Here is a 72,089-nt window from a genome sequence, read left to right on the forward strand (position 1 = left end):
AGGTTGCAGAACCTCAGGGAGTGTGGCCAGGATACCCATTTCAATTGCTCTCACATGCTTCTCTTGTTTAATTTTTGGAAGCACAGTCTGGAGCCTGTGTTCTGAGCTGCCTGCCGCTCAGCCCACGAGGGCTTCCTTCAGAAGCTGGTTGGACCCAGAAACAGTCAGACGCCTGTGGAATCTTTAAACACTTTTCTGACAGAAGGTTTGGCCATTTCTTCTCCCGGTGCTCATTTTAAAGTTAAGCACATGAACATACATTTTTTGAATCCCAAAGAAGACTTTTAATTGATTCGCTGAATATTTTAAGGTCTATTAATTCCATTGATGTTGCAAACACTGCAATTCATTCCAGCTGCTGTTCTAATCACATTCATTAACAGGCCTATTTTTACCTGCCACCTAATATTTTACATTGCATCAATAAATCTTCAGGTTTCTAGCCAAATTGTGTACAAAACATAATGAATTGCACAACCTCCTGATTGCACCACAGGGGTTGGGTTAGCCAGCAGCCCCGCTTCTGAGGAGGGTTAATCAGGCATGAAGATAAAGGTGATAGACTAAAGAATGCATATACTACTCATTTGTGACATTACAAATGTAACATGGGATTATTTCAAGTACAGGTTTTTCTTGCATAGTCTATTCATTTAATTTGTATTTTATATTACAAAAAGTGTAAAAGGAACATAACCAGTGACTCACATATAGGTGAAAGATCTTATAGTAGGTTAAAATAACTCATATACCAATGTCCTCTATGAGACACAATTTTTTTTTCAGTAATGATGTTTAGTTTGGATGTATCCATTTACAGTAACTTTCTCCATCCTTGTGGACTGGCATTAGGCATTTCTGAAAAAATGGCTCAGAATTAGGTGTATAACATGTGTCAATAAAATGTAGAACAAGTAAATAATTCACATGGTAAACCAACTGAGTATCTTGGGGTCATTTGCTGACACTATGTGCACTGAAATAAGAGGAAGCAGAAAAGCTCATCGATAGAGTTCAGAGTTAGATCGCTCCAGATGATCGGTAAATATTCTGTCATTAAATGACAATTCAGAGAAATGTAGAATTACAATTAAGAGACCTCATGGACGTGACTCCTAGCTTTGTTGCATACAAGCTGTGAGCCTGGGTAAGTTAATTAACCTGTGTGAAATCTACATTTTTCTTATACACTATGAAATAAAATCCTGCACATAAGGAGCTTAAAACAGTGCCTGGTGTATAATAAGCCCTCTAAAAATGTAAGCTAAGAAAAGTTGTATTTTGCATTCAACTACCATTGTTTCTCTTAAGTTGGGTTTTATATCATAATAAAAGCCAAAAATCCTTCTACCAAAGCCCTAGTTAAATCACTTGACTCCCACCTTGTTACCTCTTCATAAAAACCCTTCTGATGTCATCGCTTCTACTCTCACACTCATTTAACTCCAGCCATCCCAGCCTCCTAGCTGATATTGGAAGATGTCAGGTACAATTCTACCTCAGAGCCTTTCCATTTGCAAATAGAAAATACCATGTCTACAAATGCTCTTCTATAGATATCTTCCTAGATTTCTTAACTCCTGTAGATCTTTGCTCAAACCTCAAGGTCCTCCCTGATCACCCTCATTTACAATTTCAACCATGCTTCCCAACATTTCATATCATCCTTCCCTGCTTTATTTTTCTCTGAAATATTTATCATCATCTGATATACTCTATGTTTTGTTATTTATTTTTACTTTGACTGTCCCCCCAGTAGCAATATAAGTTCTGTAAAGATAGGATTTTTTCTGTTTTTGAAAGTAAAGTAAGAAGAAAATAGTAAACATGAAACACAGAAAGTCAAAGAAGCAGCGCTTAGAATTAAGATACAAGACAAAAAATAGCACAAAAGTTGAGAGGGTAGTAAATGGAGTTAAAGTATTTCAAGATCATTATAATGTCAAGAAAATGGTTAAAAGAATCAAGCAATACTAGTTTTGGATAATTTAAAGATGCACCTTGTATTATTCAAGATAACCACTGAAAGAATAGTAATTGTATAGCTACCAAGCTGATGTTGATTGGGGGGAGGAGGGCAAAGATAGGATATTAAGAAAAATCTAGCAAAATAACAAGGCAAGAAAGAAGGAAAAGAGCATAAAGAAAGTTAGGTTAATTGAAGATGAATATAAAATAGGAGATTTAAACCCAAAATGTCAGTAATTATATGCTCCTATTAAAAGACAAAAGTTGTCATATTGAACTTGTAAAATTTACTATTTGTTGATTATAAATAATACATCTCAAAATAAGGAACAAACAGTTGAAAATTAAAGGATGGAAAAGATACCACTTACAATCTTTTTTATTTTAATTGTTTATCTTTATTACTGTTGCACCATTTACACAATTACATATAATTTCAATGCATCTGTTGTACACATTTTTTTTTGTTTTTGTTTTTTTTTCCATTTTCTAATGAGTGATGTGTTGGAGTTTGTGACAGGATGGAAGAGAAAACTGGAACTGTGATGAATGCAGACTTTTTTTTTTCATTTCCACCAACCAGTAAACAGAACTACAGGTGCACCCAACCATGGACATACATTAACTGGTCATGAGAAATCTAGGGAGGCTAAGTAGGATGAAAGAATGTTTGTTACTCCCAAAAAGACCTGGGGAGGAAGAATGGAGTATTGGCATCAAGATACATGTGAACAGGCTAAGCAGGCTGTCTGAAAGTTGGCATTCATCCACAACATTAAAAAAATTTCAAAATAAGAAAGCTGTAAATGAAAAAGAAAACAGAAAATGCTGCCTTCATGAACATCCGATTGCCTCGGCACAGGCCCTGTGGGCAGAATCAAACACATCACTCCCAATCCCCTTGCAGAAGACAAGACATTCAGATCTTAGTGGCGGAGTGCATGTAACAGCAGTTCAGGTACAAAAGATGTACTGTACTTTCAGACATTGATCTTTAAAATCCAGGACTGATTGGTAGAGTTGACTGAAAGTATATGAGGTATTTACCCACAAAAATACTATTTGGATTCTCCCAACACCCTCCCTCCCTTGAAAGGACCACATGCTTGTTCTTGGGCAATACATACCATTATTTCCAATTTGAAACAAGTTAGTATAGGAGAGAGACAGAGAGACAAAAAGACAGAGAAGGAGTCAGAGAGACAGGTTGTTGTTAAGCGGTATTCTTCGTTCCATTGGTTGTCCTTCTTACTCTTTCACTGCTAAGGTTTGATCAGAATTAGCTGCTGGGGTCTCGGCAGATTTGACCTCGTCTGTGGGGGCTGCAGGGGCTTGGCCTTGGGCATGGAACTGAGTGCTTCCGTGGCTGCCAGGATCTCCATGGAGGATGGGGCAGCCTCAGTGTTGCCGGGTTTTGAGTCTTAAGATGGGGCCCCGTCACTTTTTATCTCCTGCGCGGCAGGAGCTGCAGGAGCCTGAGGCTTTGCGGGTTCCTCTCCCTTCTTGCTCTTGTCATCCTTGGTGGGGCCAAGGGCTCCGCAGCCTAGGTCTCCAAAGTTTTAGGGGCGTTGCCACCTGCAGCTGGCCGAAGGCAGCCGCCGGCTCCTGCTCAGCATCCTTTGGGGGTCCCGGCTTCCACTCAGCTCCCTCCGTCTGCTCCGTCTCTGCCTTCAGAGTGTCTTCCTTGGCTGCCTCTTTGTCTTTCTCACCTTCCTTGTCTTCAGGCTTGTTGGCAGCATCCTAGGCATCCTTCTCCAGCTTCTCCTCCTTGTCCTCCTTCACCTCTGGGGTCTCTGCAGCACCCTGGGTCTCATTGTCCTTCGGGGTTTCCCCCTCTTCTGTCCCAGCTCCTTTGGCCTTCTTGTCTTTGTCCTTAGCCCTCTCATCATTCACATTGTACCCCTTCTTCTTACTCAGCTTGTCTCCCAACTTGGAGTTCGGGTCTGGGTGCCTGTGCTGCCCTGGGTCGCTGGCGGAGGCTCTCTCCCCGGCTCTATGGTGGAGACTGCAGCTAGGAGTGAGTTGGAGTGCTGCCGCAGCCGTGGTCTCCACAGACACTACTGCCGCCCACACTTGCAATCCTAATGATTGTTTAATACAAAAAAGCTAATTAAACTATACCAGTATCAAAATAGATAAAACACATAACTAGAGACAAAGAGGGAAACATAAGAAAGGGTCAACCATTTTAATCCTTTCTTAATTTGTGTTTACCTAATATCACAATCTTAAAATATAGAAATAAAATATAGAACTACAAGGAGAAATAGAAAAGCCAATAATCATAGTGGAAAACACAATCACAATTTTCTCAGTAAATGATAGAAGTAGAGAAAAGATCAGTAAACATTTGGAAGATCTGAACAGCATGATTAATAGACTTAATCGACTTAAACTAATTAATAGACTTAAACTAATTGACTTGTAGAAAACAGTACCCAACAACTGCAGAATACCCATTCTTTTCACACACACACTATGCATTGTTAAAAATTGACTATATGCTAAGTCATCAAGAAAACTCAACAAATTTCAAAGGATTTTAATGATCAAAATATGTTCTATAACCACAAATCTATTAAACTTAAAATCACTAACAAAAAAACGTAGAAAATCTCCATATATATATGAATTAATAAGTATACTTATTATTTGACTAACTTATGATAATCAAAATATTGTGGAATGCAGCTAGGCCCATTCTCAGAGGGAAATGCAGGGTATTCATTACAAAAGAAGAAAAGATGAAATCAAAAAGCTAAACATCTGTCTCATGAAGTTAGCAATAGAACAGTGAAATAAACCTAAATAAAAGAAAAGAAACTGAAAGGTAAGAATAGAAACTGATATAATAGAAAACACACATAAAATAGACAGTATTGACAAGAACAAAAGTTGTTTCATTATAAGAAGCAATGCATTTGAGAAACCTCTCCAAGACACAGATCAAGAAAAAAAGAGAAAAGCCACAAATAATCAATTTAAGTTAGAAATGGAGAACGTCAGAAGATATTTTAAAAAATGACAAGACAATATTGTGAAAAAGATCTTAAGAAGATATTGTTGAAACTATAACAAAATGCTCACCAGTCCTTTTCAAAGTGGTACTGGCAATCCTTGTTAATGTAACAAGACAAGAAAATTAAATGAAAGGTACATAGATTGGGAAGAAAGACATAAAACTGTCTTTGTTCACAAATGACATGATTGTCTATGTAGAAAATCTCAAAAAATCAAAAAAAAACCTTCTGCAACTTATAAGCAATTACAGCAAGGTTGCAGGATACAACATTAATATACAAAGTCAATTACTTTCCTATAAACCAACAATGAACAAGTGGAATTTAAAATTAAAAACACAATATCCTTTACATCAGCACCCCCAAAAATGAAATACTTAGGTATAAATCTAACAAAATATGTTCAAGATTTATACAAGGAAAACTACAAAACTCTAATGAACAAAATCAAAGAACCAAAGTAAATGGAGAGATATTTCATGTTCATTGAGAGGAGAACTCAATGGTATCAAAATGTCAGTTCTTCACAACTTAATCTACAGATTCAAGGCAAGCTCATTCAAAATCCCAGCAAGTTATTTTATGGTTATTGACAAACTGATTCTAAAGTTTATAGGAAGAGGCAAAATACCCAGAACAACCAACATGATATTGAAGAATAAAGTTGGAAGACTGATGCTACCCAACCTCAAGACATTATAAAGCTGTAGTAATGAAGACAGTGAGGTACTGACAAAAATAATGTACAAATGGATCAATGGAACAGAATAGAGAGCCTAGAAATACACCCCCATAAATATAGTCAACTGATCTTTGACTAAGGAGAAAAGATAATACAATGGAGCAAAGATAATCTGTTTAAGAAATAAATAGTGCTGGAACAACCAGAGATTCACATGCAAAAAAACAAAGAAAAAAAGAATCTAGACACAGACCTCTCTTTCCAAAACTTAACTCTAAATGTATCATAGGTCAAAATGTAAAATGCAAACTATGAAACTCCTAGAAAATAGCATAAGAGAAAACCTAGATGACCTTGACTATGGTGATGCCTTTTTTGATGTAACACCAAATGCATGATCCATGAAAGAAATAGTTGACATGCTGCGCTTTACTAAAATTAAAAACTTCTTCTCTGCAAAAGGCAATTCAAAAGAATTGGAAGACAAGCCAAAGATTGGGAGAAAATATTTGCAAAAAATAGAACTGACAAAGGATGGTTGACCAAATATTTTGTTAATGAAAATGTACAAAGAACTCTTAAAACTCAACAGTAAGAAAACAACCAGGTTAAAAAATGGGCCAAAGACCTTAACAAACACCTCACCAAAGAAGATATTTAGATAGCAAATAAATATATGAAAAGATGTTCCATATCATATGCCATCAGGGAAATGCAAATTAAGACAAAAATGAAATACTACTACAAATCTTTTGAATGGCCCAAATCTGAAACACTGACAACACCAAACACTGGCAAGGATTTGGAGCAAGAGGAACACACATTTGTTGCTTGTAGGAACACAAAATGGTACAGCCACTTTGGAAGACAGTTTAGCAGTTTCTTACAAAAGTAAACATACTCGTACCACACAATCCAGCAGGCATGCTCCTTGGTATTTAACCAATGGAGTGGAAAACTTATGTCCTCACAAAAAAACCTACACATGGATGTTTATAGCAGCTTTATTCATAATTGTCAAAACTTGGAAGCAACCAAGATGTCCTTTGGTAGGTGAATGGATAAACTGTGGTGCATCCAGACAGTGGAATATTATTCAGTGCTGAAAATAAATGAGCTGTTAAGCCATGAAAAGAAATGAGGAAAACTTAAATTCATATTACTAAATGAAAGAGGCAAATCTGAAAAGACTACATACCGTATGATTCCAACTATATGACATTCTGGAAAAGGTAAAACCATAGAGACTATAAAAAGATCAGTGGTTGCCAAGGGGTGAGGGTTGGGGGAGGAATGAATAGGAAGAGTACAGCATATTTTTAGGGCAGTGGAAATACTCTCTATGATACTATAACAATGAATATATATCATTATACATTTGTCCAAACCCATACAGAGTATACAAAAAGTGAACCCTAAAGTAAACTATAGACTTGGATGATTATGATGCGTCAATGTAGGTTCATCCTTGGTAATAGATGTACCATTCTGGTGAGTGATAATGGAAAAGACTATGCATGTGTGGAGGCAGGGGGTATATCAAAAATATCTATACCTTCCTCTACATTTTGTTATGAAACTAAAAATGCTCTAAAAAATAAATTATTTAAATATATATAGTGAAATGCACAAATCCTAAAAAAATTCAAAGAAATAGGAAAGTAAAAATAGTCCTATAATTATTAAATTTGTTAAATCAGTAAATAAAAATCTTCCTACCAAGAAAATTCCAGATCCAAGTTTTATTGGTGAAGAAATAACTACAAATCTATACAAGCCCCTTAGAGAATATAAAAATAGCTCATTTTTATGAGACTAGCATGATCTTGATGCCAAAACCTGATAAAACCATTATAAGAAAGGAGAATTATGGACCAATCTCATTCATGAGCATAGGATTCCAGTAATACAAGACTCAGTATTACAAATATATTGGTTCTCCATTGGATTTTCTATAGAGTCAAAGAAATCATATTTAAAACCCCAACATTTTTTTCTGAGGAAACTGATGATCCATTTCTAAAATTATATGGAAATGCAAGTAGCTAAAAATATGCAAACTCTCTTCAAGATAGACAAGATGAGAGAAGTTGCTCCACTAGATAGCAAGATTTATTATAAAGCTACTATAATTAAGAAATATGATATTGGTGACAGTTTGACAAATAGACCAATGGAATAAAAAAGAAAGTCCAGAAATAGATCCATAAATATACAGTCACTTGATTTATGACAACATAACAATGCAATCAGAGGTAAAAGGATAGCCTTTTAAGTAAATGGTGCTGAGTCAGTTGGATATCCTTGTGGGAAAAAGGAAACTTGACTCGTACCTCCTGCCAAGCAAAATATCAATTCCCAGAAGATAAAGGCAAACAGTAACACTTTAGGATATAAGAGAATATCTTCATTACATTGAACTAAGGAAATATTTTTTAAGCAACACACATGCCACAAAGAAAGAAAAATCACCATAAAGGGAAAGTCTTTGAATTGGACTACACTAAAACTAGGAACATTTTTCACCAAAAGATAACATTAAGAAAGTGAAAAGGCAAACCATAGATTGGAAGAAAATGTTTGTTTTATATCCATAAAACCAACAACAGGCAAGAATATATAAAATACTCTGAGAGCTCTTACTGTCCAAAAGAAAAATGGGCAAGAAACCATAACAGGCACTTCACAAAGAGAATATCTATGTAAGGAAACATACTCAACTTCATTAGTAATCGAGAAAATATGAGTTAAAACCCCAGTGATATGCCACTATGCAATTATCAGAATGTTTAAAAGAAAGAATGATGTTATGGAGTATTTGCAAGAATGTAGAGCAATGGGAATTCTTATACATGCTGTTATGAATATAAATTTGGAAAACAGTTTCTCATTATATGCTAAAGTTGAACTTAAATAGAGCCCATCATCCAACCACCCCATTCCCAGATCATATACCCAGTAGTAGTGTATGCAGAGCAGCACTATTCAAATTAGCCAAATTTGCAAAGAACCCAAAGTTCACCAACAGAATGGATAAATAATTTGTGGTGCATCCATTCAACAGAATAATACACACCAATAAAATTGACCTATCTACAGCTACATGAAACAACATGGACAACCTCACAAATACAATGAGCAGAGAAGCAAGACACAAAAATTGCACACTTTGTGTCTTAGCCTGTTTAGGCTACTATAACAGAATACTCTAGACTGAGTGGCTTAAACAAAAAACATTTATTTCTCACAGTTCTGGAGGCCAGGAAGTCCAAGATTAAGTTGCTAGTTGCTAGCGCATTCAGAGTTTGAGTCTCCTCTTCCTGGTCCACAGATGGCTGTCTTCTCACTGTGTCCTCAAATGGAAGAAGAGGTGAAGGAGATGTCTGCCTCTTTTAAAAGGGCACTAATCCCATTCACAGTGGCTCCACTCTCATGACCTAATCACCCCTCATTGGACCTGCCTCCTACACCATCACTTTGGGGATTAAGTTTCAACATATGAATTTGGGGGGGACACAAACATTATCTATAGTGCTATATAAATCAACTATATAGAGTTCAAAAGCAAGAAAAACTAAATTATAGTATTAAGATTAAAGAAGTGGAGGAGGGAAACAGGCAAGAAGTGGAATGGACTAGGAAGGGGCTATCTGAGGTGATGGCAAACTGTCTTTCTTGACCTCAACTGTGGTTACACAGGCTTTCCACTGGTGATGATTCACTGAGGGGCACATATGTTTCTGTGCCCTTTTCTTAAGTGTGATAACTTCACATAAAATGCAGTTGAAGTTTTGTAATAATATCTTTAAGTTTTTATTTATAGGAATTTTATTCTCAGATATCATGCATAAGAATATTAAAAATTAGGTTCAAACATTATGAAAGCAGAAAACTGAAAACAGCTTAAATACCCATCAGTAGGTGACAGGTTCAATAAATTATAACACATCCAGGAACACTGTGGCCACTTTAAAAAGAATGGTACTGATATGGGACAATCTTCCACATAGATTTAAGCAAACAACAAGCAAGAGACATAGAACCATGTGCAGAGTATGCTATCATTATATTTGTGTGTAAAACTGAGGTGGAGGATACATGTATGTGTGTTTTATATGCATATAATGTTTCTGGAAGAACAGGTGAAAAATAAAACCCCATAACAGTGGTTGTCTCTGAAGTGGGGAATTGGAACACCAGAGGTCATGGATGAGAAGGAAACTTTCTTTTCACTGTACCTGTGGGCATCATGTGAACGTAATCACAAATATGTTACCTTTCAAAATAATATATAAAAGGTGAGATATATTTTTTAATAAACTGAAATAATTTTGAGAGCTCAGTTCCCAATTATTGTTGCATTTGGATATTTGCATAGATTAAAATGCACTTTCTTTGGGAAACTGACACAGCGTGGAATAGAGGCTGGGAACAAGTGTCCATGAGGGGAAACAAGGGAGGCTGAAAGACAGGGGTCAAGCAGAGACCTGTCTGAGAAGCCAGGTCACATGGAGAAGGTCCCCTGTCTGAACAGGGCTTGCAGCAGGGATGAGCCAGGCAAGGCCAGAGAAATAGCCAAGATGCTCAGGTCAGGGAAACTAGACAATAGCAAACGCATGAGAGGCAAAGGGCCTACAGAAGGGAGACTTCCCAGGGCGGGAAAATGCCTGTGACCTTCGCTGCTTGTTCTCAGGAGCCTGACATTGCTGGCAGAGTGAAACGAGCCAAGAAAAAGAAGAAATCATGCTCTCACCTACTTATTTGTATTGATCCAAAATATGACCAGCCCCAGAATGAAGTCTTTGTCTCCTCCACAGTACCTGTTTATAGTGCTGTGCACACAATGGTCTTAAAAAGGAGCTGTTGATGCACCCCATTTCCTAAAGTACAAAAATGTAAACTTTCCTCCCAGTGGCTTAGCAGGTTTCTAGACCATCAGCCTGGCACTGACCCTGAGCCACTGGCTGATGGGCAAAAGGGTACATAGAAGATACCAGCCTTTGATTACCTTTGCCTTATGCCCCTGAACTGATCATTCCACACTTTTTCTGTTAAACAGATTCATCCTGTTAACAACCATCGTATCAACTTTTCACCCTTAAAATTTGTTGAAGGGATGTAGGTTTTGAAGAATACATTCCGGGGTATCAGATGCCATACTAAGTGCTCTGTTACATCGGTCTCCAGAACCCTACAGACTCTCACGAGGGCAGAAAAGCATGTAAGGGAAGAAAACTGAACAGAGGTATAGTGCCAAGGCCACAGTATGAAGGAAATCCATTTTCCAAGTCATATTCTAGCCAACAGGGTCCTTTTGCCATTTAACACATCTATACCTTCTGTATTGTGATGCCAAGTTTATTCTCAGTGCAGATTTCTGTAAATCACATCCAAAATATGATTTGGAAAAAAATGCACCTTCTTATGAGCCCACTGCGTACTTGAAAGACCCAGTGCACAAATCATTTGCACCTGTACCATTTCCATCCAGTTCTAAGCTAATTTTAAAAAGGCTCTGAAAGCCTGCCAAGAGCACATGTGCACAGAAGATAAAATGTAATAGCAATTAATCCAATCATCTCTGATTTAACGTTAATTTAACCCAGTGGATTATGCCTTGTTTTGTGTGCAACTGTGTTGATCCTGCTACATTTCAGAGAGCCCCCAAATCAATCAAGTCACAATCCCTAATTGCAGTCAAAATGGGGAATTCCACTCAGCAGGGCCCTTCTCTAGAGTATCTATTCCTCCCAAGGAAGAAAGGGAAGTCAAAGAAAGAGGCGTCTCTAATAGCAGGCTGCTAACATCGCAGCTGATGGTGTCAGAACTAGCAAGGAAGAGTGGCCTCCTGTTTGCTGGCATATTCAGTTGCACTGGGGCTTCTTGCCAGAATGAACAGGAAAGGGCCAGCAGAGAAAAGCCAATGGAAGCACAGTTGCTGTTTAAACTAGAAACAAACAACAACACAACAAATTCTGGAGGTGCAATGCTTTCCTTTCCCTTTATTTGCACTATAGATTGAATAACTACAGCAGTTAAAGCCCTGAATTAGGAAGGCTGTAATTGAAAACTAATACCATGCTACCCACTGGGTCTGATTTAACTGCGTTAGAATGTAGGTCTGCATTCTTGGAACCAAGGCTGATTGTGAGAACATTTATATTATCATGTGCAAGGAACAGAGGAAGTTTCAAGTTGCTAATTCCTCCTGTTTGGATTTTATTGAGAACTGAAATAACAAAAAGTGTTACCTGGGCTCAGGGGCAGCCCAGAAGTTCAATTGTAGTTCAGCCTTAGTTAAGGATTACTTAATAGATACTTCACATAAAGTGCTACCATGTTCTTTTTCATAATTTTTCTCTCCCCTCCTCCTTTCCTTTGCAGCTGAGAATAATTAACTGTTCTTTTGTGAGTGTCATTTGTTCTCAAGGAATTAAATGCCACCTTATTTCCCAGAACAAGAATTCAACTGTCATAATTATAGCTTCATTTCAGAAGCAAAAAAAAAAAAAAAAATCATAATTTATTACAGATTGTTCAGCATGTGAGATAGGTTTAAATGTCATTGGAAGTAAATTGTGGCATGTCATGAAGGGGTTTTAGCCACCACTGTAATTGATTTATAATTTCACATTTAAAATGAACAACATTCAGCCATTGTTCTTATATTATATAACTCTGACAGCAATCCCTTGAGAATGAGGCATTCAACTTGGTCAATACACAATAATAATAATAACAATAATAACAATAACAATGATATGCCAGTTTTAAAGATAAGCAATGAAATTAGCATAAGCACTGAGAACATATGTGTTAAAAATGGGAGCTCAATCTCTATAATAAAAGGTAAAAATCTATTTCAGAAGAAATGCATTTGAATATCAGCATTGAACTCCATTATATTAAATGACTCTCAGGGGTTTTAATGAAACTCATAAAATTAAGAACCATCAGAATTAAGGTTTAAACTATTTTCTACCCAGAGTTATAAGGAAAGATACAATAATTGAAGTAGGTGGAGATGAATTTTTCCACATCTAATTTCAAGCAGATTAAGAATCAATTCCACTTTGAACAGTAATTTACTAGGTTTGCAGCGTGATCCTAGTCTCCTGGGATTACACGGTGACCATAGGTGGTATGGGGGAGGGACTATATAAATACCTGATTAGACTATTAAGTGCCAGCAGATCTGTTTTGTGCCAGATGAAGTGAGTCCCGTGATGGTTCTCATAGCTCAACATCACATCAATGGATTTGTGCCCCTTGAATGTGAATGTAGAAACAAATCCAAACTCACACAATGACAGGAACAAACCGTGCTGTGGAGGCCAAACCATGAGTCACACTTTAGAAGCAAAATCAGAATATTCCCCAATCTATAGCCTTTTGAAACACCTTATTTTTCCCTTCTGGGAAAGCCAGTACTTTATTCTTTGTTTTCAAAAAGTCAACTTTATAGTTTGGATACAGAAAACCTTTTGAAAGGCAATGTATGGTAGGCTGAATAATGGTACTTCAAAGATGTTGGTGTCCTAGTTCCCAGAACCTGGGAATGCCACCTTATATGGCAAAGGGAGGGACTTGGCAGATGTGATTAAATGTAAGCGTTTTGCAGTAGGGAGATATCCTGGATTATCAGGGTGGATCCTAAATGTAATCACAATGCCTTTATAAGAGGGAGGTTGAGGAAGTTTTGACCACAGTAGAAGAGAAGACGATGTGATCACAGGAGCAGAGATTAGAGAGATGTCACAAGCCAAGGAATGTTAACAGCCTCTCAAAGTGGAAGCCTTGGAGCCTTGAGAAGGACCAAGCCTGCTGACACCTTGATTTTAGCCCTGGAAGACTCATTTCAGACTTCTGATCTCTAGAATGATAGGAGAATAAATTAGTGTTGTTTTAACACTAAGTTTATGGTAATTTGTTACACTGATAACAGAAAATTAAAACACAGGGAAAGAGTCTGATTTACTAAAAAGTGTGTCCAAAGATCAAGTTACCTCCATATTGAGAACTAACCCAGCAGCTGAGCTCCACTCTGGCTTTGAGTTGAGGCTTCCAGTTTAATCATGACCTAGACGCCTCCTCTGTTGCCACTTAAGCAGTTCCTGTAGTTGTCTTTCTGGGGGACAATGATCCAAAACTCTGACAACATTGTCAATTTAAGAAAGGAGTGATATTTAGCTTGATTTAAAAGAGTCCCTTTTGGGAGAGTTAAATGAATATAGTGCTCTAAAATGAGCTGTGACATTATTTATGCCTTATAAAAGAGAAATTGCATTTCTTTGAAAACACTAACGTATCACAAGATTTCCAAAATATATAGCTTGTGATTTTTCCAAACAGCATTCTGTTGACCTGGTAAATGATTGCTCTAGACTTGCCACTTACCATTCAATAAATGTTTGCAGTACATCAAGGATTTACAATGTAAATTCTTGACCCAGTTTTTGATATAACTATTTATTCAGTCTGCCATAACGAGAGGAAGAAAAAATAAGACACTTCTAATCAACTATTGGGATGACACATAAAACGGTTTTATCTGGGTTCACTGGACAGTAATTTCCTATTGCAAATACAATGGGAGAATATTCATTCCACTTTCTTTGATCCCCCACCAAGGGACACCTTCTAAGTGTTTTTGTAACAGTTTCCATCTCTCTCCCCACCCTACCACTGGATATGGGCCAGCTACCACTGGACCTAAGTTATTAAAAATCTAGGCAAACTCAGCCACAGGGAAAAGAATGAACACTCAGTCTAGCAACATTGATTTCACTGAAAGGTGAGCCTCATGGTCATTTTTCTAGCATCATTTCACATTCATTCATTTATTCATTCACTCAACAAATATCTACATTGTACCTACTCTGTGTGATGTCACCAAGGGAACTAAATAGGTGAAGCAGAGAAATCCTATCCAGTGAATACATAACTATATTAGGTAATGACTTTCATTTATTGAGTACTTCCTATATGTCAGGGATGGTGATAGATCACTTCACATAACTTTTCCAATATGTTATGTTATTATTCCTATTCTCTATTTACAATGAAGTAGTTAAGACTCAGGGGATAAGAAATTCAGCCAAGTTTTGAGAAGAGGTTCAGTGGTAGACCCTCAAATTCTGTTCTAATTATACAAAGCCTGTGTCCTAACCTCCTTGACAAGATAAAGCAAATTAATTTCCAAAAGAAAAATATAAAGGGCATGATGTGTGGGTGTTGATTACATTCCCTAGGTGATCTGGGAAGACTTTGTGAGAGAAGTAGTACTTAATCTTCATTGTGAAGACTGAGAAGGAATTGAACATATGCTGATGGGACAAAGTCATTCCAGGCAGAGTGAACCATCAGAGCAAAGACACTAAGGTGGGAAATCACGGAACACACAAAGGGAAAGGGAGTAACTCATTGTAACTGGACGTGGGGGGCAGCACAAGTAGCCAGGAATAAAGCTAGAAATGTTGTTGGCTTGGTGCCAGATCACAGAGGGCCTTAAGTACAAGCTATGGAATTTGTTATGGACGAAATAATGGAGAACTAGTGTCAAGCAATTGGTCAAGACTAGTTGGGGAAATGGGACATACCTCTGTCAATGATGTAGAATACTGTTGCAAGCAACAGATTAACATATTCAAATTAATGTTAATCATTAAATATTTAATGGAAAAAATAAGGGCTTTTAAGTAATTAGTATCACACAAAGTGAAACATAACTGCTGATAAAAGAGAGTGGTATTCCAAATAAATTTTCATTATTTCTGAAGCATACCACTTCTGCTCTTTATTTCAAAAAAACAAGTAATGTGCTTTGGCAACGTTTGAGGCTTGTAAGGTGGAGAATACAAAAACTCCTGCCCTCCAAGACTCTACACTCCAGTGGGAGAGTGTGATAAACTGCATTACTATTCGTAATTTTTGGTGGCCCTCCCTCCCATGGGAGTATAATACATCTCCACTTAGGATTTGCTTTAGCTAAGGAAATACAGGCAGAGGCAGTGTTTCCAGGCAGAAGAATTCAAGCCAGATGTGATCTCACTTACATGTGGAATCTAACAACAAACAAATTGATACAGTGAACAAATTGGTGGTTTTCAGAGGCAGGGGGTGGAGAGGGTGGTAAAAAGTACAAAATTCCAGTTAAAAAATAAATAAGCCCTGGTGACGTAATGTATAACATGATGACTGTAGATAATAAGACTGTATTGTATATTTGAAAGTTGCTAATAGAGAAAATCTTAAAAGTTCTCATCACAAGAAAAAAATTTGTATTTTTTATATGTGGTGATGGTTATTAATTAGACTAATTGTAGTGATCATTTCATAATATTATACATATATCAAATCATTATGTTGTTTGCCTAAAACTAATGTAATGTTATATGTCAATTATATTTCAATTGTTTAAAAAGCCAGATGTGTACTTTGCCATGATTTCCCTTTTTCCTCTGCCATGAGCCCAATAATATCCCAGACAGAAATAGGGCTTGTTCTCCATTAGCCTGGGTCCTGACAAGGAGAAGAGCCATGACAAATCATGATGGAAATGTAACACAAGCACATTGTCAACCTTTGTCATTGTAAGCCAGAAAGATGTTGAGGTTGTTTGTTACACAGTATAACTTAATGTAAGCTGACTGCTACAACAAACTGAGAGCATACGTAACCACAATATAAGGTCAGGTCTATAAGAGAAATATGGGATTTCAAAGGAGGAAGAGATCATTTATTTCTAGGTCACATTATCATGAGCCCAGCCAAAAAATGTTCACCTTTTCTTCCAGTGGCTTTTTGTTTTATTTTGCTTGGCTTTGCTTTAGATTTAACACGAGTAAAACAAAGACCTGACAACTAACTAATCAGTTAACCTCAGCAGACCAACAATCATTCCCTCATTCTCTCCCTTACACTTGACCTTCAGTCCCTACACACTTCAAAGTCTGTCATCAACAGCCAACCAAAGTGCCACCAGGCAGTGAATGAGCCCCTAATTCCTTCAACACACACTCATTAAGCATCTACTATGCATAGGTTCCATGAGCACCAGAGAATCAGAGATGGAAGAAAAGAGTACCTGAAGGTGCTCAACAGCTGGCGAAAGCTCAGACAAGAGTCACTCAATCACAATAGACTTATCTGGGTGCTCTGGGCTACCACAGAGTAATGGAGCATGAGAGAAAGATGTCTAGGGGGACCTGGCCTTGGGAGAGTAGAGGAGTGGTATCAGGACACACTTCCTGGAAGAAGTGAAACCTGAATCAGTGTTGAAGGAAGGAAAGGAGTTAATCAGACAAAGGGAAGTAAGGAACTATCATTTGCAAAAGCACAGAACAGTGGGGCAGCTAGGCTTGGAAGAGCTGCCATGTTTGGACAGAAGGTATGAGATATGAGAGTGGAGGAACAGAGAAGGGTAAGATCAAGAAAGGCCTTATAAGCCACACTAAAAGTTTGGATTTTATCCTAAAGGCAATCTGATGCAATTGAAAGCTTTCAAGCTGCAGCATGGCATGATCAGATTTGCATTTTAGAAAGATTTCCTTGTCAGCTCCAGGAAGGAGGGGTTTGAGATGGGGCTGGAAGATTTTGGATCAGAGAAGCTAGTTAGAAAACTCTTGCCATAAACCCAGGTGGGAAATTGTGAGAATCTGAACTGACGTAGAGCCTGTTTCCTACTCTGAAATATGAAAGAAATAAAGCTTCTCAAACACATTTAAGAAGAAAATTAGCTCATAGTTAGTGAACTGCAAAGCCAGCAAGGAAGCACCAAAGCTTTTCTGATTCCACTCTGCCTCACTGAAGAGCTCTGAATTTTTTGCATTTATATTGTCTCTTTTGTAATTAAGTTCCATACCCACAACTTGATTAGTTATAAAATTACTCTCCCACACTTTTCCTCTTCCTAGACGCCCTCCTCCATTCACACAGGCATGTAAATATGTTCCTAACAAGTGTGCTCATTCATTCATTCATTCATTTATCCCACAACTGTTTACTGAATACCCATTATGTAACAGGCACTTGCTAGATGAAGTGTACCTAAAAAAACACAAAACAAAGTCCTTGCCTCCTGGAAGTGTCAGCCTACTGGAGAAACACATGATAAATATAAAAACAAATAAATAATTATAAAATGCAAATCCCTATGGATAAACAGCAGCAGAACACTGAATGCTAGAATGGCAGGTATGCACGTGTACTCATAGCAATGTCCTAAAAGGCTTACCCAAGAAGTCAATCAGTTGAGATGGGAGCACTAATATGTTTACATTTAATTTACATCAATATCATTTTAGAAAAGAAGGATTGGTACATCTAAGCTGGTGCTATTACCCCAAAATACTAACATTTAAAATACAAGGTCACATTTTCCTAGTTAGCAAGGCCCACAATTGCAGGGGCAGGGAGTGAGGGGTTGGGAAATGTGGCTTCCATCTCTGGGCTCACTGAGTTTGTAATGCTCAGGGCATCTCTGGGAGGCACTCACTGGAGCATTTCAGTATTGATTCAATACCTCTAGTAGGTCTTGCATGAGGTCATGGCGAGGCTGGACCTGGTAAGTTCGGTGCACTTAGGGCTGAGTTCTGAAGTTGGACTGACTTGCACAATTGCAGCTCATTTTCATGAAACAGAACCAAAATCCTTTTTAATGCTTTCTTTTTAAAATAGCTCCAGTTCAAGAAAAATTGAGTTCCTCATTAGTTGTAAGTTCCCCTTATTGCTAGCTCAGAGATTGAAATCCACAAATCACTCACCAAACAGCATTAGCGGTGGGCCATTTTGAAGCAGCCTTTTCACAGATTAACTTTATATCTCCTCAAGATAAAGATCATCTGCTAGACAGGTAAGTCCAGTTCTGTTGGGGGCTGGGTGGGGCGGACTGAATTCAGGGCTTTTCTGTAGACTGTAGAGTCAGCTAACAACTAGGTTCTGGCCACCAGCTCGCAGCCAGCTGGACAACAAATCACTTTCAGCCACCGCCCAACAAGCTTGGATTTAAACCACTGACCAATAGGTCAAAGATCCTTTACTACATCTTGGCTCTTCTACACCACACTTTCATCTGTCATTGTTTTGCCCCAGGCCCAATAATTGGATGAAAAGAAATTTGATTAAGCGTAAGATTTATGAGGTTCTACATTGAGACAAATTGTAATTCGATATAAGCCCATTCTCGAAAAAGGGCTAGAATATAAACAAAGTTCTTTACTCTTTTATCGATACCTTTACAAACACATGCATACACGCATGCCCATACAAATATCCATACATACTGTTTGTCAACTTGTCACTCAGAAAGACTAATGACAATTATTCACCTTGAGCATTTGGCAGATATAATGGGACAGTACTTTGGCAGTGATCAAAAATCATCTTCCTTTATGGTTCTTAATCAAAAATGTATTTCCCATTGACTAACCCCAAGAAAAGGTTATCATCTACTTCTGCCTGTACTTATTTCAGTACTAACAAGAGATTCTTTTCTCTCCCATCCTCAGCAGTGCAGAATTACCATCATTCCAAAGACCTCTTTGGGTTCCTTGATCAGAAGAGGCATTTAACGATGTCATCCATGATGTATTGCGTATTTAATTGTACTATGCAGCTATTCAAAAAGCATTCAGAAGTAATCATTTAGCATTAATATCCCAGGGCAATCCAAGGTCACAGTACATTAAAAACTAATTCACAGTGGTTCAAGAATACATTTTTCATGTATGGAGTAACATAATTCTTTTATGATAAAAGTGATAGCGGTGTTACAGAATGATGAGATATAAGATATTCTGAATATCCATCATTGGACCTACTGGACAAATGGCAAAGTCAGACCTTTGTTGTTCTCATAACTCAACACACCACTAATCTGTATTAAACACCACTGACCTTGTTAACCTTTTATATGACTGACCACATTTCAAGGAGAAACAGTACCTTATTTATTATCAGAGACAATACAAATATTCAATATTTATTGTGATCATTTCACTCTCATATTTTATTATCTCCTATTTTCTATGGTCATTCTAATATCTAAAATTTCAACACATCTATAGGTAAAGGCTGTCTAGCGAAAAATTATACACACACATTTATGAGTGTGTGTATGTATTTTATCAACTTTCTTACAGGAATGCTATGGAAGATAAAATTATTATAACTTCCATAAAATATCTACCATGCTAAAATAATACTTTCCTGAGGCAAACGGCCCTCTACACAATGAAGCTTGGGCAGGCTCCATCCTCCAGGACCTATCATCTCTCACACCCCACACCATTAGCAGTGCTATACTACAATTTGCTGCCATTCAGCAGGCAACATATGAGGAGTTATTTCAGCAATTCACAGGCAATATTGTCATTTGTTAATATACTAAACTCTGCATTCAAAAGTACCAGATTACCTTACCAGTCCACTGGTGTTATTTTTCCTATTTCTTTATATTTCACATCCCCAAATCCATCTTCCAAATCAGTCCATACAGATTGGATAGAAGTCAGAAGTTTTATCCTGTTCAGAGGGTCATTCAAAACTATTAATAAGCATTATCATAACCTGTGTTTAGGGCACTATTCTAGGTGCTAGGTATGAGTTGAGGTTGGGCATATCTATATGGAGACATGATATTGAATTTATAAAACACAAATAAAATACAGGCAGACCTCATTTTATTGTTCTTTACAGATATTGCTCTTTTTTTTCAAATTAAATGTTTGTGGAAACTCTGTGTTGAGCAAGTCTATTGGCACCGTTTTGCCAAAAGCTTTTGCTCACTTCTCCTCTCTGTGTCATATTTTGGTAATTCTCACAATATTTCAACCTTTTCAACCTTTTTCATTATTACTATATGTGTTATGATGATCTGTGATCAGTGAACTTTGATGTTACTGTTGCAATTGTTCTAGGGCACCACAAACCATGCCCATATAAGATGGTGAACTTAATTAAGAAATAAGTAAGTTCTGACTGATCCACCAACAGGCTATTCCCCCATCTCTCTCCCTTTTCCTGGTCCTCCCTATTCCCTGAGATACAACAATACTGAAATTAGACCAATTAATAGCCTTACAGTGGCCTCTAAGTGTACAAGTGAAAAGAAGAGTCACATGTCTCTCACTTTAAATCAAAAGCTAGAAATGACTAAGCTCAGTGAGGAAGGCATGTCAAAAGCCAAGATACACTGAAAGCTAGGCCTCTTGCACCAAACAGTTAGCTAAGTTGTGAGTACAAAGGAAACATTCTTGAAGGAAGTTAAAAGTGCTACTCCAGTGAACACACAAATGATAAGAAAGCAAAACAGTCCTATTGCTGACAAGGAGAAAGTTTTAGTGATCTGGATAGAAGATTCAATAGCTACAACATTCCTTTAAACAAAAGTTTAATCCAGAGCAAGGCCCTAACTCTCTCCAATTCTATGAAGGCTGAGAGAGGGGAGGAAGCTGCAGAAGAAAAGTCTGAAGCTAGCAGAGCTTGGTTCATGAGGTTTAAGGAAAGAAGCCATTCCCAAAATATAAATGTGCAAAGTGAAGCAGCAAATGCTGATGTAGAAGCTGCAGCAAGTTGTCCAGAAGATCTAACTAAGGTAATTAATGAAGGTGGCTACACGAAACCAACAGATTTTTCAATGTAGACGAAACCATCTGACATTGGAAGGAGACTCCATCTATGAATCTCATAGATAGAGAGGAGAAGTCAATTCCTGGTTTCAAAATTTCAAGGATGGGCTGAATCTCTTGTTAGGGACAAACACAGCTGGTGACTTGAAGTTGAAGCCAAAGCTCATTTACCATTGGAAAAATCCTAGGGCTCCTAAGAATCATGCTATATCTACTCCACCTGTGCTCTATAAATGGAAAAACAAAGCCTGGATGACAGCACATCTGTTTATGATATGGTTTACTGAATATTTTAAGCCCACTGTTGAGACCTACTGCTCAGAAAAAAATATATATTTCTTTCAGAATATTACTGCTCATGCACCTGGTCATCCAAGACCTCTGATGGAGAAGTAAAGTGAGATTAATGTTGTTTTCATGCCTGCTAACACAACGTCCATTCTGCAGCCCATGGATCAAGGAATCATATTGACTTTCAAGTAATATTATTTAAGAAATAACATGTCATAACGCTATAGCTGCCATGGATTGTGATTCCTTTGGTGAATCTGGGCAAAGTAAATTGAAAACCTTCTAGAAAGGATTTACCATTCTACATGCCATTAGGAACATTTGTGATTCATGAGAAGAGATCAAAATATCAACTTTAACAAGAGTTTGGAAGAAGTTGATTCCAAACTTCATGGATGACCTTGAGGTGTTCAAGACTTAAATGGAGGAAGTAACTACAGATAAGGTAGAAATAGCAAGAGAATTAGAATTAGAAGTGGAGCCTGAAAATGGTACTGAATTGCTGCAATCTCATAATAAAACTTTAATGAATGAAGAGTTGCTTCTTATAGATGAGCAAAGAAAGTGACTTCTTGAGATGGAATGTACCCCTGGTGAAGATGCCGTGAATATTATTGAAATAGCAACAAAGAATTTAGAATATTTCATAAACGCAGTTGATAAAGCAGCAGCAGTGTTTGAAAGAATTGACTCAAAATTTGAAAGAAGATCTGTGGATAAAATGCTACCAAATAGCATTGCAAGCTACAGAGAAATCATTCATGAAAAGTCAATCGGTGCAGCAAACTTCACTGTTGTTTTAAGAAATCCCCACAGCCACCCCAGCCTTCAACAACCACCTCCCTGATTAGTCAGCAGCCACCAACATCGAGGCAAGACTCTCTACCAGCAAAAAGATTATGACTTGCTGAAGGCTCAGATGATGGTTAGCAATTTTTACCAATAAAGTATTATTTAATTAAGGTATGTACATTTTTTAGACATAATACTATTGCACAATTAATAGACACAGTATAGTGTAAACATAACTTTTTTATGCACTGGGAAGACAAAAAAATTTTGTGACTCACTTTATTGCAGTATTCAATTTATTGCAGTTGACTGGAACCAAACTCACAACATCTTTGAGGTACACCTGTACGAGATTTGGCAAGTGATAACAGAAAACTGGAACAGGCATTGTATGACTAATAGTCAATGAGCAATGCAGATGCTCAAGTGTGAATTTGGAAGCAATAACATCACTGGTCTCCACCTGTCCTGTCCCTTGACCTCCAGGACAGCCATATTATAGCTCCAGGAACATATGTTCATGTTTCACCACCCGAGTTGCCTTTCTCCAGACTCCTGAGAAGTTCTTTTCCCAGCACTGCAAGGGGAAGGGAGAGTTCTAAGGATCTGATGAAATTTTAAAAATGTATAAGATCTGGGAAACCATCCCCAGGTTGAGCAATGGGATAGATCACTTAAACTATTATAAATCTCTATTTTCAAACAATTTTAACACAAAAAGCCATCTTTGGGTGAATTAAGGAAACCAGTCATTCTGATTGCCGGTACTTTACATAGAAAGCTCTCTGCATTCATTTAATTGACTATCATCTTTCCTAGTTCTAGTCAGTAAATCCAGAAGCCAGTGGAACCTGGGGAATTCTTCAAACACTTATGCAAGATGCTTTGGTCTCTCAGCCTCTTGATGATGAAAAGTAAACCATTTCTTCCTCCTTCCCATTCTTTCTTTTTTCCCTTTGTCTTCCTCTTATCCAATTTTTTATGAGTGTAAGACTTGGAGAACTAGAAAGATTATACCAAATTCAAAACGGAAGAGGCTATAAGAAATGGAATAAAATATGGTGGGTTACCTAAAAATCTCTCAAAGGAGTCACTGCTACATTAGATCAATCTCCCACATTGTTTCCACATAGCCAACTTCTCCATCACAGATCCTTGGGAAAGCCAGTGACATTGACTGATAGAGAATCGTGTAAATCTAAGATTAGCATTGATTGGAGTCTGCATTTTAGCATTTCTTATTTGGAGAGTATCGTAAATATACACACCCTGGCTTTTCCCATCCTCCTGTCAATCAACAGTCTTGGACAAATCTTATAGTCTTAGACATATACTGGCCTCCCTCATGAACAGAGCAAGGGAAGCAGGATTTACTAATATAATAATTTCCTTCTAAAATGAAATAACTCTTCTATAATTTCCTCAGGCACATTTATTGTTATCTTCACCCCCCCATCAACAACGTTACTGTCATCAACATCTCCATGTGTCTGCATCCCTAACAAACGATGCAGAGCGATGAGAGAAGAAAGCTGGCTAAGAGTTGCCAGTCCTGAGTTCCAATGTCTGTCACTCTCAAGTTTTCTGATCATATGCAAGTCATATAAACACTCCAGTCTTATTTTTATCATCTCTAAGATGAAAGTGTTAGATAACTCTCCTGTGTCCCTTCTAGATTTAATTTTCTATAATTCTAATTTAAAATGTTATCAATGAACAAAACCTTCCCGGTTGGACAGAAACTATCATGGAAAAATTGATCCAGACACTAATTCTTAAAAATAAGAGGATATTGTTAGTCTTACCTTGAAGATTTAGAAACTGGAGTTCCGAATGGTTAAATTACTTGCCCAAGGTCAGAAAGTTTATGAGTGGTGGGGTCAGTAGTCAAATTCTGATATGGTAGAGCAGAGCCTATGGAGTCAGATCTGGATTTTAATTTTGGTTCTACCACCTGCTATGTGACCTCAGGTAAGTTGCTTGAGTTCTCTGAGCATTGATTTTCTCATTAATAGTATAAAGAGAAATAGTATATCACCTACATCTCAGGATTGTTTTGATTTAACACACGTGAAAAATACCTAGTTAGTGCTTGACACATAGTAGGGTTGCAGAAAGTGTTAGTGTCTTCTCTTGGTGACACCATGTTGCCCATGTGCATCAAAGGGAAGGTAAGCGTTTGGTCTAACACTGAGAAGGTGCTGGCAGCCATTGTTTGTTGTAGTGGCTGGTTGACTAGAATTTAATCTCTGTGTCCTACTGCCCTCTTCTGGATATCAAACATCAGATCTGCTTGGGAATTCAGTTTACTGGTCCCATCTAATTGAGCAAACTCTGGACCTGGTTCAATAATGCCCACTCCAGAGATGCAATAGAATCCAGAATCAATTTCTGGATGCAACAAGTGTACATTGACAAGAGAGCCAAGAGCTAGAAATGATAAGGGATTACTGACTGCCATACCTGGTAAGTCTATGGTATGATGAAGTGGTTTAAGGTGCGGTTCCTTTCATGTGTGTGCCAAGTAGTCTAACTCTGTTTCACAGTTCCAAATCCATTACAAACACTAACCAACATTAAACATGTGTGGATAAACAGATATGAGTAAACAAAAATACACTTTGAGATGGACTTGGAAGGGAACACTAACCTTTTTGAGGTTACTCACACCTCCAGCCTATCTGTTCAGCCATTGGTTTTGAACACTTATTTTTATCCAAGCTTTTAAACATTTAATTGTATTTATTCACAGAAATATAATTCATCTGTTTCTAAGTCGTTTACACCTTTTGTAACAAAGCGCTGTTTTGTATTAAGCTGATGTCCAAAAAGCCAAAGACAACCTTCTAAGTATTCAGATATTTAGAAGTTTTTCTTAGGTGAACACGGTGAAATGTGTCAAATGAATTACAATATTTGCATTGAAAGTAGTTAGCATATCACAAGATAATGTACAGGGATTCAAAATATTGGAGAGTAAAAAAGAAAAAAAATTTTTAAGTAAAAAATATTGGAGAGTAAAAGTCAAATTACATTTGAAATGTACAAAGAGAAATTATAAACATTCTGAACTATAAAGTGAAGAATGATTTTCTGTGTCTAACCACACTCTTATTTATGTTTTACAAATCTCTATTTTCACACATTGAGTGTGTTAAAGTGGGATTTGCAAAGCAGTATTACTTATTAGAAAACAGTAAGAACTGTCCTTGTTTTGACATTCATAGATGAGAAGGAGGGATGGAGTAGCAGCCCATCTCAGGACTACAAGATACTAGACATCTGCTATGTTCCCTTCAAGAACACATGCACATTTTCAGACACACACACATGCACACACACACACATGCACACAATTCACATGTCCATCTATTCATTCAGCAAATACTAGCAGCCTATAATTAAGACCCAATTCAAAAATCATCTGATCAAAAAATCCCCGGGCTTCCCTGGTGGCGCAGTGGTTGAGAGTCCGCCTGCCGATGCAGGGGACACGGGTTCGTGCCCCAGTCTGGGAGGATCCCACATGCCGCGGAGCGGCTGGGCCCATGAGCCATGGCCGCTGAGCCTGCGCATCTGGAGCCTGTGCTCTGCAACGGGAGAGGCCACAACAGTGAGAGGCCCGCGTACTGCAAAAAAAAAAAAAAAAAAAAAAAAAACCCAACATGCCTCAACAAAATGAATGACCCTTTTCTCTATTTCCCTGCCCACTTATTCATTCTTCTATTATTGCCTTTATTACATTATGATTATTATTTATATGTCTACCCCTCATCCAGACCAAGAACTCAACAGAAGTATGATCTCTATGTCATATTCAGATTTTTGTCCCCAGCACCTAACCTGATGCCTGGAACAAGTAGATGCTTCAATAAATGTGATTGTGAAATTGATAACTTGTTTGAAATTCTCTGGTTGTTTTGTCTGTGTGCTGGGTATTACATATCTGAGTCAGCCAACTTCTAAAACACTTCTCTGCCCACAGACAGCAGCCGCATCTCAGTGAATTCAGTAGAAGTGGTGGGTTTTCAGTCACAGACGGTATTCAGTCATAGACTGGGCAACACCTCAGTGAGAACTGAAATATGAAATGGATGTATGGGCCAGATAACATTTCAGGTCCTTCCAGACATGGCCTCCTCTGATTCTAAGGGAATGTGTCCTTTCTCATCTACCTGTTCACCCTCTTTCTACTTTCTGAGAACCCAAGAACCTTCAACGATACTGAATTCCTGAATACCCAAGATGTTTCGCACATACTAGAGAAGCCAAAATGTACTAGGAAGGTGGACTCTGGCCCTGTAAGTCACTAGGGAGCTTGGTTAGAGTTCCTCCTCTCTCTCGTCGTCTCCTAAATTCTAAGGTTGTTCATCATTTTTTACTAATTTGCACACTTTCCAGCTGGGGCTCATTCTCTCTCACGTATGTTGGGATTCCCCAGTCACATGGACCCTCCCACCAGCTGTAATCACAGCTGAAACAAGCGCCACTATGCACGAGGCACTCTGCTCGACACGTTACATTCATGAGGTCATTTTGCTCCTAACAGTCAAGTACAGTGTTAAAGGATTAAGAAACAAAAACTGAGAACTTTGCCTGATTTCTACCACTAAAGAGTAGTGGAGCTGCAATTCAAGTCCATAGCCTTCCTATTCTGGGATGCATTAACCCTAACCCCTAAGTCAGTGCTTTTCAGACTTTACTGTGCACACAAATGGTCTGGGGCTCATAATTACAAGCAGGTCCTGATTTAGTCAATCTGGGGAGGGGCCTGAGATTCCGCATTTCTCACAAGCTCCCAGAAGATGGATGTGCTCACCCTCTGATGACTCTTTCAGTAGCAAGACACTGTGCCATTCACACTTCCTAAATTCTGCCATGCTTTTAGGCTTTGAACAGCTAGTTCTTCTTGGTGTCTCCCCAGATTTGGAGCCAACCAAGAAGATAAGATGAGAGCACAGTGGGTGGGTTAATCATTCCTGGCACATGCACTCAGTCCATGAGTTATTTACCCACCCGACTAACTAGCACCATGACTGACCAGACAGAAGTCAGGTGCCTTGATGTGCCCTGCAAGCATCCTCAGTCCACTGAAGAAGAAAAAAGACAGTCTTGTAACTCATGCCCCTCTGACCTAAACCCATCAGAATTTAAATTTAACTGTCAAAAGCAATATATATATATATATAAATACATAAACAATGCATGAAGCTATTTCACAATATGTTATTTTAACTATCTACTCTTAAAACAATTGGTAGTAAAAGGTAAGGGTTTTTATAAGCTAAGCAAAAATACCAACATTGAAAGAAGATCAGGACAAGTAAATTTAATGACTTAATATGACACAATATAAAATCACTCCACTTGAACAACTTTTAATTCATTATAATGCATATATGCCAATTATGCCTGATTTATTAAGAGAAGTTCAGCAGCACTGGATCCTGATAACACCGGTTGCCATGGCATCCAGCATTTACAAGGACATCTTAAGGATCACAATGATGGTGTTAAGGTGATAAGTGTGACCTTCCATGGATTTAATGATAGATAATAATACTGTCCCATCAAAGAAAACACCTCACCTCAAGGTAGAGCATATATGCATATATGCAGCTTCTGATTTTATTAGAGGTAGTTTAAAAGCACCCAGAAGGAAACTGCATCACTTAGAAGCAAGTTTGTGTGTTTGTGTATATATACACACACATATACTTGCATATTCATATATCACATGCACATACATTTAATTGACTATTACGTTAGTCACCATTTTCAATTAAAGGAGGAACCTTGGGGGAGGGAAGACTAAGTGAAGCACAGGGATTTTTCAGGCAGTGCAAGTATTCTGTATGATACTGTAATGGTGGATACATGACATTATACATTTGCCAAAACCCATGGAACTATACAAAACAAAGCAAGAAACAATGTAAATTATGGACTTTAGTCAATAATGGGTTGATATCAGTTCACTAATTCTAACATATGTACTTCACAAATAGAAGATAATAATGGGAGGATTCTGTGGGGGTGGGTGTGAATCTCTATACTATACATACTCAAGTTTTTCTGAAAAATTTAAAACTGCTCTAAAACATAGTCTCCTTCGTAGTAATAATTCCTCCTAGAGGAACCACTAAAGAAAAAGCTCATAAATTAAGATGGTACAGTCAAGAAATAAGTGGTACTGCCAGGTGAGAAATTAAAAATATCTGTCTCACAAATTGGCCCTTTTCATTTCTCACTTTCCGTCCCCTTTCTGCATTCCCAACATGCACATGCACACACACAGTGTCCTCATGCTGCCCTGTGCTTGACCAGAGCCTTCCACCATCCTCCTGACAGGAGTCCATCCATATTCCAGACCTTGACTTGCCCATAAAAACATACCCACACTATGCTCCATGGTGAGGACAGAGCTTCTGTCCTCACAGAAATGATGCCAAAGGGGAGAAGGAAGTATTCCAACCATATCATACAAGTGTCGTGTAGACACTTGCATTCACTCTCGCCAGATAACGCCATGGTCCCACAGCTTGGCTTAATCAAAGTTGCATGTCTTCAGCAGGCACCCAAGAAACAATTTTAATGGCAAGAAAAGCATCTTTCAGATTCCCAGGTCTGGAAAGGGGATATTTTGAAACATATGAGCCAGTCGATGGCTTCAAACCCACCACAACCATCTCAAGAGCTGCTCTCTTTGCCTGTCAGTAGAAAAGGAAGGAAAGTCTACCTTCTGCCACAAGCCAAGTACATGTCAATGAAGCTCATCACATGAAGGGAAGAAAGTTCCTCTACATATGTGGTTATTTCATTATGACTGTCCTGCTTTCATCACTGTCACTCCTCTTCTGGTTTTGAAAAACATTCTCACATGTTCCTAAAGGCAATTCTGTTTTGATCTCTGCCCAGGGATAGTTACTGCGGCTGCTGGGATTGTGGAGACAGAAGCAGAAGAAAGTTTGGTGTCAAAGACAGAAGAAGAAAAAGTAAAGGAGAAAAGTGTAGCTATTCATGAGTTAATAAATTGCTCCACATACTTCTTGTAAGGTCCTCCTACCCTTTAAAAAAGATCCTTCTCCTGGGTATTTTCCTTCTGTCTGTATTTCCTCTCCCCTTGAGTACCCGACGACTGTCTCTGAACTTTATAGGAAGCATGGACCCCAGTGTTGCCCAGCGTTATTCTATTCCACTTCAGCAAGGAGGCCTGGGAACCAAAATCCCTGAAAGAATGATCTTCTGTCTACGATTATTGTTATAAGTGTTCCTCTGGAACTCACTACTGGCCGTATGGTCTTTAGTTTTATTTGAGAACATTCTTGGCTTGTTTTCTATTAAAGGCAAAGCAGGAAGAGAGCATAGTAAATGAAAAGATATTTCCAGCCGGGTTCTAAGTGAGATTTACTTTTCAGTAAATAAAGTACCCCCGGGAATAAACTGCTCATCCTTTGAGATGTATTACTATATTTCCTGTCATATCTGTCAATTCAGGAAAAGAGACAATTTGCTAAGTATCCTGTTTCCCTGGAAATTAATTCTTCTGTGAACTGCTTCAACCGCTTTATCCTTTTACCTCCTAGATCAAATATAGACTCTTGGCTTCCTCTTCAGAGCCACCCAACACTTCAGCTCCCTCTCAGAGGCTCTCTTGCCCTCTTGACAAGCTGCGCTGTGGCCAGCCCATCAGCCGCTTTCTGGCTTTCCTGCCTGTGCACGTGACAGCCTCAGACTCATTGAAAATGCCAACTGCTTCATCCATTAACTGACTCCATCCCAGAAGAAGACCCAAACTGATTAAACCAAAATGTTTATTCTTTCCCAGAACACCCCACTAGCTCCTTCTTTTTGGCCTTAATAGCAAGCAGATTGTTATCCTTCTTCTGTTCTTTAAAATAGTCTTCCATATTCAAAAGGGATTAACAATGAGAACTACTTGAACTATCAGGTCCTACCTGTCCCAGTTCTGCCCACCAGCAAGTACTAAAGTCAGCAGATTTAGTCTTTCCTGGCACCCAGTGTTGGGGTTTGGGATTGGTAAGCAATCATCTTTCCCTTTCTGCGTTCTTAACCATTTGAGAGCAGACATGAGCAGCTAGAAAGGAATCAGAATCCCTGATTTATCGTTTTGAAAGCTGGATTGGAGAATGTGGCAAGGCTTCTGTCCTCCCTCCTGAAAATTGGGTCCTAACTGTCCCTGACTCAAGCAGCCTGTGGCCAGGGGAGAAGCGGAAGCCAAGCAAGCAGAGATCTGGTCAGGCCTGGGAGGAATGTGTACTTCTTGGTCTGTTTACCACTGGAGAGTGGAGACACAGTCTTCCATGAGGATGGGGCTCCAGCAGGTCGAGAAGATCAAAAGAAGAGAAACAGGTGCTAAATATTTCATCCATTAGCTGATCCTGTCCTAGAAGTTATACTGTAGAAACAAAAAGTCTCAAAGTCTCAGGGGCTTACAGACATCAAGGATTATTTCTTGCTCGTGTATGTTATGCGGCCATGTGCACCTCAGCTCCACACCATCTTAATTCTAGGAACAAATTAATTCATCTGGGGCATTGCCAGCCAGTTGGCAGAGGGGAAAGACATATAGCAAATCTCATCCTGGTGTTTAAAGCTGCTGCTCAGAAGTGATCCACTACACTTCCATGTATTAACAGTAAAGAATCTGGCTTTGCCCAAAGAGCCATCTCAACTTTGCTCCCAGTTTCTGGGAGATAATCTATGTCCTGCCTCATAGGAATGTCTTCATTTAGGCCAAGGGCTGGTTATATGAACCTTAAGAGAGCCAGCAACACCTGATGGTCTTAAGGTGGGGGGTGGCCCTGCCAGAAAAACCAACCATGGGACTTAGGAGAGGTGCTTTCAGTCAACCACCTCGGCAATTAATAAATAAATCATGCCGATGTAATGGAACCCCAATAAAAACTCTGAAGTCAAAGCTCAGGTGAAACTTCCCTGATTGGCAATACACTATGCATGCATATGGTTTCACCTTGATGCTGGGAGGGTGACACATCCTGAGCACAGTGGAACCCTTCCAGACTCTGCTCTATGTGTGGCTTCCTTTGGCTGACTTTTCATCTGTATATGTTTCCTATAATAAATGTAACCATGAAAACAATAGCTTTCCTGGAGTTCTGTGAGTCTTTATAGCAAATATGAAAACTGAGAGTAGTGTGGGGAACCTCTGAACTTGCACTAGGTGTCAGAAGTGAGGGTGGTCTTATGTGGACTCTCCCTCTAACCTTGTAGCTGGTATCAGAATTTTTAAGCAGAATTGGCAGCCTGGAGGACTGTGCCCTCAAACTTTCAGATTGGCTAACTCTGAGTAACTTCCATTCACATTTCTTCAGATAGAGCAAATCCTAGACCACGTTGTCTGAATTCATTGAGGCAGGGATGTATGGTCCTCCCACAAGAAGGAAGGATCTACCACAGTATTTCAGGTAAAGAATTATAAAGACTTGAACTGAAGTGGCACCAGAGTGATGACAAGAAAAGACTAGATATGATAAAACAAAACCAAAATCAAGAAGATTTGGTGGTTGATTGCATGTAAGAGTAATGAAGTTAAAAGAAGTGAGAATCATTTCCACCGTTGTAGATCGTTGGTGATATCATTCACTGAGAAGAACTGGATTGGAGATAAAAGGATTAATATTTAACATGTTAAATTTGAGGATCATTCAGGAAGAGGTGTTTGGTTAGATTGCATTGATCTAGAACTCAATAGAGGAGTGATAACTAGAGATAAGGGTTTAGAATACATCTCTGAATAGGGAGTAGTTGAGTGAATGAGATCACTAAGGGTATCTAGAATATAAAATGGGGAGGGCTGAGGATGGAATCCCAGAGCAATGCTTTCCAGTCTTTTTTCATGTCAGGACACATAGACATTTGTGCAGCTCACTGGGTTAAAAAGACAAGGCAGATCAAGTCTGCAGGCACCCAGCCTGTAGGCTCTAGCCACTGCAAGGACTGAGGGGGTCACTACCCATGATGATAGGGAAGCTCAGCCCTACAGAATAAATACATTTAGGTAACTGGAAAAGGACAAAGGAAACTGAGGAAGGAAGGAAATTGGAACAATTGCCATCATGGAGGCCGGGAGAGGGAAGATTTGTTGAAAGGAACTTCAGAGAGGTTGCACAAAATGAAAACTGAGAAGTATGAGCCAGTTTTGGCAAAGAGTAAGTCAACGATGAACTGAGAGAAAGAGGTTTTGTGGAGAGGTGGTGTAGAATCAAAACTAGAGGGGGGGCTTCCCTGGTGGCGCAGTGGTTGGGAGTCCACCTGCCGATGCAGGGGACACGGGTTCGTGCCCCGGTCCGGGAAGATCCCACATGCCGCGGAGCGGCTGGGCCCGTGAGCCATGGCCGCTGAGCCTGCGCATCCGGAGCCTGTGCTCTGCAACGGGAGAGGTCACAACAGTGAGAGGCCCGTGTACCACACACAAAAAAAAAAAAAACTAGAGGGAGATGAAGGATAAAAGTGATAGAAAAAGATAAAACATGAGTAGAGGTAACTCTAAGGCTGGGCTATGGATGAGACGAAAGACATTGATGATAGCTAGAGTTTGTAATCAAGTGTAGGGGGAGTTTTTTTAAGATGGGCAAGACTCGAGCATTTCTAAAAGATGAAGATGAAGTACCAGCGGAAGAGGAGAAGTTCACGGTGAGGAAAGAGAGAGGGCAGTGATTTGTAAACAAGGATATTCAGAGGATGGGACCCAGAGCCCATATTAAGAGGAGGAAGGACAAAGAATAAAGGAAGGAGGATTCATTAGAGCAGATATTGTTGAGCCATTGGTGCTGGGTGGCAGGCATGTTCAACTCTTTTCTGTCTGAAGTAGAAATTTCTGCCACCTGTACAGTACGAAAGGCATGAGGAAGAAGTTCAGAAAATACTATAAGCAAAGGTGCACATGGTGCTTCAGGGTGGTGTTCCATTAAACTTGGAGTGTAGAAAACCTTGTACCTTCTGTGTGTCTATATCCAAGTGAAGTAAAAAGGACTTACTCTCAGAAAATTAATTAGCCTCCAAAAAAAAAATCTGTCCTTTTTCACTCCATCACAAGACAATCCTCTGATTCATCACCTCCATTTTCTTCCTACCTCAATCCATTCCAAATAAATTGCCCCTCTTTTTGTTACTTTAATATAATAAGCATGCTCCTGACTCAGGGCCTTTACACAAGCTATTCTTTCTGTGTAGAAGCTTCTTTGTCCAGCTATCGGTATGACATCCTCTCTCAATTGTTTATATCTCTACTAAAACCTCAGATTATTTTAGAAGATTTCCTGTTCAATTATTTAAATAATACCCTTCCCTCTCTTTATTCCTACCCTGTTTTATATTTATTTGTAAGTTTTATCCTCACTGACATGTTTTTCATTTAACTGTTTGCTTAATGTCTGTTCCTTCCTTCAACTCTGACCTTCGAGACAGGGGCTTGGTCTGTTTTGTAACCTGCTGTACACCAGTGGCTAGAAGGGTGCCTGGAAAATTCATGGCAATAAACATTTGCTGATAGAATTCCATCTCCTTTCTACTTAGTGTCTTCTTTAGTGAAGTTGCTTCCCCCTTTCCGGTGTCCATGTCTTTTCACTTCCCTGTCTTTCCATCAGATAAGGAAAGGATCTGCTGTTAGATAATTGTACCATAATTGCTTGATTACTCTTCAGTGTGATGATTTTTGGTCAATGTATTTCCTTAGATATCAGTTTACAATCCAAAATTTTATTTCTATTTGTGTAATAAAATGCTTTTTCCATGTTAAAATAAATTTCAGCATCATAAGCAAATATTCAGAAATATTTTTAAACACAGGCCTTTTAGGTTGGCTAAGGGATGGGGGAGACAATGGGGAAAGTCTCTCTCTTAACTAATCCTGCCTTATTATGTGCCATTTCAGATCCCTTTGGTTTACAGTCCCCTGTTCCAGCCAGCACTGCACCAACCAGCCCCACACGGGCTCCAAACAACTTCATGCAGGTCCAACCTGACAGAGCCTTGCCTCATGCCGCACTGTTGGTTTCTCATCTCATGTTCAAGGCTTCCCTCTAGATGTTGGCAGGCCCTACTTGGCATCCAGGAATGCACCATCAGGCATTGAAAACAGTTTATAGCCTGGGGGATAGAACTTTGGACAAAGAGAGATTGGAGTCAGTGGATAAATCCTTCCCCACCTTCTGTCTCTGCTGTGGAATTTTGCCTCAGGATGAATCACACCTGGAGTGTCACCCATATCTGATTTGGATGATATGTATATGAGATTGGGGACTTTAGACAGTTGATGCTGGAATGAATTAAGACTTTGGGGCTGTTTAGATAAAATAAATGTGTTTTGCACGCAAGAAGGGCATGATGGGGGTGGCACAGAGAATGCTATGGACTGAATTGTGTCCCCCTAAAACTCATGTTGACACTCTAACACTCAATGTGACTGTATTTGGAGATAGGGCCTGTAAGGAAGTAACTAAGGTTAAATAAGGTCAGAAGGGTGGAGTCCTAATCCCATCGGACTAGTGTCATTATAAGAAGAGGAAGAGGCACCAGAGTTTTCCCTCTGCCATGTGAGGGCACAGAAGGACAGCAGCCAAAGAACTCTCACTAGAATCCAATCCATGTTGACACCCTGATCTTGGACTTTCAGCATCCAGAACTATGAGAAAATAAATTTCTGTTGTCTATGCCACCCAGTCTATGGTATTTTGTTACAGCAGCCAAGCCGACTAATACAGCCCTCAAGCAAATTGTCCTAAAATGTACCTTATACAACTTCTTGTAAGACAGCCAGGAGATCAAGCAGTCAGTCTCATCTAGGCAACTAGTTTGATAATATACCTCATTGTATCTCTCACTCCTTCCCCACCTCCCTTCCCTTGGTCCTCATTTCTATTCTCTGTAATAACACCTCCTATTAGCATCAGGCTAATAGGAAATGAGGGGAAAGAGTTCTAGGCACAAAGACCTCAAGTGCAAAGGTCCTGAGGCAAGACATTGCTTCATGTTCACAGAAGCACCGAGATACCAGTATGGCTGGAGGGAGTCAGCAGGATAGAAAGTATCAAGAAATGAGATCAGTGAGTTATCAGAGAACAAGATCATGTAGGCTCTGTTGGAGAACCTTGCAGTCAATGTAAGGATTTTGGATTTTGCTCTGAGATGGCACCTTTGGAAGATTTTGAACAGTTGAGTGACAGGACCTGACTTGGGATTTCCCAAAAATATTTAAAAGGATCACTTTGAGATCTGTGATAAGAAGGGGAGACAGGGTAAAAGCCGGGACACCAGTTAGGGTGGGGACTGGTGCTGTGATCTAGACAAGAGATGCTGGCTTGAGCCAAAATAATAGAGTAGAAATGTTTTTATTTTTAAAATAGTGTTCAGATTCTGAATTTATTTTCAAGAAGGAACCATCAGGATTTCAGGAAGTTCACATCTTCCTTGCTCACCATGGAATTCCCAATGCCTAGAATAGGTAAGTGATCCATCCAAACCAGGCACTTCTCTGAGCAATCTAGAATCTTGTACGGGCTCAATATCAGCCTTACCAGGCCATGTCTTTCTGAAAATCCAGGCAACTTTTGTTCATATCTGGCATTCTGCCATCTCCCTCACATTTTCTTTAATTTCTCTTGGACTACTGGCAGCAAATCTGAGAAAATATCTAAACATCTATAAGTTTACATGTTTACAAGAAAACATTTGTCTACATAATTCCTCTGCATTAACAAGAATTGCATTCCTTTTAAACATAGGTAATTTCATTCTATTGTCTTTATTTATCTTGAACTTCTGTTTACTCAATAGTATCTTTTATTTTTCCTACTAGCACCAAGAATGGAAGCCACCTGCAACACTGCCTATAATTAATATGACTTTACTATTCACCTGTCTGCATTAATATGGCTTTAATATTCCACGAAAATTCTGCCAGGAAGTTTTCCAAGAAAATGAAGTTGCATTGCTTTTTGTTTCAGGAACATTCTGAAAATCCATTTCGCCAAACAATGAACAACTCTACTACCCTCATCAGAGTTAATAGCTCCTTCTGCAGAAATAGGCCTCCCAACCAGACTCACAACGTGATAGTTTACCCTTCAAAATCCACCTGGCCATCATTTCTAAACAATTACATCATGAATTTTGCCCCATCCCAATCAGGCCCCCCTATTGAAAGAACTGTTCTTAACTCAGACGCCTAAAAACCTCATAAATACCCATTTTTACCCTCTTTCCGGTAAAACAGTTGTCTTCCTTACTGCTTCATTTTATCAAATGTGTCTTTTAGTGTCTTTTCAGTAAATGTTAACAGTTGATGGATTTTTATTCCTTTTTAGAGAATATGGAAGCCAAATAGGACCATGTAATTTCTATTTCCCTCTATCATTTTAACATTAAATCCTCCAGTAATGAGACTATTTGTTCTCCCTTTTTTGCTTTTTGGGGGGACTTTTTTTCAATCTTAGTGCATTTAGAGCTTTTTAATCTTCCACACATTGTTTCTTCTTTCACTTCTAAGCCTTCATCTCCTCACCTTCCAATGAGAGAAAATACTGCCTGCATCACAAGAAAATGAGGAGATTAAGCAAGACACTAATTGAGAATATATTTTGCTATGCAAATATCAGGGACAAAGTCCACCTTCATTTTCCCATAGCTCTTTGCATTTATCTCTATTTTAGTACCTACATGTGGCTCTCTCTCTTTCACTATAAACCTTGAAAAAGTAAGAGTTGTTATCCTTTTATCTGCCTTAAAACTTTGCGCAGTCACAGTATTTGATCTAAAGTTGGTTCTTTGCAACACAGGGCAGAGAGGAAGGAGGTCAGACTGGGCAAAGGAGAGGGCTGCAGACAAAGGAACAGGCAGAAGAGTGTTTAACAAGTTTTGACTAAACTTGGAGACCTGAAGGCAAGTGGGCAGGTGCTGAACCAAGGTTAGGATCAAAAGTTCAAGTGCATACATGGAGGCAAGTGGCACCAATTACCTTTTGGTGAGGAACATCCTTGTCATAGAGAGGCCAAGCCCCCACAAAGGGCAGATGTGTTCCTGAATTGCCCTACTACGGTCAGAGTCCATATTTCATTTTTATAGTTTCTTTTTCCTCCCAAGTAAGCTTTCCTTCTATGGTCTCTGGCTATAAAAACCATTAAGTTAACTCAAAAATTCTCTTTCCAACCTTACTACAGCGTCCTGCTCTATCCAAAATTTTCTTCCTCTACCATTAGGAATGCCAAGATAACCAAGTCACTTTCTCAGAATATCCCACAATAGGTGATTGGAAAAGAAATCAGACTTACCCAGGACCACTGGAGAGCAAAAGGACAGTGTCTAACAAGTATTTAATGGACAGTTTTCTACATAATATCTGAGCCTCTTCATTCTGCGAGAGGACATCCATTTACTCTGGCTCATGTTCAAACTGCTCTGGACAGGAAAGTGTTCTGCGCTTTCCCTAAGGGGCATTACAGTACCTTCAGATCAGAAGAGCAAGCTCCTGTAACCCCAAGATGCACACATTTTCAGAGGAATGCCATCTTTCCGTGAGCTGAGGCCCTCTCACTTTTATTTTTGAGCATTGTAAATAGTAAGAAGACTATGCTACCAAAAAAGGAGAGGAGGGAATTTTTTTTCACGCCCAAACACAAGAAATGTACTACAGAATTTGCCTTAAGTTCTTTTTAGTTGGGATTGCTTTATTTAAATATATTATTTTCATATCAGGAACTAGCAGCAAAACTAATTATTTACTGATAATGTGCATATACGCAAACAAAAACACACACGTGTAAAACACCTTTCTAATGGATTTCTCAACAGTATTTCTAGTCAAGTGTCACAAAATCAGATGCCTCTAGGGATAAGGTAAAATGTTCAGTAATAAGGAATAGTAAAGACCATGGCAAACTTGACAGTACATGCCCTGCCTAAAAATATTCAAATTTCTTTTTTACCAGTACTATTTTTGCTAATTAAAGCTATCCCTGGCCATATTCAACTATGGGGGTCCAAGTTTGCGATCTCTGCAAACAACTAACTTCTGTCAAGACTCCACATTCTATTTCTCTATCTCTGTTGCTCTAAATGGACCATAAAACTCTTCACTTTTGGTCTTACATGCAGCAAAACATTCTTGGAGACACCTCATCACAGTATGAATTCTAATCTCTGGAATGTTCTCCAGTTGTGCTTCTAATATCAATAGCATTCTATTAGCTGGCCTCCAAAATATTATCTGGAGACATACTCAAGTTAATCAAGTGGCTAATAACAATAATAAAAATAGGTACCTTTTATTATGTGCATATTACATGTTAAACATGAAATTGTTGCTCCCCCCACATTTAATAAATAATACATAGTCAACAAAGGCAACATCTGATGTTTAAGCCACAATTCAACTGACTCATATTGTGAAAATACATACTGTATTGCATGGGCAACAATCACTATATCTATACAGTAGCCAGTTTAGACTTAGCTGTTGAGTGTTTGTGAGAGAGAGAGACAGAGAGAGAGAGTATGCTACAATCTCCAGGTAATTTTATCTTCCAATGTGTGAATATGTGTTTGAACAAACAGCTGGCTGGCATGTAGCTTTACCCACTACACGTTCAGCTCTCACTATCATCTAGGATCTCTCAAGGGGCTTTGCAAAGACATTAAAATCATATTATTTTTATGTTAACATAATATTTAAAATTTATTTCTCAATTTAATGAAATAACTAATGAAAGTTATTTTTCCCTTAAGGAATGATTCTAATTGTGTGATAACATGTAGCTCTGACAAGTCAGAAGTGAGGCAGAAGACTCTAAAGTGTTAGCACTGCCACGGAAAGTTAGTCCAAGCTGCAATGTTCTTATCAGTAAGGATTAATTATTTGAAATAAACATGCTGAGTAACAAGCAGATACAAGGTTGTGATGTCAGGAAGTTTTTACTAAGGGCCTAGAATTCCTTTTAAAATTCTAGGAAGAATGTGTGAATATGAGTATAAAAATTCACCTTCTAGAGCAAGGGTGGAAAAACTTTTGCTGTGGAGGACAGACAGTAAATATTTTAGGCATTTCAGGCCATACAGTCTCCATCTCGATTACTCGTCTCTGCCCTTGTAATAGGAAAGAAGCCACAGGACAACAGCCAGAGACAACGTGTAAATGCATGGGCATGGCTGTGTTCCAAAACAAATTCAAGGATGCTGAAATTTGAATTTCATAAATTTTCATGTGTCACAAAACATTATTTTTCTTTTGATATTTTACAATCATTTAAATATATAATAACATTCTTAGCTCATGGACTATCCACAAACATGCAGGAGGACAGATCTGGCCCACAGGCTGTAGTTTCCCGTGTTAACAATCCTAAAACCTAAACTTCGAAAGGGTGATTGAATGAGATCTTCTATGGATTAAGAAATTCAAGGAAGAGACAATTAAGTTAGTATGGTTTCCCCTCCCAGCATCATTTCATATTAACTTCCCCTCCTTTCTATTCAAGGCACTTCCGATTAACCATTGGACCTGGCAGAAGCCCTCTCCACCCTGATCTTATTCATATCTTCCTTCTCATATAAGAAGGCTAAAATGTGACCTAGGGTTTATCCAGTTTAATTGTAAAGTTAGACAAGTATTTTTGAGGAATAATTAGCACTATGGGAAAAAATGCTCACAGTATGTTAAGTAAAATGATCAGAAAACCACACTATATACACAATATGATCTCAATCCTTAAAGGAGAGTTACTTTTTGTTGATTAATTTTGAAGGTGGTTTGAATTTTGTGTAGATTGTTCTCAGACTTTTCAAAGGCTTAATTAATTATTTAAGAATAAAACATATGACATTCTTTGTTTCCCTTCTAAATATCATCCAAACCCTTGGAGCTGATCTCCCTCCTGTGTGAGGCTTCCACTAGCTCTGATTTGAATCTCCTGACCTTAAATCCCAATCCTTAAGTTTCATCTTCTGTCTGAAAATAGAAACTCTAACAAGAGCCACTGTAAATAACAGTTGTGGTTCTAAAGGCTGCTAGACTGTTCTAGGGAAGGGAGGCCTTATTAAAGAGAGACTTTTAAAATCACTTTGTCCCTGTCTGTGAATGGCTTTATTATTTAGCTGTTACCTGATAATTAACACAGATCGACCAATTAGGCTAACATTAGTGTCACCTGATGCTTGCTCTGAATCCTGGCTTTTCTGTTTACTGCAAATCAAGCCTACTGATTAAATAAATTTGAATGCCAATAGATAAAGCAGAGCAAGAATTGATTCAAAAAAATACTATACTCAGTGGATTTGTTAATGCTTCCTTCCCAAATTGACATCGACTCAAAAGGAAGGGGAGGGCATCAAATTTAGCTACCTCTATGATAAAAAGTTAGAGTAGGTTAGAATTTGCAGAACTGAAGTAGAACTAAGCAACACACTCTACTACTTAAAGGGCCTAGTCCTACAGTCACTTCTTAGGCAATGTAAATATAATATAAACTGGACAGAGTTCAGATGCATTAGCTAGTTGCTTTTGCTATGCATTCATCTCACATGCCCTGTGTTCTTGGGATCAGGTGTCAGATAGCAGGGAGGGTCAGAGCGTAAACTGTGACAGTAGCATGAGCTAGTTTTAAACATGTGACTAAAGTTCACTTGATGTGTCTTAGATTAAGGGTTTAGAGTTCTATGCTGATTTGTGTAGTCTGAGTTGAGTGCACAAAATGAAATTTTAACCCAAAACTCTACCATGCTCTCTCTTGCATTTATTCTTTCTAGTATTAGAAACACCACACTTTTTACTTTGCTATAACCTACTAGCTCATTATTCGGTCTCGCAATTTTGGCCTTTTCTCTCCTCTCACCCAACCTATGAATTACCAGCACAGCTCTGATCAAAATCCTTCATGGGTTCCCCTCTGCCAACTGAATATATTTTTATAATAAATTCAAGACTTTTTACAGCTGGCCCCAGCTTTTCCATATTGTTTTCTAGTATTCGTGTATGCATAGTCCAATCTTCAGTCTTTCCTAGAATATGCCTTGAGCTTTCTTTCCATTCTCTTCCTGTTGTGTTAGCCTATAATAACAATAAGTGATAATAATGGTAATAGACATCATCTATTGAGTCTTTACTAGATCCACATAATTTTCTAACCACTTTACATGCATTATCTCCTTTGATCCTCATAATGAGAAAGTCAAGTACCTTGCCCACAATCACCTACACAATTTTAAGGCATCTGAATCATATGCCCGTTTCCTTAACCACTTCATTATACTACCTCCTTCGCCTCTCTCTCTTCCAAATGTCCTTACCACCCACCTCCACAAAACCACACACACACACACACACACACACACACACACACACACACACACACGCACATGCTCATGGAAATTCTACCCATTTTTCAAGACCCACTCCAAATGCTAGCTACCTCCTGCATAAAGTCTCCCCTGATCCCACCCCTCCTGCCTTAAGTGTTCTGCCTCTTCTAAAGCTCCAGAATATGTCTTCTGCCTAAGAATCCCTCAGGTTTCAACAGCTGGAGATATCAAAGTAAGATCATTTATTCTACAATAGCAAAATTATAATGACTCCAAACCCTGTCCCATGAATCACAGGAATTCTATTTTTCTACCAGTTTCCCTCCATATATAACTTCTGGGAACTTCGTAGAATACTTACATGTTCCAAATCTATCTTGTGACCTCCCCCCATCACCCGTGTCCTGAATTACTATTATATCAGAACTCTCCTGGGGTCTCTTTTAGGTGTTTCCTCTTCCCGTAGTGATTTGTTTCAAGATTGGACACCCATCCGCTCTGTTGACTATCAACTCCCCACAAATAGACCACCAGGAAAACCTGCTGATTGAGCAAAGTTAAGTTTATCAGATTTACCACAGTGATGGAGAGCAACACTATGACGATATCTTAGTAATGTCTCCAAGAGAGAGGCCAGAGAGGACGTTCATAGGATTCAGGGATGTGCTTTAAGGGGGAGCCTTTTAAGGTGGAGTTTTTTTTTTTATATAGATAATACATTTTTATTATTATTATTTTTTAACATCTTTATTGGGGTATAATTGCTTTACAATGGTCAGAAAGGATCTTGCTGTGATTTATGTCATAGAGTGTTCTGCCTATGTTTTCCTCTAAGTGTTTGATAGTTTCTGGCCTTACATTTAGGTCTTTAATCCATTTTGAGCTTATTTTTGTGTATGGTGTTAGGGAGTGATCTACTCTCATACTTTTACATGTATCTGTCCAGTTTTCCCAGAACCACTTATTGAAGAGGCTGTCCTTTCTCCTAAGGTGGAGAATTATTGAGGTTAGACAAATTTTATGATATACTAATTTTGGATTGATGTACAAGGCAACACGTCTTGAAGCAAGTAGTGATAAACTATTATCTGATAAGTGAACTGTTGCCTAAATGAACAATCTATCATCCTGATAGAACTCTTTGCCCATGTGACCAAACTCTTTGCCCAGGTAAAAGTAATCTTTAAGAATTTTCCTGAAGCAAGAAGTTATTTACTCGTTTACAGTTTTATCTTACTGAGGAAGAATTTCGCAGAACAATTAGGTCACGCTGACATAGGTGGTCTCACTTCCAAACGTCTCTTCAATTCCTGATTCATTGCTAGACTCAGCTATGGTATATAACAAAACTTTTGGAGCTCTCTTATGACTATGGAGGTACAGTGCAGAGAGCCCCACTTTTGCTCCTAATAGCAGATACTCTTGGAGCTCACAGGTCCTAAAGTCAACTAACTGCAGAGTCACTGTTTAACCCCCCAGAATAAAAGAATGAAAAGAATTCAAAGGTGGAAATTGAAGATTAATGGGCAAGGTAGCAGATCAGGGGGAAATTAAAGAGGAATCATTGATTTTTAGGGCATCAATCATGGGTTGCCATGATATTGTGTTGCGGAAAGCTTTGTTATTGTTTTTCCATTTGAAGCTCTCTGGTAGCATTTCCCAAGCGAAGTCTTCAGGTTCACGTTATGTAGGAAGCCCTAACAGGCTGAAACAGGAGACTGAGGTCAAGAGATCTACTCAGCATGTATTGATTTTAGAACTCTTAACTCCCATACTCCCTTCTACCCCCAGCCTCGTGCATGTACCTCAATGTGGTGCTTTTTGAATTTATCCACTGAAATATCCCTAATAACAGAGAGCAAACTTTTACCTAACTGCTGGTAATATTACTACTTCAGGGAAAAGAGCCATGTTTAAACTGGGGTTTCTAAAACCACCCCCATGGCCACTAAGTTTGAGAGACACAGCCTTACATTTATCAACATATTTGTTATTAGTCTGAAAGGTTAAGATGCTGTTATTATAGCTGCTGACATAATAATTGTCCCCCGAAGTGAAGTCTGTAAGAACCTTCTTTATGAAAGAATGAATTTCCTCCCTGTATGGTTGAGGTTCAACATGAGCTTGTTTTCATTTTTAATTTTTATTTTACATTATCTCTCACTGTCATAAACACAGGCGTGCGCACGCGCGCGCGCGCGCGCGCGCACACACACACACACACACACACACACACACACACACACACCCCTTTCAGATTCTGTAGCCTCAGGTGAGCCAGGCTGACTGAAAAATCCTCTAAATGAAAGCTTCCCGTGGAGCAGAACAAACAGGCATCACCTTTTACCCCAACACTTCCTCAGGGGCTCACAGAGGTAAGCGGGGGTGAGTACGAGGAAGGATTAGGTGGAGGGAAAAGGGAATCCCAGACCTACTCTCTGGAGGCCATCTACTCAGAGACCCTTGAAAGCCCTCCAAACTGTTCAATCAGACCAGGCCTCATGTTTCTGGGTGTAATGAAGGCTGCAGAAGTAATAGAAACATACTTGCCACTGTCAAAACTAATCTGCTAATAGGAAAGTTTGTGGCAAGCCTTGGGTAGCTCCTATCTGGGAGGAAACCGGTTTCCTATTTAGAGAAAATGGAGCTGTTATTCTTAAGCAGAGAGATGCCTATTGTGTGGGTAATTACAAGGAGGCCCGGCTGACCTGGCAATGAGGTAGTGTAGCTAAATACCTGAAGGCAAGGGGAGCCTGAAATGAAAGCAGAGGCCCCATCTGCCAGGCTGTAATGATTGTGCTATTTGGAGGCAGAAAGGTTTGTCTGAAGCAGCTGGTTTCTCTCCAAGTGACCTTTCAGCATTTCTGCTTTTGCCGTCTGACAGATGTGTCAACTCAATAATTTCAAAAGCCCCTGAGTAAATAACCAATTGTGAGCAAGGATGACCCAAAGCGATGACAAAATGGCTCCACACGGCGCATTATAGAGCATAATACCGAGGGACGGAGTCAGGAACATTATCAGAAGGAAAAAACATTTTAGTCTTTATTTTTGACTAAATGGCTTTCCTACCCACACATCAGTTGTTTTTTAGTGCGGGGGGGGGGGGTTGGGGGGCAGAGAATAGGGAAATGTGGATTGGTCGGAAGGGCTTTGTAGTGGCTTTGCCTCTTTCAGGCTCACATCAGCTGGGCACGGGCCTCAGGTGGCATCTGGGCACTGGGAATGGACCCCGCGCTCGCACCCTCATGCAGCTGGCAGGAAGGACCGCAGCTAATTTGCACTGTGGCTGATGGGGGCTGTGGAGACACAACTGCAATCAGACCAGGCCTGATGGTGCTTAAAGTCTTGCAAAGAGTTTTCACAGGCAAGGCAGGTGCTGTTATCTGGAAACGAAGGGGGCAGGGGGTACAGAAAGCCAAAGCTGAAAGGATCCAGTGCAGCAGGAGCTGAGTGACATGGGAGCATGACTGCCCATGATTACTCCTTCAGGGGCGTACAAAGCACCCTTGCCTGGAAATCTGATTTATCCAACATATTCATATTTTTCTCCAGGCTTTCTAAACCCTCAACTGCTCTGCCAGAAACACCATCAAACTAAGGTGAGAAGAGCCCCGCCCAGACACTGAGCCTGCCGGGGCCCCTCAGTTGGTGGAAGATGCTTCTAGAATCGCTGTTGTAAGACATGGATGTTCAAATGTTCTTTTGATTTAACTACATTGAAAGTGTTAGGAATTTTCTGCACCCCTCCCCCAATTTTTAATGTGTTACATAAGTTTAGATTAAACTGAATATTATCCTTCAAAGGCAAATCTTCCAGAGACAAATCATTATTAGGAGAGAATTCATGTAGTAAGCACAAGTTGTGGTGTGCTGAAGCCAGCTCATATCAGCTCATGAAAGTCAATGTCAAATTTTTAGGAATTTTGCAAACTGACTTTTAAACCATTGGTAGCTTGGTATTGGTCACAGTGGTAGTATTTACATCACAGAAATTGGCAAATACTATATACATTAGGGCTTTTTTTTCCCTCAGAGAGCTGGTTGTTACACATTTACCAGAACAACACTGGCACAGGTGAATCTGAGCATTAGAGAATACTTCCATTTGTCCATGAGGTCCAGCTTCCTCTCTCCTTTACCAAGTTTGTATTGCAGATTCTAAACTCAATTAATAACAAAGCTGAGGTTGATCAATGACATACAGTATTTGCTCATTCAAAACTTATGATTATGTTCTTTTTATTAAAAAAGTATTGCCTGTACTTTAAGGTAAAACTTCCTCAAAATAGCATACAAAGTTCTCCATATTTGTATAACCTTAGTCTGACTGCTCATCAAAATAAAGTTTCTGCTCAATTTTGGCTGATCTGGTCCATAAAATGCCCAGAATACTCCATGCTCATTACTGACATCAAGCCTTTGCTCATTTATGGACTCCTTGTCAGAACTGCGTGGCCCTGTCCTACTACTCAGCTAATCCTATGCTTTCTTCAAAGTCCAACTTCAACCCACCTGCCCCAGCTCTTCTCTCACAACTCTAGTCCTAAAAGATTTGTCTCCTTTTACCTATAAGTTCCATGTTATTTTTTTGCTTTGACCTCTCACTTTGACTCTTAATCATATAATACACTAGCTTGCATTTGCACTTTTTTCTTTTCCATAAGAATGCCTTGTCAACTCATAAAGTATTACCTCCTGCAGGCCAATGATTTATATTACATAAGATAGTATATATCTTCCTCAGGTCCTGGCACAGCCCTATCTAACACATAGTAAGTTCTTAAGATGGTGATAATCAACTCACTGAACACGGACCCTCTAAGGGAGCCTTTAATAGATACTGCCCTTCAGGACTTTTCTGGTGGCGCAGTGGTTAAGACTCCGTGCTCCCAATGCAGGGGGCCCAGGTTTGATCCCTGGTTAGGGAACTAGATCCCACATGCATGCCACAACTAAGAGTTCGCATGCCACAACTAAGGAGCTGGTGAGCCACAACTAAGGAGCCCATATGCAGCAACTAAGGAGCATGCCTGCCACAACTAAGACACAGGGCAACCAAATAAATAAATAAATAAAAATAAAATATATATTAAAAAAAAATAGATAGCGCCCCCAGCCCTCAACTCACAGAGATCCTGATTGAGTCGGTTTGTTGTGTTATAACAGTTTCCTAATACTTACAAATCCACCTACTTTATTGCTACCCAGTCCAGAATCCCTGGGTGATTTTAACATACAACTATGGTTGAGAATCATGACTTAAAAGTTATATGGATGAATGGGTGGATTGTTGGACATAAAACGAAATCATACAAAATAATTATCAACATCTCTTTTTCTTTTTTTAACCAAGGTTGACGCACAGCTAACTGAAATGTAATGCTATGGTCTTCGACACTCTCTACTTGACCATGAGCTCCTTAAGAACAATGAATAATTCCTATTTGTAGAAAGATCTCCATATATCACAGTGTCTGGCACCAAGTAGGTCTTGGATACATACAGAGATTGATGTTTCCATTTTATCCACTTATATTCCTCCTGCCTCACCAACCTGGCTGGTGAAAACTTCCAGATCTCAACTTAGATGAGAGCAAAATAAAAATGTTGTTGTGTTTTAAAGCTATGATTTTTAATAAGACAAAGGAATGGATAAGTTAAATGCTTGATGAAGATGATGGAAGGAAAAAGGCAGAACAGTTGTCTTTCTTGTTTGCTTCCATTTTTCCTCCATGAAGGAGAATGATATTCAGGCTGCAATGGATGGAGCACAAATCTTAGTAGGAGAGATAGTAAGAGAGTGTCTAGCAGCTTTAAAATGTGTTCAAGCCCAGATGCATTACATCTAAGTCAATTAGAACAATTTGCAGCTGTTATCACAGCTGCTAGTGTCCTGGAAAAAAAAAAAAAAAAAAAAAGCAGAGGGAATGGGAAAATTGCCAGAAGATCAGAGCTAAGCATATGCCTCAGATTTCAAAAAGGGGAATTTCATAATCCAAAGCCAGATGAGTTTGACTTTTATACCCAGAACATTCTAAAGTGTATTCTTCACTAGATAATTTGTATGCACTTACTAGGGAAAGGGGTGATCACCACAGGCCAGAATGAGATTGCCAAAAATAATTCAGTGCAAACTATTTTATATGGTTACTATATTAGAAGGAAAGTAGATGGAAAGAATATCACAGGCAAAATTCATTCAAACACCAGTCATGATTGAGTCAAAGAAAATATATTGAGCCCTTGGAGTTCATCCCCAAATGCCCAGCAAAACACAGTTATTGCCTTCAAGGGGATTTCAGTCTAGAGGGAGAAATAGAAAAGAAAACAAGGTCAGTCTTCATGGAGTAAAACATGGGTGTAAAGAAGAAAGATGAAAGGAACGTCTTAGACGAGGGAAAGTAGTTGAAGAGACTGGCATCTCAACTAGGATCAGGACAATGAGAAATGAGACAGGCCAAAAGAGCTGAGGACTGGACACTGGGGACCAGGAATATGCCAGATGAAGGAAACGGGGTGAAATGCTTCAGGGTGATAGAGTGCATGATGGCTTAAGGAGCTTCAAGAAGTTCAGGAAGACTGGAACATAGAATTCAAAGTGTAGAGTAAGGCACGAAGAGAGAACGGTAGGAGAAGCAGGCAAAAGTCAGACCTGAAAACCGTGGTAAAGAGTTTGGACTTTACTGGAGAACCTTTGAAAGATATTAAGCCAGAAAATGCAAATTGATTTCACCAAGACATTTGACAATCTCTCATCACATTTTTGTGGATATAGTGGAGAACGATGGACTAGGCAGTTATGAAGTACGTACACTTGTAACCATTTGGAAACTGTCCTATAAAATGTTAATGCATAAAATTGTTAGCAAATAGAAAGAACTTTGTTAGCATTTTTCTACACCCTTTCCTTGATTCTATTTTATTCAGCAAATGTGTCAAGAACTGGGGCAAAATCTTTTTACAGGTGATGCAAAGCTAAGAAGAAGGCAAATGTATTGTTCAACATTATCACGATTTGGGAAGCTTTCAACAGGATAGGATTAAGGGTCTAACCCAGCAAGATAAAATTTTAAACGGCATTTATGTTTAAAAAATAATCTATTGTAGAAGAATAAAATGGGCAATCCCCACTTTATAGCACTTCATGTGAAAATATAAATTCTAAGGTCAAAAACACTGTTATATTAGAGAGCCCTGTGACCCTCTTGCTAGAATTAAAAAAAAAAAAAAGACTCTCAGTGATACCATTGTGTTTGAACCAAGATGGGCAATGGCTCCACTAAATACACTAGCTCACATTTGGAGAACTATGTCCAGTTCTAGATCCTGATACTCAGTGTCAAGGTATTTGACAACATGGAAGGTATATGATGTAAAAAATGTATAAAGATATATGTTAAAAATATAGAGGACTTTAAATTTTTAAAAGAATAATTTCAGAGGATTAAAATAGAGCTACTAAGTGAAATCTCTATATAAGGTAGATAGTTTTAAAAAAACAATTTTGGGGATTGAGGGAACTGTACAGCATTGGATGACTAGAAATTTAGAATTTGTAAATGGAATGGGCAGCCTTATGGCTTGTGATCTTCCTATCACTAGAGAGATTTACACCATCTCTCAGAGTTTTTCGCTGAAGATTAAAATGTCTATTAATGAACTCAAGATATTGGAGATGTCCACCTAGTTTGTTGGGGATATTTGATGTTCTGTCAAATTGTATTGTCTTGATAAAATTCCAAAACTGGTCCCAGAAGAGATCACAATAGAACTTCCTTTCCATCATTACAACTTACTTAAACCCTTTTTTCTCCTTTAAATCTTAATATAAAACCCCTCCCCCCACACACGCAATACTATAACTTTATTAAAGAAAAACTAGTTTCTTTTAAAGGAAAATACCATTTGCTCTATTTGTTCTTTCCCTATTTACACAACAATCTCTTGCAATCTGGGTTTCTGCCACAACTGTTCCACTCAACTGGCTCTCACAATGGTCAGTAACATCCTACTGTTTGCCTAATAGGATGGACAGATTCCCTTGCAATTATTTCTTTATCTCCCTCCAGCATTTGTCCTTGTTGACCATTTTCTTTTTAAAATTCTCTTCCACATTAACCTTCAAGATTTTCCTCATGACTGACTGGCTCTTCTTTTTAAGTTTCCTTGTCTCTCTCTAACAGCCACTTAAGAATTGATCTTTACCAAGATTTTACTCTCAGCACTTTACTTATCTCATTGCTCATGTTCTCCCTTGGGTAATCTCATCCATGCACAAACTTCAACTAATGCTTGCAGATGGTGACATCTGACCTCTAGGTTCACATCTCTGCTTGCATATGCAATAGGCTTATGACTTCAAACTGACCAGAACCAACCTCATCATTTTCCTTGCCCCAACACATCAAAAAAAAAAAAAAAATGAAAGGGAAAGTCCTTATATAAACCTAAATTGTCTGCCTTTCTTATTTGGCTTTACTTTTCTGCCATGACTTTGATTCTGACAATGAATGACCAAGATACAAAAAATAGAATATTAAGACATTTAGCAGATAGAGACTAGAAACTCTTTTTTCAAAAAGTATGCAAAAACCAGGTTAGTGTTTCTTCAGATTCCTACCACTATTAAAAGAAATGAAATTAGAAGAGTAGCTATAATCAGGTGCAATTGCCAGTCCATAATTGATTTTTTTCAACTTACAAAAGCTCAGACCCCAAACTGGAACAGACACACAAAACTCTGGGAATTCAGATGTTCGGTTTAGAAAGAGATTTCGTGAATAAGTCTTGCAGGTTGAAGCTCACTAAATTCCTCCTATCTTGGCAGTTTACATGACAAAACAATATAAGCTGCTATGTTTCAAGATAAAAAAATCTTTAAAACTCTCCTAATGCTTTTTTTGTAAACACAGGTGAATTTGTTGTCTGAGATACTCTTCTTCCTTTCACGAGTGAGGCTAAAATCTTCTCTGATAAGGTCAGCATCCTTTTTGTGTGGTGAATCCTCAGGTGGAGGCTACCACCATGAAAATGAAGTCATAAAAAGGAAATCCCAGACCAAGACTGCATACGCCAAAGTATCATGCACCCCAGCATATGTACAGAGGGCAAACCTATTATTCCACACCTGGTGCTATGCCAGTGCAGATTCTGGAAGCAAAGAAATAAACAGTTATTTTTACAAAGCAGTATTAGTTGTTGGCATGCAGTAAATCTGCTTGAAATTCTAACAACTTCTCTGCATAGAATATCCACCCACCTAACATTCTTTCTTTAGATGAAATCTTATAATAGCAAATCTGCAATTACATTTCCTATTTTCATTTATTTCCAAGAACACTGTTGGCCTCTACTGTATAAGAACTATAGTGCACCTATCTCCATTAGTGTTGTAACATGGGTTTTATAAAATCATATTACAAAATGTGGGTCAGTGATCACTGAGTCATGTAATTTATCAAGACAATACCCAGATGCATAGTTTGACATTCGTTTTGCAGGGATGCAATCTACTGGTATAAACAACTCCGCAATGCCTACCGTTCTTCAGAAGCAAAAGTCATTTGCAACTAGGGGAAAAAAAAAATCAATATCCAGAGTTCCACTATCAAATATTTAATGTCCCAGTAAGATAATATATCAGTGAGAACTGACAGCACACCTCCATTGGATAATACATCATCTCTTCAGCTTGACCTGCTAATTATGTCTCCAGATTCAGAGTTTTAGAACCAAAAAGGACTTTGTCTCCTCACCCAATCTCCTGATTTTACCAAGGAGGACACTGAAGTACATAGCACAAGTACAATATATAAGGACAAGTAACTTGCCTAGTAGTTGGTGATAAAGTCTAGAACAAATGCATCCCTTATAAAAATTCAGTAAATACCAAGTCCAATTCTTTTCAGATTTCATATATTGTACTGTTTCTCTATTTCCTTCATCACACTATTAGGATACAATTAATTTCTTAATCTCTATATTACATTTAACTAAATCAACATTTTGTTTTAGTACCTGTTTCATAGCTGGTACCAATTCTATATTAGAAATAATAGTAGTGCCTCTCCCCTATGTACCACCAAAGCAGGACTTTTAAGAGTGATTGGAGATAAGATGCAATTGTTCCCCTCTTAGCTCTGTGACAGTTTCTTCTCAGTCTTACTTGCTGGCATCTCTTCCCAGTTTCCCCTTAAAATTTACTTCTCTCCTTGCCCATTTTCTCTTATGACACTACCTAATCTCCTTCATGATCTCATCACTCACAAGATCTTGGCTGTAACCTCACCCCTGATTTTTCCTAAGTGTGTGTCTTCTGAGTCTTGGCTCCATATAAGCAGGTTACTGCATCTCCATTGGATGTCTTGCAGGTTCCTTAAGCTCAGAACGTCCATAAGTGAAGATATCACTACAGCCCTTCGCTGAGGTCCTTATTAGAGGTAACAGTCACAGCTCCACTATGCAAGTGCTCTATTTCACCTGTCAATTGTGGTGTCTATCTCTCCTACTAAAGTTAAAGTCTCTCGAAGGCAGATCCTATGTCTTTTCATCTAGGTATCCTCAGCACTCACCACTTCTCTTGGGGCCTGATAGATATATAATGAATATTTATGGAATGAATAAATAAAACCATTGTCTGTGCATCACTCAAACCAAAATCCTGAGTATATCCAATTACTTTATAAGTCCTGTACATTTTATTCTCTTAAATATCTCCTCAAACCATATCTTCCTCTTTAAAAATATTGCCTTGGTTTAGGTTCACTTACTTTTTACTGAGGCCATTGTCACACCACCTAAATGTTCTCTCTGTTTCCAGAATAATCATTTCCCACTCAATCTCATACATAGAACATTCTAAAACTCAACTCAGATTATGTTTCTTCTTTGCTTAAAATCCTTTTGTGACTCCGCATCACCCAAGTGAAGAACTATGATATACAATACCTACTGTGATCTTTCTCCTTCCTACCTGAATAGGAAGGAAGAGCATCTCTTGCTCTTTTCCAGCCTTACAACTCACACTGCATCCACAGTAAACTTCTGCCATTTCTCTCTGCACATGGTGCTACCTTTGCCTAGAATGCCCCTGGCCCACCTACTACAATTTTTAACTAAAAGCTTGTCTCTTGAGTTCCTCCCAAGCAAACTTCAAAGCTCCTTCTTGACACTCCCCATTGTGCCTTATACACAATTATATTTCTTTTATAATACTTGTGGCATTTAAATCTCTGTGTGTATATTTTCCCCCAACTGGATGATGAGTTGCTTGAGTAAGAGGCTTAGCTTTTTCTACTGTGTAGGCTCAGAGTTTAAGAAAGCTTCTGGCACATAGAAGGCATTCATTAAATAATAATGATTATTGTATAATAATACACACAGCCTATACAGAACCTCAAAGTCTTTAAATTTTCTCACATGTGTTTTAAATCAAGACTTCGCTTAATACTGTTTTGTCTGCTTTAGTGTTACTAGAGACAATTTATCTCCCCAAGATATGTAGGAGACTGGAACAAATAGTGGGCAGAGAAAATGGTCAAAAGACAGGGCCATGGTAAACAATCAGTTATAGCTTTCCATCTGGAGAAGGGTAAGAAGTAGAAGTAGAATGAAAGGAAAACAGGGAAGAAAGAGGAAGAGACAGAAAAATGAGACAGAGGGAGGTTATTTGAGTTAATGCCAACATAATCCACTACCCTTCATCTCTACCATGGTGACCCACATCATCACTTTCCTGGTCTTCTTTAATGGCTTTTATTTTTTTATTTATTAATTTATTTATAAAACAACATTGGGATCATAGAGTACATGCTATTTTTTTAGTTGAGTATAATTGATTTACAATGTTGCATCAGTTCTGCTGTACAACAAAGTGAATCAGCTATATGTATACATATATTCCCTCCTTCTTGGACCTCCCTCACACCCACCCCCATCCCACCCATCTAGGTCATCACAGAACACTGAGCTGAGCTTCCTGTGCTATACAGCAAGTTCCCACAAGCTCTCTATTTTATACATGGTAGTATATATGTGTCAGTCCTAATCTCCCAATTCATCCCACCCTCCCCTTCCCCACTGTGTCCACATGTCCATTCTCTATGTCTGTGTCTCTATTCCTTCCCTGCAAATAGGTTCATCTGTACCATTTTTCTAGATTCAACATATGTTTGTTAATAAACAATATTTGTTCTTCTCTTTCAGACTTATTTCACTCTGTATGACAGACTCTAGGTCCCTCCACATTTCTACAAATGACCCAATTTCATTCATTTTTATGGATGAGTAATATTCCATTGTATATATGCACCACATCTTCTTTATCCATTCAGCTGTCAATGGACATTTAGGTTGCTTCCATGTCCTGGCTATTGTAAATAGTGCTACAATGAACATTGGAGTACATGTGTCTCTTTGAATTATGGTTTTCTCAGGGTATATGCCTAGTAGTGGGATTGCTGAATCATATGGTCATTCTATTTTAAGATTTTTAAGGAACCTCCATACTGTTCTCCATAGTGGCTGTATCAGTTTATATTCTGACCAACAGTGCAAGAGTGTTCCCTTTTCTCCATGCCCTCTCCAGCATTTATTGTTTGTAGATGCTTTATGATGGCCATTCTGACTGGTGTGAGGTGATACCTCATTGCAGTTTTGATCTGCAATTATCTAATAATTAGTGATGTTGAGCATTTTTTCATGTGCCTCTTGGTCATATGTATGTGTTCTTTGGAGAAATGTCTATTTGGGTGTTTGGCCCATTTTTTGACTGGGTTGATTTTTTTTTGATATTGAACTGCATGAGCTGTTTGTATATTTTGGAGATTAATCCTTTGTCAGTTTCCTTGTTTACAAATATTATCTCCCATTCTGAGGGTTGTCTTTTTTTCTTGTTTACGGTTTCCTTTGTTGTATAAAAGCTTTTAAGTTTCATAAGGTCCCATTTGTTTATTTTTGTTTTTATTTTCATTACTCTGAGGTGGGTCAAAAAACTCTTGCTGTGATTTATGTCAAAGAGTGTTCTTCCTATGTTTTCCTTTAAGAGTTTTATAGTGTCCGGTCTTACATTATTTATGTCTTTAACTCATTTTGAGTTTATTTTTGTGTATGGTGTTAGGGCGTGTTCTAATTTCATTCTTTTACATGTAGCTGTCCAGTTTTCCCAGCTCCACTTATTGAAGACACTGTCTTTTCTCCATTGTATATTCTTGCCTCCTTTTTCATAGATTAGGTGACCATAGGTGCATGGGTTTATCTCTGGGCTTTCTATCCTGTTCCATTGATCTATATTTCTGTTTTTGTGCCAGTACCATACTGTCTTGATTACTATAGCTTTGTAGTATAGTCTGAAGTCAGGGAGGCTGATTCTGTCAGCTCCAATTTTCTTTCACAAGATTGTGTTGGCTTTTCGGGGTCTTTTGTGTTTCCATACAAATTGTAAAATTTTTGTTCTAATTCTGTGAAAAATGTCATTGGTAATTTGATAGGGATTGCATCAAATCTATAGATTGCTTTAGGTAGTATAGTCATTTTCACAATATTTATACTGTCAATCCAAGAACATGGTATTTCTCCATCTGTTTTTGTCATCTTTGATTTCCTTCATCAGTGTCTTACAGTTTTCTGAATACAGTCTTTTGCCTCCTTAGGTAGGTTTTATTCCTAGGTATTTTATTCTTTTTGTTGTGATGGTAAATGGGATTGTTTCTTTAATTTCTCTTTCTGATCTTTCGTTGTTGGTGTATAGGAATGCAAGAGATTTCTGTGCATTAATTTTGTATCCTGCAACTTTACCAAATTCATTTATCAGCTCTTGTAGTTTTCTGCTGGCATCTTTAGGATTTTCTATGTATAGTATCATGTCATCTGCAAACAGTGACAGTTTTATTTCTTCTTTTCCGATTTGGATTCCTTTTATTTCTTTTTCTTCTTGGATTGCCATGGCTAGGACTTCCAAAACTGTGTTGAATAATAGTGTTGAAAGTGGACATCCTTGTCTTTTTCCTAATCTTAGAGGAAATGATTTCAGTTTTTCATCATTGAGAATGATGTGGGTTTGTCGTATATGGTTTTATTATGTTGAGGTACATTCCCTCTATGCCCACTTTCTGGAGAGGATTTAGCATAATGGGTATTGAATTTTGTCAAAATATTTTTCTGCATCTATTGATATGATCATATGGTTTTTATTTCTCAATTTGTTAATATGGTGTATCACATTGATTAATTTGCATATATTGAAGAATCCTTACATCCCTGGGATAAATTCCACTAGATCATGGTGTATGATCCTTTTAATGTGCTGTTGGATTCTGTTTGCTAGTATTATGTTGAGGATTTTGTGTCTCTGTTCATCAGTGATATTGGCCAATAATTTTCTTTTTTGTGTGATATCTTTGTCTGCTTTTTTTATCAGAGTGATGGTGGCCTTGTAGAACAAGATTAGGAGTGTTCCTCCCTCTGCAATTTTTGGAAGTGTTTGAGACGGTTAGGTGTTAGCTCTTCTCTAAATGTTTGATAGAATTTGCTGCAAAGCTATGTGGTCCTGGGCTTTTGTTTGTTGGAAGATTTTTATTTACAGTTTCAATTTTATTACTTGTAATTGGTTTGTTTATATTTTCTATTTCTTCCTGGTTCGGTCTTGGAAGTTTGTACCTTGCTAAGAATTTGTCTGTTTCTTCCAGGTTGTCCATTTTATTGGCCTAGCATTGCTTGTAGTAGTCTCTTATGATCCTTTGTATTTCTGCAGTGTCAGTTGTAATTTCTCCTTTTTCATTTCTTGTTTTATTGATTTGAATGCTCTCCCTTTTTTTCTTGATGACTCTGGCTAATGGTTTCTCAATTTTGTTTATCTTCTCAAAGAACCAGCTTTTAGTTTTATTGATCTTTGCTATTGTTTTCTTTGTTTCTATTTCATTAATTTCTGCTCTGATTTTTATGATTTCTTTCCTTCTACTAACTTTGTTTTTTTGGGTTTTTTTTTCGGTTTTTTTTTTTTTTTTTTTTTTTTTGGTTCTTCTTTCTCTAGTTGCTTTAGGTGTTAGGATAGATCATTTATTTGAGATTTTTCTTGTTTCTTGAGGTGAGATTTAATTGCTATAAACTTCTCCCTTAGAATTGCTTTTGCTACCTCCCATAGGTTTTGGGTCATCATGTTTTTGTCATCACTTGTGTCTATGTATTTTTTTATTTCCTCCCTGATTTCTTCAGTGATCTCTTGGTTATTTAGTAGAGAATTGTTTAGCCTCCATGTGTTTGTTTTTTTTACAGTTTTTTCCTGTAATTGATTTCTAATCTGATAGTGTTGTGATCAGAAAAGCTGCTTGATATGATTTCAATTTTCTTAAATTTACCAAGGCTTGATTTGTGACCCAAGATGTGATCTATCCTGGAGAATGTTCCATGTGCACTTGAGAAGACAGTGTATTCTGTTGCTTTCAGGTGGAATGTCCTATAAATATAAATTAAGGCTATCTGGTCTATTGTGTCATTTAAAGCTTGTGTTTCCTTATTTATTTTCTGTCTGGATGATCTGTCCATGGTGTAAGTGAGGTGTTAAAGTCCCCCACTATTATTGTGTTACTGTCGATTTCCCCTTTAATGGCTCTTAGTATTGAGGTGCTCCTATGTTGGGTGCATAAATATTTATAATTGTTATATCTTCTTCTTGGATTCATCCCTTAATCATTATGAAATGTCCTTCCTTGCCTCTTGTAACAGTCTTTATTTTAAAGTTTGCTTTATCTGATATGAGTATTGTGACTCCAGCTTTCTTTTGATTTCCATTTGCATGGATTATCTTTTTCCATCCCCTCACTTTCAGTCTGTATGTGTCCCTGGTTCTGAAGTGGGTCTCTTGTAGACAGCATATATAAGGTTGTAGTTTTGTATCCATTCTGCCAGTCTGTGCCTTTTGGTTGGAGTATTTAATCCATTTACATTCAATGTAATTATCAATATGTCTGTTCCTGTTAGCATTTTCTTAATTGTTTTGGGTTAGTTTTCGTGGGTCTTTTACTCCTCTTGTGTTTCCCACCTAGAGAAATTCCTTTAGGATTTGTTGTAAAGTTTGGTGTTGTCAAATTCTCTTAGCTTTTGCTTGTCTATAAAGCTTTTGATTTCTCCATGAAATCTGAATAAGATCCTTGCTGGGTAGAGTAATCTTAGTTGTAGGTTTTTCCCTTTCATCACTTTAAATATGTCCTGCCACTCCCTTCTGGCTGACAGAGTTTCTGCTGAAAAATCAGCTGATAACCTTATGGAGATTCCCTTGTATGTTATTTGTTGCTTTTCCCTTGCTGCTTTTAATATTTTTTATTTAATTTTTTTTAGTTTGATTAATATGTGTCTTTCCGTGTTTCTCCTTGGGTTTATCCTGTATGGGACTTTCTGCACTTGGGTGACTATTTCCTTTCCCACATTAGGGAAGTTTTTGACTATAATCTCTTCAAATATTTTCTCAGACTCTTTCTCTGTCTCTTCTTCTTGGACCCCTGTAATTTGAATGTTGGTGCATTTAATGTTGTCCCAGAGGTCTCTGAGATTGTTCTCATTTCTTTTCATTCTTTTTCTTTATTCTACTCCTCAGCAGTTATTTCCACCATTCTATATCTCCAACTCACTTATTAGTTCTTCTCTCTCAGTTATTCTGCTATTGATTCCTTCTAGGGTATTTTTCATTTAAGTTATTGCATTGTTCATCACCATTTGTTTGTTCTTTAGATCTCCTAGGTCCTTGTTAAACATTTCTTGTATTTTCTTGATCTGTGCCTCCATTCTATTTCTGAGATTTTGGATCATCTTGACTATCATTACTCTGAATTCTTTTTCAGGTAGGTTGCCTATTTCCTCTTCATTTATTTGGTCTTGTAGGTTTTTACCTTGCTCCTTTTTGACATAACTTTTTGTCATCTCATTTATTTTTGATGGGTGGGGCTGTGTTCCTGTCTTGCTTGTTGTTTGGCCTGAGAAATCCAGCACTGACGTTTACAGGCAGTTGGATGGAGCCAGGTGTTTGTGCCAAGATGAGGCCTTCCAGGAGAGCTCACACTGATTAATATTCCCTGGGATCTGAGTTTCTGTTAACCCAGTGGTTTGGACACAGTGTTCCCACCACAGGAGCTCAGGCCCAACCCCCAGCCTGGGAACCAAGACCCCACAAGCCATACACCGTGACAAAAAACAAAAAAAAGCAACAAAGGAAAAGGAACCGAACAATAATAAAGAATAAAAAATAAAATAAAATTATAAAAATAAAAAACACATTAGAAAAAGTAAAAATGAAAAAAGAAAAAACGGCAAAGCAAAACAGAACCACAACAGAAATAAATAAAGTTTTCAACAAAGGTAATACATGGGCAATTATAAAAGCTAATACTATTGCAACACGGTTTGTAACTTCAGTTTTAGTTTCCTACATGATTCAAGAGACTTATTTTTTTAATTATTAGTCAAAATACTAGTATTATTGGAACTTTTCATTTGTAACTCCACATTTTGTTTTCTGTATAATTTAAGAGACTAATGTATTTAAAAGAGTTTTTAGTTTATGTTTTGGGGCACATGATACATAAAGATGTAATTTTGTGACATCAACAGCTAAAAGGGTGGGGATGATGCTATAAAGAATCAGAGTTTTTGTATGCTGTTGAAGTTAAAAACTCAGATTACAGTGTTATAACTTTAGAATATTATATATAATTTCCATGATAATCACAAAGAAAATAGTTAGAGAATATACACAAAATGAAATGAGAAAGGAACACAAACATTTCACTACAAAAAATCAACAAAACACATAAGAGAATAATTCAGGAAATGGGGGTGGGGAAGGGGGTAGTTCTAAGACATTTAGAAAAGAAATGAAAAAATGAAGGAAGTAAGTCTTCCTTATCATTACTTACTTTAAATGTAAATGGATTAACTTTTTCAACTAAAAGACAGAGATTGGCAGAATGGATAACACACATGATCTAACTATATGATTTCTACAAGAGACTTGCTTTAGATCCAAAGACATAAATAAATTGAAAGTAAAAGAACTGAAAAAGATATTCCATGCAAATAATAACCAAAAGAGAGCAGGGTTATCTATAGTAATAGCAAAAAAATAGACCTTAAGTCAAAAAATTACAAGAGTCAAAGAAGGTTGTTATATGTTAATAAAAGGTTTAGTACAATAAGAAAATATAACAGTTATAAACATTTATATACCTAACAACAGACCAGCAAAATGTATGAAGCAAAAGCTGACAGAATTAAAGGGAGAAATAGACAGTTCTACAATAATGGTTGAAGACTTCACTACCCCACTCTTAATAATGAATAAAACAACCAGACAGAAGGTAAGTAGGGAAATAGAGGACTTTTAACAACATAATAAGCCAACAAGATATAAGGGGCAAATATAGAACAATTTACCCAACAACAACAGCAGATATATTTTTCTCAAGTGCACATGGGTCAGTTTTCAAGATAGAACATATGTTAGGCCACAAATTAAGTCTCAATACAAAGAAAACTACAGACCAATATCTTCTATGGACATTGATACAAAAATTCTCAACAAAATACTAGAAAACCAATTCAGCAGCATATTAAAAGGATTACACACTACAACCAAGTAGAACTGACTTATTCCTAGAATTCAAGATGGTTCAACATCCAAAAATCAAGAAATATAATACACCATATTAACATAATGAAGGTGGGGAGTGGGAGAGAACTACATGATCACCTCAACTGATGCAGAAAACTCATTTGCCAAAGTTCAACACACTTCCATGATCAAAAATACTCACCAAACTAGGAATAGAAGGAAACTACTTCAACATAATAAAAGCCATATATGAAAAGCCCACAACAAACATCATAATCAATGATAAATGACTGAAAGCTTTTCCTCTAAGATCATAAACAAGGCAAGAATATCTACTTTTGCCACTTCTATTCAAAATTGTACTGGAAATTCTAGCCAGAGCAATTAGGCAAGAAAAATGAAATGAAAGGTATCCAAATTGGAAAGGAAGAGGTAAAATTATTTCTGTACACAGATGATATAACCATACATGTAGAAAACTCTGAAGTTTCAAATAAATAAATAAAACTGCTGGGGGCTTCCCTGGAGGCGCAGTGGTTGAGAGTTCGCCTGCCGATGCAGGGGACACGGGTTCGTGCCCCGGTCCGGGAGGATCCCACATGCCGCAGAGTGGCTGGGCCTGTGAGCCATGGCTGCTGGGCCTGCACGTCCGGAGCCTGTGCTCCACAGCGGGAGAGGCCACAACAATGAGAGGCCCGTGAACAGCAAAAAAAAAAAAAAAAAACTGCTGGAACTAATAAATGAATTCAGCAAAGTAGCAGTATAGAAAGTCAAAACACAAAAATCAGTTGTCTTTCTTTACATTAACAATCATTAATCTTCAAAGGAAATTACAAAACAATTCTATTTACAATAGCATCAAAAAGAATAAAATACTTAGGAATTAACTTAACCAAGGAGGCAAAAGATTTGTATAATGAAAACAAAACATGCTGAAAGAAGTTAAAGAAGACATAAATGGAAACACATCCCATGTTCATGGATTGGAAGACTTAATATTGTGAAGATGTCAATACTACCTAAAGCAATCTACAAATTCAGTACAATCACTATTGAAATCCCAATGACTTTTTTTACATAAATAGAAAAACACATCCCAAAATTCATATGGAATCTCAAGGTACCCTGAATATCCAAAAAAAAAAAAAAAAAAATCATGAAAAAGAACAAAGCCTAAGCACTCACACTTCCTGATTTCAAAGCTTACTGCAAAGCTATAATAATCAAAATAGTGTGGTTTTGGCATAAAAAGACAATGTAATAGGTGAGCCCAGAAATAAATCCTTCCATGTATTTCCAAATTGTTTTTGAAAAGGATGCCAACATTCACTGGGGAATGGAGAGTCTTTTCAACAAATGGTGCTGGAAAAACTGAATATTCACATGCAAAAAGTGAAGTTGGACTCTTATCTGACATCACATACAAAAATTTAATTCAAAATAGATCAAAGATTTAAGTGTATAAACTAAAATTATAAAACTCTCAGAAGAAAACAGCAAAAGCACTATGACACACTGGATGTGTCAATGATTTCATGGGTATGACACCAAAGACACAAACAACAAAAGAAAAAATAGACAAATTGGACTTCCTGAAAATTAGAAAATTTTGTGCATCAACAGACAATATCAACAGAGTAAAAATGCAACCTACATAATGGGAAAAAATACTTGCAAGCCATATGTTTGATATGGGATTAACATCCAGAATATATAAGGAACTCCTAAATACAAACAACAAAAACCTAATTTTAAAATGGGCAAAGAACTTGAATAGATATTTTTTCAAATAAAATATACAAATGACCAATAAGCACATGAAAAGATGCTCAACATCCCTAATCATTAGGAAAACGCAAATCAAAGCTATAACAAGATACTACCTCCTACCCATTAGGATGGCAACTATGAAGAAAGAAAAGAACAAATGTTGGTGAGAATGTAGAGAAATCTTTGTACTGTGTTAGTGAGAATGTAAAATGGTACAGCTGCTATGGAAATTAGTATGGCAGTTCCTCAAAAAATTAAAAATAGAATTACCATATGATCCAGCAATTCCACATCTGGATACATACCCAAAAGAATTGAAAGCAGAGCCTCAAAGAGATATTTAAACATGCTTGTTCATAGCAGCATTATTCACAATAACTAAAAGGTTAAAGCACAAATGGGACCTAATTAAACTTAAAAGCTTTTGCACAGCAAAGGAAACCATAAACAAAATGAAAAGACAACACTCAGAATGGGAGAAAATATGTGCAGAGACTGACAAGGGATTAATCTCCAAAATATACAAACAGCTCATGCAGCTCAATATCAAGAAAACAAAAAACCCAATCAAAAAATGGGCAGAAGATCTAAATAGACATTTCTCCAAAGAAGACATACAGATGGCCATGAGGCATATGAAAAGATGCTCAACATCACTAATTATCAGAGAACTGCAGATCAAAACTACAATAAAGTACCACCTCATACCAGTCAGAATGGCCATCACCAAAAATTCTAGAAACAATAAATGCTAGACAGGGTGCGGAGAAAAGCGAACCCTCCTACACTGTTAGTGAGAATGTAAATTGGTACAGCCACTATGGAGAACAGCATGGAGATTCCTTAAAAAACTAAAAATAGAGCTACCATATGATCCAACAATCCCACTCCTGGGCATATACCTGGACAAAACTATAATTCAAAAAGATACATGCACCCTTATGTTCATGGCAACACTATTCACAATAGCCAAAACATGGAAACAACCTAAATGTCCATCAACAGATAAATGGATAAAGAAGATGTGGTACTTATACACAATGGAATATTACTCAGCCATAAAAAAGAATGAAATAATGCCATTTGAAGCAACATGGCTAGACTTAGAGATCGTCATACTAAATGAAATAATTCAGATAGAGAAAGACAAATATATGATATTACTTATATGTGGAATCTAAAAAAAATAGTACAAATGAATCTATTTACAAAACAGAAATAGAGATGTAGAAAACAAACTTATGGTTACCAAGGGAGAAAGCAGGTAAGGGAGAAATCTCCCAATGAAATGGGAGATTGGGATTGACATATACACACTAGTATATATAAAATAGATAACTAATAAGAACCTACTGTAAAGCACAGGGAACTCTACTTAGTACTCTGTAATGATCTATATGGGAATAGAATCTAAAAAAGAGTGGATATATGTATATGTATAACTAATTCACTTTGCGGTACAGCAGAAATGAACACAACATTGTAAATCAACTAACCTCCAATAAAAATTAATTTTAAAAAAGTGAAAGCAACCCGTGTCCATCACTGAAAAAAGTCAATAAGCAAAATGTAAGGTATACAATGGAATATTATTCAGCCTTAAAAAGAAATTCTGATATGTGCTACAACATGGATAAACCTTGAGGACATTGTGTTAAGTGAAATAAGCCAGTCACAAAAAGACAAATACTGTATGATTCCACTTATATGAGGTACTTAGAGTAATCAAAGTCATAGAGACAGAAAGTAGAATGGTGGTTGCCAGGGGCTAGGGAGAGAGGAGAATGGGGAGTTATTGTTTAAGTACAGAGTTTTAATTACAAGATGAAAAGAGTAATGGAGATAGAGGGTGGTGACGGTTGCACTATGCTAATGTGTTTAATACCACTGAACTGTACACTTAAAAACGATTGAGGCCCTTTTTTTTTATCTTTCCAAATAGCTTTTAAAAATTTATTGGGGTATAGTTGCTTCACAATATTGTGCTAGTTTCTGCAGTACAGCGAAGTGAATCAGCCATATGTATACACATATCCCCTCCCTTCTGGACTTCCCTTCCATCTAGGTCACCACAGAGCACTGAGTAGAGTTCCCCACGCTATACAGCAGGCTCTCACTAGTTATCTATTCCACACATAGCAGTGTATACATGTCAGTCCCAATCTCCCAATTCATCCCACCCCCCCTTACCCCCTTGGTGTCCATATATTTGTCCATCGACATGAACAGATAAAGAAGATGTGATATATATATATACAATGGAATACTACTCAGCCATTAAAAGGAACAAAATTGGGTTATTTGTAGAGAGGTGGACGGACCCAGAGACTGTCATACAGAGTGAAGTCAGAAAGAGAAAAACAAATATAGTATATTAACACATACATGTAGAATCTAGAAAAATGGTACAGATGAACCTATTTGCAAAGTAGAAATAGAGACACAGACGTAGAGAGCAAATTTTAGGTTATGTGTATTTTACCACAATAAAAAAAAATTTAAGAATGAAAGAAGAGAAAAAAACATGTTATATTAGATTGTAGTCCAATTTCAAGCTGAAGAATGTAAATCATTTTCCAAGATACTTTTTGTGCCCTGCATGGAGACTTAAGTTTAGAGGATTTGTGGACACAAATTGGAGGCTCAAAGCAGTAGTCCGAGCAGGATGTGTGTGTTCTGCATCCATCATTGCTAAGATGAGTTTCCCAGGCTGATTTCCCTGCTCTGATTCTCTTAAAATATTGGCATTTAAATTGTCTAAGGTGGACCTCCAACCAAGACTGCAGGCAGCCACAATACTGAATGTTTAAGCAAGGTCTAAAGTAGATCATTCACTTGCCTATTTCCTAGGGGGACTTTAATAAAGAAGCTTTCCCTCTGAGTTTAAAATCATGCCATTTTGGGGCTTCCCTAGTGGCGCAGTGGTTGAGAGTCCGCCTGCCAATGCAGGGGACACGGGTTCGTGCCCCGGTCCGGGAAGATCCCACATGCCACGGAGCGGCTAGGCCCGTGAGCCTGCGCGTCCGGAGCCTGTGCTCCGCAACGGGAGAGGCCACGACAGTGAGAGGCCCGCGTACTGCAAAAAATAAAAAATAATAATAATAATAAAAATAAAAATAAATAAAATCATGCCATTTTGAAAGCTGGGTAAACTTTCTAGCTCTAACCTCTAGATGGCATCAAATATGACCCCAGCCACTAAACGAGTGGTTTCCTTAATGCCTGATTGGTTATATTTGTCAGATTGTTCTTCTACTACACAGAAATTAAGACCAAAGGGGAAAGGGTAGTTTTATTTCCTGTGGCCTTCTCTTCACCAGATGGAGGAAAAGGGAACTAGTTAATTAAGAGGGAAAATGAAGAAAAGAGGAAGCAATCACATCTTGTAATCCTCCAGTGCATGTGTAGCCAAATGTAGCTCCTCAGAGAAATTCACTCAGTGGCTTCCACATCAGGCCAAACAACTGGCTCCATGCCAGAAAAGAGAAAGCAAGTGCTCAAATGCTGTGGAACATTCAGGAAGATTACTCACTGGAGTACACCCTGTCCATTCCCACAGACATAGGCAAACATGGCTCTCAACCTTGAACCTTTTCTTTGGCTCTTACTAAGTTATGGGTTTCTCAAGGGAGAAGCTGCTAGTCATGTGTGAAGTTTGTTTTCCTTCATCAAAAGTGTCACTGCTCCGCACCTGAGAGTGTATTACTTCTGCTGCATCTGCCTTAGAGCTCTGCTCAGCCCTCTTTGTTACTGAGGCATCAGCTTGGAGCATGACTCCGACACACAAACTCCCCACACCCAAACATACTCTCGGTGCATAGAATGCTTCTTGGAAAAAGCACCTCAGCCTGGCAGATGGACACATGTGTCCTGAGATGAATGAGCTACGTAGACCAAAGCTGTCATCAAAATTCCCCAAACTATAATACCAGTCGTTAATGTCTAAAACTACACGGAAATATGTGTGGCTGAAGCCCAGAAGAAATAAAAATCAATACACCTTCTTGTTAGGTTTCTTGGAACAGCAGTCCAGGAAGTAAAGAATTACAGTGTGGACCTAGATATATTTTTGCACATTCTTACAGATGCATGATATTAAAGACAGTTATTAAATAAAAGAAATATGCTTGAGGGCATTTTTTGAGGAATAAGGCTAAAGAACTTCCTGAACATTCAACAGATGCATGAAAGTACTGTTTACATACAGCCAGATCGCTGTAACCATACTGCAGTGCAGCGCAGTGCCGGCCTTGGTGGCATACAGCTGAACAGGAATTTACAGGCTGGTAGCAAAAGCATGTAATAAAACATGCAAATAAAGAGTGACAAAAGTTATAATAGAAAAAATAGAGGGCTGTGGCATTAGGGGGCCTACACTAACATAAAGGGTCTTTCTGAAAATAAGTGATGAGATCCAAATAATTTTAACTTAAGCTTCCTGTGAGAGCTGCTTCTTGAAGTTTTGGTATGAATGGAAGGGCGTTAAAGTATCATCTCTCCATCTTTCTGTATCAGATAAAAGTCAGAGCCAAATGAGGCAAGCAGACAGAAAGGTGGAGATGCTGCCATTGCTTTGAGAGCTGCTACTGCCTGGAGGGAGCTGACAATAGAGAAATTATTAGTCCCAACCCTTAACCAGAGGACACTCAACGGTGTCTTCTTCGCTCACATTTTCATGCAAACCGCACTCTACAGTATTAGCTTGCTCATCTGCCCAAAGGACGTCAAGGATTTCAAGCCATTTTGGATAAGTACGTATGGAACTAGAAAGCGTTAACTCGTATATATTTCAATATCACTTTATCTTATATTAGTGGAATCAACATATTAAATTGTGCTATACTACATACAACAGTTATAATAGGGAAGTTATCCATTCCTTCTGGAAATTATTGCTGTTGCATGGACCCTATCAATTAAAAAGGAAAACCAGGGGTTAAATTCATTGGCTATGAGAGGGTAAAGTTAACTCTGGTTAGTAGAAATAAAATGACTTAATTTGAAAGTACACAGGTCAGTGAGACCTTATCAAAGAGACACAAACTAGGGAGAAACCACAGACGGAACTGTAGAAAATGTCTCATTCTTGTGACCATGAAATTAAGGGAAGTCAATGTCAGTTCAAGTGGAGGAGAAGCTCCAAAGAGCTCCAAAGAGGTGAACCCCTGCTCTGTTAAAGATTGCCTCAGAAAGCAGCATGCTTCCTTCACCATACTGGTGAAATTATTATAATGAAAAAATTATAAACATCTAAAACAAATAGTAATTACAACCAGAGTAACATAATTTCTGGTTTTCTGCATCTTGAGGGAAGATCCAAGAAGGAACTTGAGAAGGAATTTTGTGATAAAAAAAATGAGATCGGCAAGGAAAAGAATTTGAGTTCCATATTCCAGAGCTCCTGGGCTAAGTCAATATGGATAATAAATCATGTAGTTTCATGAGGTCTGGCCCACTCCCCTCCCGAACAGTATAGCTGCTAGGAAGGAACCTTGGAAGAATAGGAGGTGACAGAAAACTCATTTCCTGGTAACTTGTAAACTTTGCTTTAGGACCGGAGCAATTCTAGCATGGACTGCTGCTCAGCTGGTTCTCCCTCCCCCTGTTACTGTCAGCTGCTACTCCTACAAGGGCAGCTTGCTCTCACCAAGCACTTGCTATGCGTCAGACAGACATAGGTTTTATCATTTCCATTTTCAGATGAGGAAAGTGAGATTAAGTAACTCAGCCAAAACTACGAAAAGCACTAGGTGGAAGGGCAGTATTGAGATCCAAGCCTGCTGGCCATGAAGCCCATGTTCTCAAACTCTGGACTACAAACTATGAGACCTTCATGTCTTAAAAGACCTATACTGCTGACCTCCAAAGTATGGGGCAAGGCGATCCACTGTTTTGAGAAAATGAAATATTAGAACTTCTTTAGAAAATATCAGAACATCTTTTTCTATTCATTTTCAGTCAAAAAATAAGAAATTGTTATGCCAATATTTAGTATACTGGTTGAGCCCAGTGCATGAGTCTGCTTGTTTGCTGGGCACTCAAATACAGCATGGAGTATTCTGGAGGAAGAAAGGGGTTCACCCACTTAGCGGTTCACAATGGAACCTTCCCTTGTTCTTTTATATCAATATATTGCAGCATGTTGCAGTTTACGGTACCTAGGTAGATACAGGTGATGTTTTAACAATGAATAAAAAGTAAATGCTTTTTAAAAAATTTGTTTAGGAGAGCATTTGGAAACTAGTTATTTGCAAATGTGTGTGTAGTTATATGTTTCTGCTGCAAAAGACATAATTTGTGTGTCTATCAATCACCTTTCTGATCACTTCAACACTCTCTGCCCCACCTCTCTCCTGTCCAGTCCCTGTGTGGTGCATAGACTCTGGCGTCCTTCAAGCAGTTGACAGCACCCAACTGTTTGGGATGCTTCTTTCTTGCCTCCCACCTCAGGTTTTTTCCTGTTGACTTGGAGGGGTGAAAGGCCACAAGATCCGGCTGAGCACCCACACAAGCACAATCCAAAGTGAATTTTTGAACCCACACAAGTGCAATCCAAAGTGAATTTATGGAGGATGGGAGCGAGACAATACATTTTCGCCATTCCTTCCCCTGGAGGGACTGTCCTGAGAAGCAGTCATTTATATAGCCTTTGTGAAGACCATCTCTCAAAATCGAAAATCAGTCATGCTCTGTGGACAACTCAATAATACGTCCTTGACAGGCTCTCCCTTTCCATGTCCCTCCCTCCTGCTCCCTAGGATTGTACAGTTCTAAATAAAACCCAAGTTCTGCTTTCTGGAAAACCCAGGCTAAGGCAGGATGTCCCCTCTAAAATCTCCCTTATCTGTACCAAGAAAAAAATGGAAACAAAATATTGTAACCAGTTTCAACATCCGCAAAGTAATATATTAGTTGGCTTTAATCTCATTTGTTAAAATACAAAAATGCAACACCTTCCAAGGAGTATGCAAGAGCAGCTGATTAAATCAGGAATGATAGGAATTTTTTTGCAGAATTTAAACAATAACAATAAGAAAGCTTTTGTATAAAGGGTGGATGATTGACAAATGCATATCATAATTAAGGGCAGCTAATGATGTACCTCTTCCATAAGGACCCAAGTATATTTGTGGGACATCTTTTTCAGCTAAGAACTTAGAAACAGATCTTTGTATAGCTGAATCACAAAGTGCAGGCCATGATTCAAACCAAAAATAATGAAGTATATTCAACCACATTTATGAAAACAAAAAATTTTTGTATTATTAATAAAACTTTAAAATTAATTTTTAAATATTTTAGCTTTTTATTTTCTATTTTATGGACATTTTATGATTCCTACACATACAATTTTAAATCAGTAAATAAACATATATTGGGATGAATCCTCAAAATTATTCTATTAATGGGATGTGTGTTCAGAAAATGTTTGCAGACCACTGACACAGATTGCCTGAACTTGATTCCTAATTCAGCCTCTTACCACTTGTGTGACCTGGGACAAATTACTTAATCTTTCTGAATTTGCCATTTGTAAACTGAGAATGATAATAATATTCACCTTGTAAAATTGCCATGAGGATTGTAGGTAAAAGGCTAAGAAATGCACCTGACACATAGCTAGGAACGCACAAATGTTTATTATTATTATTAACACGATATTAATGCAAGCGCAATATCTTCTTTACTTGCCCGACAGAAAGACCACTAGCCAACACAGGCAAAGTATTGTATAACCAGGTGCTTTCAAAGGCTGGGGTAGGCGTTCCTGAAAGTAAAAATCCCCCTAGAAAAGGTAAAGAGCCTTTCAGAGAAGAAAGTCTTCAGGTTTAAAAGAGTTTTGAGATCTGGTCCAAGCCATTTACAGTCTGCCCTCCATATCCACAGGTTCAGCATCCGAGGATTCAACCAAAGAAGGATCAAAAATTCTGGGAACACTTAAGAAAATCTGAGAAAATCGGACTGCAGTTGGGTGAATCCGCAGATGCTGAACCTACGGATAGGGAGGATGGACTTACTACACTGTTTTACATAAGAGACTTGAGCGTCTGCGGATTTGGGTGTCTGCGGGGAGTCCTGGAACCAGTCTCCCGTGGATACCGAGGCAAGACTGTATTTTACAAATAAGAAAACTGTGGATCAAAGGGGTGGATTCATTTTCCAGGTGAATGAATGGTAGAGCCACTTCTGTCTTAATTCTGCACACACAAAGGTCTTCACACAATAGATAAAGCTCTGGCTTTACTGCAGTCAAAAACGTCTACACCTGCACCTTTCCGTCCCTGAAGTCTGCCAATCACAGTGGTGAAAAAAATTATATTTGTAAAATGGGAATGATAATAATATTTACCTTGTAAAACATAACACAACTTAAGGATGACAGCTCTGAAGAATGACAGTGAACTTTCAAATATGGTACCAATTGCAGCCAACTGCAATCCAAGAAGCAGTTCTGTGAGTCGAACCAGAAACCATTTTCTCCCAAGACATTAAGTAGGCTATGGTAAGTTTACAACCCCTAACACTCCCTAACCCCCTTTCTGCCTTATTTTTCCACCATTGCAGTTATCAATATCTTAACGTGTTCTGTGTGTTGCTGATTTACCTTGTTTAATGACTGTCTATTCATCGACAGTGAAAGCTCCAGAAAGGCAGGGGTTTTTGTCTGTTTCCCCTGTGCAAATATTTACTGAATGAATGGATATGACCTTTTGAGTCATTCCTGCCACTTTGCCTGTTAACCCTTGGCTTCTATGAATACACAGTAGCACCGATTTCCTAAATTAAATTTCACAGAAGCCTCCTAGACACCTGACCACATAGAATTGGTTCTTCAAATAAATATCTGATTTCAATGATTTGATTAAAATGTAGTATTACAGTACATGCGAGCTAAAGCCTACTAATTCTACTAATGGTAGATAAAATATCATTTCCTAAGGAAAATAATCTCTAACCCCTGAGACAAGGCACTTCTCATATTAATGACTTCCATTGTATACTTTACTTTGTGTCTTGTTGCATTTACCACAACTGTAATTAAATCACTATATATGTCACTTATTTGTTCAATGACTATCTTCTCTGCTAAACTGTAACTTCCATGAAAACAGGGACCATCATGTCCATCACTGTATTTCCAAGACCTAGCAGAACCTAGCAAATAGTAAACACTCAATAAGCACACACCAAATGAATGAACAAGCAGAAATTTAATAAGTATTCCATCTTGAACTGATTCTGGAAAAAAAAAAAAAGGATTTAACAGCACATGATATAAGCTATAAATTCGGTCCTTGAAGTCATTTAAGCAAACTCTAGAGAGCTGAGTAACTATTCCTTCAAATGAAGCCAGTTCCTAGTGTTTTTCATCTAAAGCTGATGATATACAGTTACTTCTAGGAAGATATTTTCAGTTATTTCTTTTATATTCCCCAAATCAATATTGCAGGCTCAATAAGGAAAACTTCAATCTCCCAGCAATTTTGCCTTTGACCCCAAGTGAATTGTACTGTCCAGGTTCCTGGTTTCCTTCCAAAATCTGTATCTGGTTTTAAGATAAATTTTCCCAAATAAGCCATAAACATGATTTTGATGACTGAAGAATATTTTCATTTTAGATGAATAAACCAGAGGTAATTCAGACTTTTAAAATTTGTGACCTATGTAATTTGTGACCTATGTACCTACACATACTTGCTTTCATTTCCAAGTTTCCATCACTGTGAGCTCTTAGAGTGAAATAATATCCTTTTTTTCTCTTGAGCGTTTTTCCTGGTTCCTAAGAGAATAAAATAGAAGCAAATTAAACCAAGTTTCTTTCATGTTAAAGAGATATATAAGAGCAAGTAAAACCCCCTACCCACACACATATAAACAATTCCCTGCCAAAATAATATTGTGTTCATCTTACAATATCCTTAGAGTTTAAGAATTCACAGAGGATTTAACATAATGGCAGTCAGTACTTGGAACTAGACAGACTGGAAAGAAGGAACGATCCT

At 38.1% G+C, this 72,089-nt stretch overlaps 1 pseudogene; it reads right to left on the reverse strand.

The window, feature by feature from the left end:
• Window positions 1-3,216: 3,216 nt before the first annotated feature.
• Window positions 3,217-28,913, reverse strand: LOC132440331 (brain acid soluble protein 1-like; annotated as a pseudogene).
• Window positions 28,914-72,089: the final 43,176 nt, after the last annotated feature.

This window comes from Delphinus delphis, chromosome 17 (genome assembly GCF_949987515.2).
Source record: "Delphinus delphis chromosome 17, mDelDel1.2, whole genome shotgun sequence".
In the NCBI taxonomy this organism is placed as follows: Eukaryota; Metazoa; Chordata; class Mammalia; order Artiodactyla; family Delphinidae; genus Delphinus; species Delphinus delphis.